Below are 72089 nucleotides of genomic sequence, written 5' to 3' on the forward strand. Positions count from 1 at the left end.
TGTACTTGCATTTCTTCAACTCTTGTTGTTGGTCTTGTTTCTCACTTGCTTTTCCCTGAATCTGTTCCTCTTTAGGACTCTGGCCCAGAGAGCGGCAAAGAGAGCTAAGGCCCCGGTGATCATCATCGAGGACGAGCCCACTGTGACAACAGGTGGCGCGCCCGAGACAACCTTGCCGGAGCCGGCGACTTTCCTCCATGGCAGCCCCCAGCGTAAGTGTGTGAATTATTTTCCGCGGCGAGGCGCGCATGGGTACTTGTCTTTGCTGATATCTGCTTGTTGACTTGTGTAGGAGCCGAGCAGCCCCACCAAGAGCCAAGGAGAATCCCCCGACAAGGGAGAATTCTCCGGCAAGGGAAGGCTTCCCGGTGAGGGAGAAGTCTCCGGCAAGGGAGGGTTCTCCGGCGAGGGACATCGCCAGCGGCCCCCTGACGACGGAGACCACAATCGCAGAGCCTGGTGCAGGTACTCCCCTTGCTTCAAAACTTCTCTTGGATCCTTCTTTTCTTGATCTTTGTGGGTTTCTGCTGGATTCTGTTTGACTCTTCTCCCCTTTTCCGGCTGTCAGATCCATCCGCTGTGGAGCAGATGGAGACAGAGGTCGCCGCCGATGAAGCAGCCAATGCTGGAGACGCCACCGGCGCAGAGGCCGCCAAGGCTGACGCCGCAGCAACTGGCGAGGAATCTGGCGATCGTACTGACGGCCCTGAGGCCGCAGGAGCGCCAGGCGCTACGCCGACCGCCGACCCATCCGCCGAAGCCGCAGCGCCAAGTTCTAAGGAGCCCCAGCCGGGCATTTATTTGAAGGCCGGCGACGACGTCTTCATCAATCTTCCCTAGGCATCAAGCTCCAGAGCGCCGGTCGAGGGGGAGGTCTTCGACGGAGAAGTGCTCGCCTCCGCGGGGCTGAAGCTGGTCGACGCGCCAAGCAGCAGCAGCAACGAGCCCGAAGAAGAGCGGCTGCTGCGCAGGTTGATGTCTCTCTACCGCGCGCGACAAGCCAAGCTGGAGTCCCGCGAGGCGCTTGTCGCGAAGGTGGGAGCAGACATTGAAAAGCGCACGGAAGAGCTCGGGGGTTTCCACTGGGAAGCCCTCCGATCCCTGGCGGAGGAGCGGGAGCAGCTCGCTGAAGCGCGGAAGGTCTTTCTCCTCGAGAAGGCTGAAGCCGAAGAGCGCCAGCGACTTGCCGCTGTGAAGCTAGCCGCGGAAGAGGGCGAGCTGGCGCAGCGGAAGGTCAATCTCGACGCCCACGAGGAGGAGCTTGCCTCGCGCGAGGAGAAGCTTGGCGGAGCCCTCAAGCAAGCGGAGGACGCTGCCACCGCCGCCGAGGCCGCCAAGGAGGAGTTGAAGACGAAGGTGGCGCGGCTGGAGGCCGATCTCTCCGAGAAGGGCAAGGAGCTCAGCATCGCCAAGGCCTCCAACGTGGATCTTGAGTTGAAGCTAACCACTTTGACCAAGACTTTGGACAGCGCCAAGAAGTGGGAGGCGGCCTTGAAGGAGGAAATCAAGGCCGACAAGGCGCTACTGGAGAGCGCTGCCACCGCCCAGAACACCTTCGGGGAGACTGTGACGCACTGGACGGAGAGTCTGGTGAACGCCGCCACAGATATCGACAAGGAGCTGGCGCAGTTGGGGATGGAAGATCTTGGGTATCCCTCTGACGACAACCTCCAGCCCAGCGCCAAGCTCGTCCTATTCTTCAAGGGCGTGGCGATGGCCCTTCAGGACTCCGAGAGAGGATCCCCAAGCAACTAGCTGACGAGTCGCGCGAGATCTGCGCAGGAGCCCTCGAGAAAGTGTTGATGAAGGTGGCCTTCCGCAATTCGGGCCTCCGCCTCACCAACATCCTCAGGTCCTTGCCGCCAGACGCTGATCTGGAGGAGCTCAAGGCCCTTGTCGCACCCATTGTGGACAAGGTGAGCGGGATCAAGCGGGTCGAAGGCGATCGCGTAGATTAGGCCGCTCATTTCTTCTTTTCTTGTCGCTGCCCATCATGTCATGAAAACAATCTGTTAGAGCTGCGACAAGCTATCTTTGTAATGTAACTTGATTGTGGGCAATGATTGCAACGTTACTCCCTTTACTTGATTCCTCCCTTTGTATGTTTTTGCCCTACGCTTTTAGGGAACTTGCCGGTGCAGGCACCTGAGCCGCGAGCGCTGAGTGCGGAACGTCAGTAGCCTGCTGGGGGTGCCGCTACCGGCAAGAAACCTTGTCGCAACTAGTTGCAGCTCACTTAAGTTGCTGAGCGAACTCGAAACAAAGTAAGGGCGCTAGCGGCCCACTTAAGTTGCTGAGCGGACTCGAAGCAAAGTAAGGGCGCTAGCAGCTCACTTAAGATGTTGAGCAGACTCGAAACAAAGTAGGGGCGCAACTAGCTATGAGTTGGTTCCTCCGCGCACAGGTTTCCCATACAAAGTGTGGTCGTTCAAGGGAGATAACTTAAAATTTAAAAAATTCGATTGCTCAAACTTTGGCAACTTAGCTTTTCTGTTGTTTGCTTCCCGGCAAGGCGAAACTTTCTTGAACGACGCCTGGCCCATACCATCCATCGTCTTCTCCTTTCCCCCCGGCAAACTTGTGGGCAAGGGGAACCTTGCTTTCAAAAGGAACAAGAGACAATACAGATATGGAGCTTTATGGCTCGTTATTGGTTACCGTGGAGTAGGTGCGGAATGCCATCTTCGATCTCAAGGCGGACAGGACCGGCGGGCCGGGTCCCTTTCGGTTCGGCGGGGGCGGAGATCGTGCAAAGAGCAAATCGAGGCGAAGCACGCGAGCGATTTACCCAGGTTCGGGCCGCACGGATGCGTAAAACCCTACTCCTGCTTCATGGTTTTGTATTGATTTCTAGCTCGGGAGCGCGGAGTGCTACAGTACACACCAGCGGCCAGCAAGACCGAGCGTGAGTGTTCGAACTGGCTAACCCCCCTCTACGTTGCACACGGGCCTCCTTTTATATGCTCAAGGGGCTACCGACAGGTGGCAACGGAGGTAAAGGGCAAAAATGGAAAGGTGCTGTGGTAGGCACAGCTACCTGCTACAGTGTATCATACCTAACCCTGACGGCAGGGGACAAGGGTCTTAAATGCCCGTCTGTGTCGCCTAAACAGTGTGAAAAGGGACCGCCAGGGACGCCACCGTTCGCCACGATGGCGATCTTGTCAGCGCCGCTTGCCACCGCACGTCCCTAGCTGCACAGCCTTCCGCCACGTACGCCTGGAAGGGCCCCAGAGCGACACGTTGGTGGATGTGCTGGAGCGCGGGCGCGGAGAGGTGGCTTGCCGTGGCGAGCGCCTTGCGGCGGTCGTTGTCTTGCCGCGTCCGGGAGCTTGCCGCTCACCGGGTCTTGCCGGAACGCGTGGTGCGCCGCGACAAGTTCCTTGAAATGCCTTGAGTGGCCTTCCCGGCAAGCTCCTCTTGCCGGGGTCTTGTCTTCTTGACTTGGACACTTTGTTCTTGAATGGCTCCAAAGGAACCACGGAGGATCTTGGCGGTCACCCGGCAAGCCTTGCCGCGGGATGCTGCGACTGCCCATGCACAAGTTCGGGATACTAGGGTACCCCTACTCTAGTACACCGACAGTTTATGAACCCATGGTTCTCTTTCTTTACCGTGCTTCCTAGCAACGAAGTCTCTCTTATCATAACATTGATTCTTTGATTGTGGGTTATCAAGATCAATAGCAGGTTCAATCTCTACATCATTGTTATTGCTAGGTTGAGCATCAACATGAACATCATCATTAATATTATCACTAGGTTCATGTTCATTACCAGATTGTGTTTCAACATCAGAAATAGAAATATCATTGGGATTCTCAGGTGTGTCAACAACAGGTTGACTAGAAGCATGCAAAGTTCTATCATTTTTTCCTTTTCTTCTTCTTAGAAGAACTAGGTGCATCAATATCAGTTCTCTGAGAATCTTGCTCAATTCTCTTAGGGTGGCCTTCATGACACAAAGGTTCCGGAGTCATTTTACCCCCTCTAGTCACAACTCTAACAACATTATCATTTTTCTTATTATTTAATTCACTGAGCAAATCGTTCTGAGCTTTAAGCACTTGTTCTACTTGAGTGGTAACCATAGAAGCATGTTTACTAATAAGTTTAAGTTCACCGTTAACTCTAGACATATAATCACTCAAGTGTTCAATCATATAAGCATCATGTTTCAATTGTCTACTAACATGAGCATTGCAATTTTTCTTGTTTAACAATAAAATTATCAAACTCGTCCAAGCATTGGCTAGCAGACTTATTACGAGGAATATCACGTTCATCAAATCTATAGAGAAAATTTACCTTTACTATCTGTGTCGAGTTATCAAGACCATGTATTTCTTCAATAGGTGGTAAATTCTTAACATCTTTAGCTTTAATACCTTTTTCTTTCATAGATTTCTTTGCCTCTTGCACATCTTCAAGACTGAGAAATAGAATACCCCTTTTCTTCAGAGTTGGCTTAGGAGTTGGTTCAGGAAGTGTCCAATCATTATTATTACTCAACATATTATTCAATAGCAATTCAGCTTCATCAACAGTTCTTTCCCTGAAAACACAACCAGCACAACTATCAAGGTGTGGTCTCTGGAAGCATCGGTTAGTCAATCATATCTATCATTGCAAGCTAAGAAGTCTCTAGCAGTTTCTTCATCCATAACATAACCCTCAGGCACAACATGCAATTCATATCCAGGGGGAGAATCTTCATCATCACTTTCATCAATATTATCAGTTTCAATAATTTCATTCTCCCTAACCCTAGCAAGTTGTTCATCAAGAAATTCACCTAGTGGCACAGTATTATCAAGCTTAGAAGTAGTTTCATCATAAGCATCATGCAAAGTACAAGTGGCATCATCAATAACATGCGACATATCATAATGAATAGCAGGAGTAGGTGTCGCAAGTTTACTCATAACAGAGGGTGAATCAAGTGCAGAGCTAGATGGCAGTTCCTTACCTCCCCTCATAGTTGAGGGATAAATCTTGGTTCTTTCATATTTCAAGTTCTTCATAGTGATCAACAGATATAAATCCCAAGTGACTCAAAGAATAGAGCTATGCTCCATGGCAACGACGCCAAAAAATAGTCTTGATAACCCACAAGTATAGGGGATTGCAACGGTTTTCGAGGGTAGAGTATTGAACCCAAATTTATTGATTCGACACAAGGGGAGCCAAAGAATATTCTCAAGTATTAGCAGCCGAGTTGTCAATTCAACCACACCTGGAAAACTTAATATCTGCAGCAAAGTATTTAGTAGCAAAGTAGTATGTAAGTAACGATAATAGTGGCAAAGGTAACAATAGAAGTTTTGTAGTAATTGTAACAGTGGCAACGGTAAAGTAACTAAGCAAAGATCAATATGTGAAAAGCTCGTAGGCAATGGATCATTGATCGATAATTATGTCGGATGCGATTCCTCATGCAACAGTTATAACATAGGGTGACAGAGAACTAGCTCCAGTTCATCAATGTAATGTAGGCATGTATTCCGAATATAGTCATACGTGCTTATGGAAAATAACTTGCATGAAATCTTTTGTCCTACCCTCCCGTGGCAGCGGGGTCCTATTGGAAACTAAGGGATATTATGGCCTCCTTTTAATAGAGTACTGGACCAAAGCATTAACACTTAGTGAATACATGAACTCCTCAAACTACGGTCATCACCGGTATGTATCCCGATTATTGTCACTTCGGGGTTAACGGATCATAACACATAATAGGTGACTATTGACTTGCAAGATAGGATCAAGAACTCACATATATTCATGAAAACATAATAGGTTCAGATCTGAAATCATGGCACTCGGGCCCTAGTGACAAGCATTAAGCATAACAAAGTCATAGCAACATCAATCTCAGAACATAATGGATACTATGGATTAAACCCTAACAAAACTAACTCGATTACATGATAAATCTCATCCAACCCATCACCGTCTAGCAAGCCTACGATGGAATTACTCACGGACGGTGGTGAGAATCATGAAATTGGTGATGGAGGAAGGTTGATGATGACGATGGCGACAGATTCCCCTCTCCGGAGCCCCGAACGGACTCCAAATCAGCCCTCCCGAGAGAGATTAGGGCTTGGCGGCGGCTCCGTATCGTAAAACGTGATGAATCCTTCTCTCTGATTTTTTTCTCCCCGAACGTGAGTATACAGAGTTGGAGTTGAGGTCGGTGGAGCAAAAGGGGGCCCACGAGGCAGCGGGGACCGCCCAAGGGGGTAGGCGCGCCCCACCCTCGTGGATAGGCTGTGGCCCCCCTAGCCTTGATTCTTTCGCCAGTATTTTTTATATATTCCAAAAATATTCTCCGTTGATTTTCAGGTCATTCCGAGAACTTTTATTTCTGCACAAAAATAACACCATAACAACGCTGCTGAAAACAGTGTCAGTCCGGGTTAGTTCCATTCAAATCATGCAAGTTAGAGTCCAAAACAAGGGCAAAAGTGTTTGGAAAAGTAGATACGTTGGAGACGTTGATACGTCTCCAACGTATCTATAATTTTTGATTGTTCCATGCTATATTATATCCTGTTTTGGACATTATTGGGCTTTATTATACACTTTTATATTATTTTTGGGACTAACCTATTAACCTGAGGCCCAACCCAGAATTGATGCTTTTGCCTATTTTAGAGTTTCGCAGAAAAATAATATCAAACTGAGTCCAAACGGAATGAAACCTTCGGGAACGTGATTTTCGGAACGAACATGATCGAGAGGACTTGGACCCTACATCAAGAAAGCAACCAGGAGGGCACGAGGTAGGGGGGCGCGCCTACCCCTAGGCGCACCCTCCAACCTCGTGGGGCCCACGTTGCTCCACCGACGTACTTCTTCCTCCAATATATACCTACGTACCACCAAACTACCAGATACGGAGCCAAAACCCTAATTCCATCGTCGTAACTTTCTGTACCCGTGAGATCCCCTCTTGGGGCCTTTTCCGGAGCTCCGCCGGAGGGGGCATCGATCACGGAGGGCTTCTACATCAACACCATAGCCTCTCCGATGAAGTGTGAGTAGTTTACTTCAGACCTTCGGGTCCATAGTTATTAGCTAGATGGCTTCTTCTCTCTGTTTGGATCTCAATACAAAGTTCTCCCCCTCTCTTGTGGAGATCTATTCGATGTAATCTTTTTTTACGGTGTGTTTGTTGAGACCGATGAATTGTGGGTTTATGATCAAGTTTATCTATGAACAATATTTGAATCTTCTCTGAATTCTTTTATGTATGATTGGTTATCTTTGCAAGTATCTTCGAATTATCAATTTGGTTTGGCCTACTAGATTGATCTTTCTTGCAATGGTAGAAGTGCTTAGCTTTGGGTTAAACTTGCGGTGTCCTTTCCCAGTGACAGTAGGGGCAGTAAGGCACATATTGTATTGTTGCCATCGAGGATAAAAAGATGGGGTTTATATCATATTGCATGAGTTTATCCCTCTACATCATGTCATCTTGCTTAAAGCGTTACTCTGTTCTTTTGAACTTAATACTCTAGATGCATGCTGGATAGCGGTCGGTGTGTGTAGTAATAGTAGTAGATGCAGGCAGGAGTCGGTCTACTTGTCTCGGACGTGATGCCTATATACATGATCATACCTAGATATTCTCATAACTATGCTCAATTCTGTCAATTGCTCAACAGTAATTTGTTTACCCATCGTAATACTTATGCTCTCGAGAGAAGCCAGTAGTGAAACCTATGGCCCCGGGTCTACTTTCCATCATATTAATCTTCCGACAACAAGCTATTTCCTTTTCCGTTTATTTTTCTTTCTTTACTTTGCATCTTTATCATAAAAATACCAAAAATATTATCTTATCATATCTATCAGATCTCACTTTCGTAAGTGATCGTGAATGGATTGACAACCCCTTTATTGCGTTGGTTGCGAGGATTTTATTTGTTTGTGTAGGTGCGAGGGACTCGCACATGGCCTCCTACTGGATTGATACCTTGGTTCTCAAAAACTGAGGGAAATACTTACGCTACTTTGCTGCATCACCATTTCCTCTTCAAGGGAAAACCAACGCAGTGCTCAAGAGGTAGCAAGAAGGATTTCTGGCGCCATTGCCGGGGAGTCTACGCAAAAGTCAACATACCAAGTACCCATCACAAACCCTTATCTCCCGCATTACATTATTTGCCATTTGCCTCTCGTTTTCCTCTCCCCCACTTCACCCTTGCCGTTTTATTCGCCCTCTCTGTCCGTCCTCCTTCTCTTTCTCTATTTGCCTCCTTTTGCCCGTCTCTTGTTTGCTTGTGTGTTGGATTGCTTGCTTATCGTTATGGCTAGTCCCCTATCTTCTCTGTTGTCTCCTGAAAATGAAGTTCTTAATTTTAAGCAAAGGGGCGAAAATCTAAAAGATGCTTGGTATAGAATTTGTAATGCTCAAAATAGATCTACCAGAAAGCAATCTACTTCCGTTCTTCTCCGCAATTGTTATGTAGGCACTAATCTTTGGCACAGATATATCCTTGATACCATTACCGGAGGGAATTTCTTGGGAAGCCACACTTTTGATTCCTATAATGCTATGATAGATTTGTTTGGCTCATCCCCTCTTTTGGTTAATGGAACTATGTTAACTTTGGAGCATGTAATGCAACAACTTGAAATTATTGAAAATAAAGTTGCTACCGTAGAGTTAATTGAAAATTTGGATAAAAAGATCCACAACCAAATTACTCAATATGGATCTAAAGTAGGAGTCACTTTGAAAAATATTAAGGAGAAGGAACCCATAGTTAATGAAAGAATATATCAGGATCCCACTAGAATCAATAAACTTGAGGGTATCATTACCAACTTGGGAACCGTTTTTTCTTCCGTAAAGAATACTCCAAGTCCTCCAACTAAAATTACCAAGCTTATGTATGTTCCTAAAAATAATGGTGAATCCTCTAGCAAGGAAACTGCGGATCTCAAATCTATAAGTATTCATCCCAATATTTTTCCTATCATTAAGGAACCGTTTGCTACTAATGATTGTTTCGATTTTGTTCCTAGAAGATTGATAATTTTTAAAAGGAAATAAACTATTAAGGGGGATATATGTCTCATTAAAGAATTACCAACTAAAGATACCTAGATCTATCCTTGCTTTTATGCCTAGCTAGGGGCGTTATACGATAGCGCTTGTTGGAGGCAACCCAATTTTATTTTTATTCCTTGCTTTTTGCTCCTGTTTAGTAATAAATAATTTATCTAGCCTCTGTTTTGGTTATGTTTTTGTGTTCAATTAGTGTTTGTGCCAAGTAGAACCGTTGGGAAGACTCGGGGAAAGTCTTTTTAATCTTGCTGTAAAAAACAGAAACTATAGCGCTCACGAGAACTGCTGCCATTTTTATTTGGAAAGTGCTATTTAGTTCATTCTTTTTGCACATGATTAATAGATAAATTCCTCACGTCTATAAATTTGTTTTAGAATTTTTGGGATTCCATAACTTGCGTTAGCTACAGATTACTACAGACTATTCTGTTTTTGACAGATTCTGTTTTTCGTGTGTTGTTTGCTTATTTTGATGAATCTATGGCTAGTATAATAGTTTATAAACCATAGAGAAGTTGGAATACAGTAGGTTTAACACCAATATAAATAAATAATGAGTTCATTACAGTACCTTGAAGTGGTGTTTTGTTTTCTTTCGCTAACGGAGCTCACGAGATTTTCTACTTTAAGTTTTGTGTTGTGAAGTTTTCAAGTTTTGGGTAAAAGATTTGATGGATTATGGAACAAGGAGTGGCAAGAGCCTAAGGTTGGGGATGCCCATGGCACCCCAAGTTAATCTAAGGACACCTAAAAGCCCAAGCTTGGGGATGCCCCGGAAGGCATCCCCTCTTTCGTCTACTTCCATCGGTAACTTTACTCGGAGCTATATTTTTATTTACCACATGATATGTGTTTTGCTTGGAGCGTCTTGTATTATTTGAGTCTTTATTTGTTAGTTTTGCACAATCATCCTTGCTGTACACAGCTTTTGAGAGAGACACACATGATTCGGAAATTTCTAGAATACTCTATGTGCTTCACTTATATCTTTTGAGTTATATAGTTTTTGCTCTAGTGCTTCACTTATATATTTTAGGGCACGGTGGTGGATTTGTTTTTATAGAAACTATTGTTCTCTCATGCTTCACTTAGATTATTTTTAGAGTCCTACAAAATAGCATGGTAATTTGCTTTAATTATGTTAGGCATTCAAGATTAATATTTTTTTTCTTATGAGTGTGTTGAATACTACGAGAAGTTTGATACTTGATAATTGTTTTGAGATATGGAGATGGTGATATTAGAGTCATGCTAGTTGAGTAGTTGTGAATTTGAGAAATGATTGTGTTGAAGTTTGTGATTCCCGTAGCATGCATGTATGGTGAACCGTTATGTGAAGAAGTTGGAGCATGAATTATTTATTGATTGTCTTCCTTATGAGTGGCGGTTGAGGACGAGCGATGGTCTCTTCCTACCAATCTATCCCCTAGGAGCATGCGCGTAGTACTTTGCTTCGATAACTAATAGATTTTTGCAATAAGTATGTGAGTTCTTTATGACTAATGTTGAGTCCATGGATTATACGCTCTCTCACCCATCCACCATTGCTAGCCTCTCTAATACCGCGCCCCTTTCGCCGGTATCATACACCCACCATATACCTTCCTCAAAACAGCCACCATACCTACCTATCATGGCCTTTCCACAGCCATTGCGAGATATATTGCCATGCAACTTTCCACCGTTCCATTTACTTGACACGCTCCATCATTTTCATATTGCTTTGCATGATCATGTAGTTGACATTTTAGTTGTGGCAAAGCCACCGTTCATAATTATTTCATAGAAGTCACTCATGCATCATTGCTATCCCGGTATACCGCCGGAGGCATTCATATAGAGTCATACTTTGTTCTAGTATCGAGTTGTAATCATTGAGTTGTAAATAAATAGAAGTGTGATGATCATCATTCATAGAGTATTGTCCCCAAAAAAGAGAAAGGACAAAAAAAGAAGGCCCAAAAAAATAATAATAAAAAGGGACAATACTACTATCCTTTTTCCACACTTGTGCTTCAAAGTAGCACCATGATCTTCATGATATAGAGTCTCCTATGTTATCACTTTCATATACTAGTGGGAATTTTTCATTATAGAACTTGGCTTGTATATTCCAATTATGGGCTTCCTCAAAATGCCCTAGGTCTTCGTGAGCAAGCGAGTTGGATGCACACCCACTAAGTTCTTTTTGTTGAGCTTTCATATACTTATAGCTCTAGTGCATCCGTTGCATGGCAATCCCTACTCCCTCACATTGATATCTATTAATGGGTATCTCCATAGCCCGTTGATATGCCTAGTTGATGTGAGACTATCTTCTCCCTTTTTGCCTTCTCCACAACCACCATTCTATTCCACATATAGTGCTATGTCCATGGCTCACGCTCATGTATTGCGTGAAGATTGAAAAAGTTTGAGAACACCAAAAGTATGAAACAACTGCTTGGCTTGTCATCGGGGTTGTGCATGATGTAAGTACTTTGTGTGGTGAAGATGGAGCATAGCCAGACTATATGATTTTGTAGGGATAACTTTCTTTGGCCATGTTATTTTGAAGAGACATAATTGCTTAGTTAGTATGCTTGAAGTATTATTATTTCTATGTCAATATTGAACTTTTGTCTTGAATCTTTTGGATCTGAATATTCATACCGCAATTAAGAGATTACATTGAAATTATGCCAAGTAGCATTCCATATCAAAAATTCTGTTTTTATCATTTACCAACTCGAGGATGAGCAGGAATTAAGCTTGGGGATGTTTGATACGTCTCCAATGTATCTATAATTTTTGATTGTACCATGCTATATTATATCCTGTTTTGGACATTATTGGGCTTTATTATACACTTATATATTATTTTTGGGACTAACCTATTAACCGGAGGCCCAACCCAGAATTGCTGCTTTTGCCTATTTCAGAGTTTCGCAGAAAAATAATATCAAACGGAGTCCAAACGGAATGAAACCTTCGGGAACGTTATTTTCGAAACGAACATGATCCAGAGGACTTGGACCTTACATCAAGAAAGCAACCAGGAGGGCACGAGGTAGGGGGGCGCGCCTAGCCCCCCAGGTGCGCCCTCCACCCTCGTGGGGCCCACGTTGCTCCACCGACATACTTCTTCCTCCTACATATACCTACGTACCCCCAAACTACCAGATACGGAGCCAAAACCCTAATTCCACCGCCGTAACTTTCTGTACCTGTGAGATCCCATCTTGGGGCCTTTTCCGGAGCTCCGCTGGAGGGGGCATCGATCACGGAGGGCTTCTACATCAACACCATAGCCTCTCCGATGAAGTGTGAGTAGTTTACTTCAGACCTTCGGGTCCATAGTTATTAGCTAGACAGCTTCTTCTCTCTGTTTGGATCTCAATACAAAGTTCTCCCCCTCTCTTTTGGAGATCTATTCGATGTAATCTTCTTTTGCGGTATGTTTGTTGAGACCGATGAATTGTGGGTTTATGATCAAGTTTATCTATGAACAATATTTGAATCTTCTCTGAATTCTTTTATGTATGATTGGTTATCTTTGCAAGTCTCTTCAAATTATCAGTTTGGTTTGGCCTACTAGATTGATCTTTCTTGCAATGGGAGAAGTGCTTAGCTTTGGGTTCAATCTTGCGGTGTCCTTTCCCAGTGACAGTAGGGGCGGCAAGGCACGTATTGTATTGTTGCCATCGATGATAACAAGATGGGGTTTATATCATATTGCATGAGTTTATCCCTCTACATCATGTCATCTTGCTTAAAGCGTTACTCTGTTCTTTTGAACTTAATACTCTAGATGCATGCTGGATAGCGGTCGATGTGTCGAGTAATAGTAGTAGATGCAGGCAGGAGTCGGTCTACTTGTCTCGGACGTGATGCCTATATACATGATCATACCTAGATATTCTCATAACTATGCTCAATTCTGTCAATTGCTCAATAGTAATTTGTTTACCCACCGTAATACTTATGCTCTCGAGAGAAGCCACTAGTGAAACCTATGTCCCCCGGGTCTATTTTCCATCATATTAATCTTCTGTCAACAAGCTATTTCCTTTTCCGTTTATTTTGCTTTCTTTACTTTGCATCTTTATCATAAAAATACCAAAAATATTATCTTATCATATCTATCAGATCTCACTTCCGTAAGTGACCGTGAAGGGATTGGCAACCCCTTTATTGCGTTGGTTGCGAGGATTTTATTTGTTTCTGTAGGTGCGAGGGAATCGCGCATGGCCTCCTACTGTATTGATAACTTGGTTCTCAGAAACCGAGGGAAATACTTACGCTACTTTGCTGCTTCACCCTTTCCTCTTCAAGGCAAAACCAACGCAGTGCTCAAGAGGTAGCAGACGTATCAGTCGCCAAGTCCGGCCGGGTCATACTTCCGGCCTGGTCATACCGCGGGGTATATCCCGACATTAGCCCCCAGTTTAATTTGGATTTATCCATGTTAAACTAACCCGCGAAATAAACACAAGAACAACTTTGAGAGGTTGTGCTCGGGTTAAAAGTTTTTCTGAACCGGTACCTGATCATCCTTAAGTCCTTGTCATTTCCTTCTTCTGGAAAGTCCGGGTCAATAGACCAGCTTCATAATCCATTTGCTCACATTGGTTTCTCATAGAAAAATATTGTGACGAGTAATTCATTTGATTCAGCTCCCAATGCTTAACAAAAATATTGGTTTTGAAATACTCATCTGATTTTCAGCCGACTTGAAGATGTAGAACTTGCCGGTTTATGATTGCCAAAACTGCAGGGTTATAAACAAATGATGCCGGGTCATGTAATTGACTCTCCTGAGTTATCCAAGCAAAAACTGAGAATATGATACCTGGTTTTTTTCAAAGAACTCAGAACTTAAAGATGTTCCTCCATTATATTCATATCACCTATAGCCCCCAGGTCTTAAGAATGGAGTGTAGTAACAACTTAAGACTTGCTTCAATATAAATGCTGCAACATTGAAGAAATCCAAGTTGTTCATCTCAGTCACTAGTCAAAAACTGAATGTTCCACACATGTAGCCCCAAGTGCCAGGTTGTCATGCTTGCAGCAACCTGGGACTTGTAATTGCCATATGCTCATAAAAACGTCAACCAGTGTAGCCCCCAAGGGACGGCTCATTATGCAATAATGAGCAGGGACTTTGTAGATATGATCATGTAGACTTGAACATCAACGTGTAGCCCCCAAGGGCCGGGTCGGCAAGACAATACTGAGCTGGGACTTTATATACACTTCATTAAAAATACCATCATATGATGTAACTCCCACCATGGGGCCTAAACCCACGTGCACAAGGTTAAGAGCCTTGTGAGCAATGGACCCTTCAATATAATGTATTTAACTTGTGTACCTTGAATTTTTAACAGGAGCAATTAGTAGCCCTCAAGGGCCGGCTCATTATGATGTGATGAGTCGGGTCTTCAGCGAGACAAGTAAGAAATGACCTTGCATTAGCTCCCAAGTGTCATGGTGCATCCTTGCAGCAGGATGAGACTTCCATATTTGGTATAATCATGATTTGAACAATGTAGCCCCCAAGTGCCGGGTCATAAGCCTGCAGCGACTCGGGACTATTCCTTTCATTGCAGAATAAATCATATCCATTGATAAAGAAATAATATCCATTGCGCTGGAGCGACTTTGAAAACCTCAATCATAATATCGATTATTGATAACCATAATAAAAAACCAGCCATGTTGGCTATTCAAGATTTGAATAATATAATCCGGTACAAAACCTCAATCATTCAATATCATCATGAAAATCCAGCCAATTTTGGCTATGAAAGATGTGAATACCTTATCGGTTGACAAGTAAATCCGGAGTTTAACTACTCGGCGGCTCTTGGCCGATGGTGACTTAATGCGCATTCATTGTAAGCCAGAATTTTTATAACTGACGGCTTATAGCCTTTGAGAAAAATCCAGAATGGATAACCCTTTTGAAACATCAATTTTGATGATGAGATTGAACTTAATCATTTATATAAGTCATATTTATGCAAATCCTGAAGGAAATATGCCCTAGAGGCAACAATAAAGTTATTATTTATTTCCTTATTTCGTGATAAATGTTTATTATTCATTCTAGAATTGTATTAACCGGAAACATAATACATGTGTGAATACGTAGACAAAAAGAGTGTCACTAGTATGCCTCTACTTGACTAGCTCGTTGATCAAAGATGGTTATGTTTCCTAACCATAGACATGAGTTGTCAATTGATAAACAAGATCACCTCATTAGGAGGATTATGTGATTGACTTGACCCATTCCGTTAGCTTAGCACTTGATCGTTTTAGTTTACCGCTATTGCTTTCTTCATGACTTATACATGTTCCTATGACTATGAGATTATGAAACTCCCAATTACCGGAGGAACACTTTGTGTGCTACCAAACGTCACCACGTAGTTGGGTGATTATAAAGGTGTTGTACAGGTGTCTCCAGTGGTACTTGTTGAGTTGGCATAGATCGAGATTAGGATTTGTCACTCCGATTGTCGGAGAGGTATCTCTGAGCCCTCTCGGTAATGCACATCACTATAAGCCTTGCAAGCAATGCAACTAATGAGTTAGTTGCGGGATGATGCATTACGGAAACGAGTAAAGAGACTTGCCGGTAACGAGATTGAACTAGGTATTGAGATACCGATGATCGCATCTCGGGCAAGTAACATACCAATGCCAAAGGGAACAACGTATGTTGTTATGCGGTTTGACCGATAAAGATCTTCGTAGAATATGTAGGAGTCAATATGAACATCCAGGTTCCCCTATTGGTTATTGACTGGAGACGTGTCTCGGTCATGTCTACATAGTTCTCGAACCCGTAGGGTCCGCACGCTTAACGTTCGGTGATGATCGATATTATGAGTTTATGTGATATGATGTACCGAAGGTAGTTCGGAGTCATGGATGAGATCGGGGACATGACGAGGAGTCTCGAAATGGTTGAGACGTAAAGATCGATATACTGGACGACAATATTCGGACATCGGAAAGGTTCCGAGTGCTTCGGGTATTTTCGGAGTACCAGGGAGTTACGGGAATACGGGGAAGAAGTATTGGGCCTCATGGGCCAAGTGGTGGAAGAGAGTAGGCAGGGCGCGCGACCCTCCTAGCCCAAACCGAATTGGACTAGGGGGCCGGCCCCCCTTTCCTCCCTCTCCTTCCTTCTCCCTCTCCCCCTTCCTTTCCCCCTCCTAGTAGCAGTAGGAAAGGGGAGTCCTACTCCTACTAGGAGGAGGAGGACTCCTCTTGGCGCGCCCTATAGGGGCCGGCCGGCCTCCCCCTTGCTCCTTTATATACGGGGGCATGGGGGCAACCTAGAACACATAAGTTGATTGTTCCAAGCCGTGTGCGGTGCCCCCCTCCACCATAATCCACCTCGATCATATCATAGCGGTGCTTAGGCGAAGCCCTGCGTCGGTAGCAACATCATCACCGTCATCACGCCGTTGTGCTGACGGAACTCTCCCGTGAAGCTTTGCTGGATCAGAGTTCGTGGGACGTCATCGAGCTGAACGTGTGCTGAACTCGGAGGTGCCACGCGTTCGGTACTTGGATCGGTCGGATCATGAAGACGTTCGACTACATCAACCACGTTCTCATAACGCTTCCGCTTACGGTCTATGAGGGTACGCAGACGATACTCTCCCCACTCGTTGCTATGCATCACCATGATCTTGTGTGTGCATAGGAATTTTTTTGAAATTACTACGTTCCCCAACAGTGGCATCGAGCTAGGTTGATGCGTAGATGTTATATGCATGAGTAGAACACAAGTGAGTTGTGGGCGATACAAGTCATACTGCTTACCAGCATGTCATACTTTGGTTTGGCGGTATTGTTGGATGAAGCGGCCCGGACCGACATTACGTGTACGCTTACGCGAGACTGGTTCTACCGACGTGCATTGCACACAGGTGGCTGGCGGGTGTCAGTTTCTCCAACTTTATTTGAACCGAGTGTGACTACGTCCGGTCCTTGTTGGAGGTTAAAACATCACTAACTTGATGAAATATCGTTGTGGTTTTGATGCGTAGGTAAGAACGGTTCTTGCTCAACCCGTAGCAGCCACGTAAAACTTGCAACGACCAAGTAGATGACGTCTAACTTGTTTTTGCAGGGCATGTTGTGATGTGATATGGTCAAGGCATGATGCTATATTTTATTGTATTAGATGAGCATGTTTTGTAACGGAGTTATTGGCAACTGGCAGGAGCCATATGGTTGTCGCTTTATTGTATGCAATGCAATCGCCCTGTAATCGCTTTACTTTATCACTAAACGGTAGCGATAGTCGTGAAAGCAATATTTGGCGAGACGACTACGATGCTACGATGGAGATCAAGGTGTCGCGCCGGTGACGATGGTGATCATGACGGTGCTTTGGAGATGGAGATGACAGGCACAAGATGATGATGGCCATATCATATCACTTATATTGATTGCATGTGATGTTTATCCTTTATGCATCTTATTCTACTTGATTGACGGTATCATTATAAGATGGTCTCTCACTAAATTACAAGGTACAAGTGTTCTCCCTGAGTATGCACCATTGCCAAAGTTTGTCGTGCCGAGACACCACATGATGATCGGGGTGTGATAAGCTCTACGTTCACATACAACAGGTGCAAGCCAGTTTTGCACACGCAGAAATACTTGTGTTAAACTTGATGAGCCTAGCATATGCAGATATGGCCTCAGAACACTGAGACCGAAAGGTCGAGCGTGAATCATATAGTAGATATGATCAACATAGTGATGTTCACCATTGAAAACTACTCCATTTCACATGACGATCGGTCATGGTTTAGTTGATATGGATCACATGATCACTTAGATGATTAGAGGGATGTCTATCTAAGTGGGAGTTCTTAAATATGATTAATTGAACTTTAATTTATCATGAACTTAGTACCTGATAGTATTTTGCTTGTCTATGTTGTTGTAGATAGATGGCCCATGCTGTTGTTCCGTTAAAGTTCAATGCGTTCCTTGAGAAAGCAAAGTTGAAAGATGATGGTAGCAATTACACGGACTGGGTCCATAACTTGAGGATTATCCTCATTGCTGCACAGAAGAATTACGTCTTGGAAGCACCGCTAGGTTCCAAACCCGCTACAGGAGCAATGCCAGATGTTATGAACGTCTGGCAGAGCAAAGCTGATGACTACTCGATAGTTGAGTGTGCCATGCTTTACGGCTTAGAACCGAGACTTCAACGACGTTTTGAACGTCATGGAGCATATGAGATGTTCCAGGAGTTGAAGTTAATATTTCAAGAAAATGCCCGGATTGAGAGATATGAAGTCTCCAATAAGTTCTACAGATGCAAGATGGAGGAGAATAGTTCTGTCAGTGAACATATACTCAGAATGTCTGAGTACCATAACCACTTGACTCAACTAGGAGTTAATCTTCCTGTTGATAGTGTCATTGACAGAGTTCTTCAATCACTGCCACCAAGCTACAAGAGCTTCGTGATGAACTACAATATGCAAGGGATGGATAAGACGATGCCCGAGCTCTTCACAATGCTAAAAGCTGCGGAGGTAGAAATCAAGAAGGAGCACCAAGTGTTGATGGTCAACAAGACCACAAATTTCAAGAAAAAGGGTAAAGGGAAGAAGAAAGGGAACTTCAATAATAACAACAAACAAGTTGCTGCTCAAGAGAAGAAACCCAAGTCTGGACCTAAACCTGAGACTGAGTGCTTCTACTGAAAAGGGACTGGTCACTGGAAGCGGAACTGCCCTAAGCATTTGGCAGATAAGAAGGATGACAAGGTGAACAAAGGTATATGTGATATACATGTTATTGATGTGTACCTTACTAAAGCTCACAGTAGCACCTAGGTATTTGATACTGGTTCTGTTGCTAATATTTGCAACTTGAAACAAGGACTACGGATTAAGTGAAGATTGGCTAAGGACGTGGTGACGATGTGCGTGGGAAATGGTTCCAAAGTCGATGTGATCGCCGTCGGCATGCTACCTCTACATCTACCTTCGGGATTAGTTTTAGACCTGAATAATTGTTATTTGGTACCAACATTGAGCATGAACATTATATCTGGATCTTGTTTGATGCGAGACGGTTATTCATTTAAATCAGAGAATAATGGTTGTTCTATTTATATGAGTAATATCTTCTATGGTCATGAACCCTTGAAGAGTGGTCTATTTTTAATGAATCTCGATAGTAGTGATACACATATTTATAATGTTGAAGCCAAAATATGCAGAGTTGATAATGATAGTGCAACTTATTTGTGGCACTGCCGTTTAGGTCATATTGGTATAAAGCGCATGAAGAAACTCCATTTTTATGGACTTTTGGAATCACTTGGTACTCGAGAACCATGCCTCAATGGAAAGATGACCAAAACGCCGTTCTCCGGAAATATGGAGCAAGCAACAGATTTGTTGGAAATCATACATATTGATGTATGTGGTCCGATGAATATTGAGGCTCACAGCGGGTATCGTTATTTTCTCACCTTCACAGATGATCTGTGGAGATATGGGTATATCTACTTGATGAAACATAAGTCTGAAATATTTGAAAAGGTCAAAGAATTTTAGAGTGAAGTGGAAAATCGTCATTACAAGAAAATCAAGTTTCTACGATCTGATCGTGGAGGTGAATATTTGAGTTACGAGTTTGGTCTTCATTTGAAACAATGCATAATAGTTTCGCAACTCACGTCACCCGGAACACCATAGAGTAATGGTGTGTCCAAACGTCGTAATCGTACTTTACTAGATATGGTGCGATCTATGATGTCTCTTACTGATTTACCGCTATCGTTTTGGGGTTACGCTTTAGAGACAACTGCATTCACGTTAAATAGGGCCACTAGTGCAGAACCGGGCAATAGCACCGGTTCGTAAGGCCCTTTAGTGCCGGTTCCATAACCGGCACTAAAGTGTGGTCACTAAAGCCCCCCCTTTAGTACCGGTTCAGCACGAACCGGTACTAAAGGGCAACCACGTGGCACGAGCCAGCTACGGGGGCCGGGAGCCCTTTAGTACCGGTTGGTAATACCAACCGGTACTAAAATGTTTGGGGGGTTTTTGGTTTTATGATTTTTTTTTCATTTAATTTTGTTGTTTTCCATTTTAATTCTTTTTCGTTTGCTGGTATTTTACGATACTACACATTGTACACGTTATGCATATATATATATATATAGAATTTCTAGTAGAACCAATCATATATATCATCAATGTCTCACAAACCACCATATTAATTCACACATACACACATGTATAGCTATATACAATTTCTCCTACATATGCATGTTGCCTTCGGAGCCAGTGGCATTAGCCTAATTGGTGCCTTCGGGGCACGATGACAATTGGAAGTGGTTCATGACCTGGTCGATGGGGGCGGTAGCGGGTAATAGTATTGTCCCTTCGGATTTATGACCTGGTCGAGCAAAAATCCCGCTATTTCCTCTTGAAGTGCTTCTACGCGCTCCATTTCTAGGAGTTTGTCCCGCACCTCTTTGAAATGTTAAGAAGGAGATCAATATGCATGTGTATTAGTTGTGTGACTAGATATCGATAATGGTGTAAAAATTGTGAATAGTGTTCTGACAAGCGTACCCATTCCTGTCTTTGAGATCTGCTCCTTTCGGACGCCATCATGCGAATGTTCTCGCAAACGCAGAATGCACACAGATCAGTCCCCTGCGCCTGCTTCAGGGCCTTTATTACGAGAATGGAATTTAATTTGATCAGATCATAATTAATCAAGCATGATAATTAAAGAGATGGCAGCTAGCTAGCTAGCTAGTACTACTTAATTACTTACCTTGGGTCGAAACCATTTCAGCTGTCGTTTCCATTCGCCTTCCGTGACGCTGATGAACCTTGCCCAAGCCCTGCCCGCCGACAAAGAAAATGAATAAAGGGGTTATTAAATAGTTCATATCATGAAATGACGAACTAAATAGGCCGAGATATATAGTTAATAATGATTGAAATTACCTGTTGACTATCCCAAACAAGATGTTATAGTCACTATTTGCTTTGAGTAGTGAGTCCAGTATTTGAACTGTTCCGGCGTCAACTTTAATGATACACAAGATCCAGTGAAATCTGCATGCAGACACGTTTGCATGTCTTAATTAAGCGGGCATATGTAAGCAAAAACATGTAGCTAGCTAGTAGGCAAAAACAGAGAATTTGTAGTACAAGAAAGTGTGACTCACTGGAAGTTGTAAGGAAGTAGTATATCTTCATTGTATTTGAGGCGCTTCAAGAACTCTAGCATGCTGTCCTCTACCTGCTTTTCATAATGCTTGTTTATTTTCCATGTGTATTCATTAACGGTGTTTGGGTCAATGAACCCAATGCCATAGCATCCACCTTTTCTCATTTCATACATCTTCATCCTGCATAATACCACAGAAAAGAATATAGTGAGGATAATTATAGGTAATGATTGATCAAAAGGATCACTACAGCTAGCTTGGGACTTAAATTATAGAAAGAAATCACTTACAGACAATATCAACTGATGATAGATTTGTCGGGTGCGTCTTGATTGTATAACTGAAATAGTTCAGAATACTCAACGGTCACAACATTCTCATGGTAGTAATGATCCTTCTTGACTTGCACCATGAGGTACTCTCGATCGGATCTCTTGGTAATGTCCATGTACCATTGATGCAATTCATACATTCTCGTTGGGAGCTTCTTGACCTCTTCTGGCTTGACCAAAGGTTGGCCCCGGGCATATTTCCGTTTTATTTCCTCCTCTGTAAGCACAGGCATGTCCTCGATCTTGAGGAGTTGTCCAACAGTGATTTTGAGAGTTTCAGCCTGCATTATATGCTCCTGGGTTATTACCACATCGCCCACCTCGGGAACGTAAACTGTTTGCCCACAATAATATTGGGCGCGTACTGTCACGTGTTGTTCGCGGCACAACAAGCGGGGGGATCGATTGCGCCGCCTGTTCTCCCAGTTGGGCAACGGTTTTCCCGCATTTTTGATAGCTGCTTGTTGTTTGCTCGAGCTCGAGCTCGCCTTCTTCTGTAGACGTTGTCGATGTAACTTCCTGATGTGGCGCTCATAGTCTGTGTCAACAGGCTTAGGAGCTGCTGGTTGAGCCATACGAATGAAGTGGTCAACTACTTCCACAGGCACTTTCTCCCTTGGCGGCGGTGGCGGTTTCGGTCCAAAATGGGCGTCGACTTCTGCTCGCACTATGGCATTGGTTTGCTCCTCGGTCCTGTCGTAAGCCCTCTCAGGAAGAGGAGTAGTGAGGTTTGGACCATATTTATATTGCTTGCCTCCGCCTGTACTTCCTGTACTATGACCTCGACTCGTACCGCTACGCACCATAGCTGCGGGGTGTCTCTTCTGCGATTGCTGAGGCGGAGGAGACGGCTGACGGGGCTGAGTTGGATGAGGAGGAGTGGCCTGAAGCTGTGCCGGACTTGCAGTCGCCTGAGGTTGTGCCGGACTTTGAGGAGGAGTGGATGTCTGACGCTGTGTCGGACTTGGAGGAGGAGTGGCCTGACACTTTGTCGGACTTGGAGGAGGATGAGTGGCCTCACTTGTTGGTGGACTTGGAGGAGCGGGAGTCTGCTGACTCGGTGGCGGACTTCGACGAGGAGTCGGGTGACGCGGTGTCGGTGGCCTTCGAAAGATGATACAATCCTTTCTCCATAGGATGATACGATGTTTGGCATCTCCGAGTGTGTGCTCCTCGTCACCTCCAAGAATGTCAAGCTCTAGCCCCAAATATTGGTCCACCACCTCATCAACCACGACACGAGCATAGCCTGCTGGAATCGGGTTGCAATGGAAGGTTGCATCGGGGGAATTTGTATAAGCAACACCGTCCGCCACCTTCAAGGATATGTTCTTAATTTTGAAGTGTAGCTCGCAGTTAGTGTTCTCTGTGATATCATCCACGGGGTATCTATCCAGCATTGCGTCAAACGGGGCGGAACCCACACTGCTTCTCGGCATGGATGGGGCGGTGGTATCCAATGCTGGATCATCTGCTAGCTGCTGCAGCTGCTGAGATCCCCTTTGCTGGCTAAGTGAGTCGATCTGCTCCTGATGCCGCTGGAATTTGATTGCCAAGTCCGCGTGCGCTGATTCTAGGCCTTGAAGGCGTTCATAGTCGAGCTTCCTCTGCTCCTCCTCCATCTTCCTCTTCTTCTCCTCCGCAATCTTCTTTCTCGCACGGGTTCTGTAGTCGGCGTTCCAGTCCGAAAACCCCTCATACCACGGAATAGCGCCCATGCCTCGTGTTCTTCCCGGGTGTTCAGGATTTCCCAGGGCACGCGTAAGCTCGTCGTTCTCTCTGTTGGGCTCGAACAACCCGGATCGAGCCTCTTCTATTGCAACAGGTAGCTTATCTTTGGCTCCGTCCAGATATGCCTTCTTGGAAACTTTGCCTGTCTTCGGGTCCAACTCCCCCCATGCGCATAGAACCAAGTCCTGCACCTGGGGGGCCAGCTCAATGTTTCTGGAATGACACTTGCATCCAGCATCTCTTTCTCAGACTTATCCCACTTAGGCATTCCCACCGCATAGCCACCTGGCCCCAGCTTATGGAACTTATCCTTTTTCGCGGCATTGGCCTTGTTTATTCTTGACCGTTCCTTAGATAATTCTGAATCCTTGAATTTCACGAAATCGTCCCAATGAGCACTTTGATTCTCTAGTGTTCCCTCGAATACTGGAGTCTTCCTTCCTCCCTTGACGTACTTGTCCCATTCACGATTCTTGTGGTTCTTGAATGCAACCGCCATCTTCCTAAGAGCAGCATCCTTGACTTTCTGCACATCTGCTTCTATGAAATGATCTGGTAGGGTGAAATGTTCCATGAGAGTATCCCAAAGCAGACTTTTTTGTCTGTCGTCGACAAAAGTAAGATCTGGACTTGGCTTTGCTGGCTTTCTCCATTCTTGAAGGGAGATCGGGAGTTGGTCCTTCACAAGAACTGCACACTGACGAACGAACTTGTCCGCAATCTTCTTAGGCGCTAATGGTTCGCCAATAGGTTTGATTGCCTCGATATTATACTTTACGCCCTCCTTCAACTTTTTGTTCGGGCCTCGTTTCGTCCTGTTGCCTGAAGATTTGCTCGATCCGGATGGCTGAAAGAAGAAAGATCGATTCGTTAATATATCTTCAACTCATTTAAAACATGTGATGATCACCAGATGCATGCTTATATAAATATATATACCTCTCCGGTGTTGTCATAATCGTAGTTCATGACTTCATCAATTCGGTCGTTGCGATCGAATATCATATCACCCTCTCCGGTGTTGTTTAGAAATTCGGAGCCGTCATAATCTTCTTCATTCTGATCATCATCTGGCCCGCGTATTATATCGAACATGGTCTGTTCTCCCTCTCTGTTGGTATTGTCCGCCATAGCTTTTATTCAACTATGCCAAAAGAAATATAAAACAATTTAGTATTCAAATTACATCGTCTCGAATAATAGATATAATCTCGAATACATCATCTCGAATAATAGATATAATCTCGAATACATCGTCTCGAATAATAGATATAATCTTGAATACATCGTCTCGAATAATATATAATCTCGAATACATTGTCTTGAATATTATATATCGAGTACATCACTGGCTAGGTAGCTAATAAAGATCGAATACTACAGAAGAATCTAGGACACTCGCGGTTCCTGCGGCGCGGGCGGTGGACACCCAAAGAGAAGGAACCCTCATAGGATCATAGCTGAAGTGAGATCCCTGAAGAAACTGCCAGGTATTGGAGAACCTGCCTCCCTCTAACGCAACCATGTAGCGATGGACGTGCTCGTCCTCCTCCCTGACACGGCGACGTACCACCTCCGGCGGGGCCGGCTCCCTCCGCACCGAAACTGGCCCATGCGAACGCCACCAAATGAGATCAGGGTCGACGACGGGACCCGGGGCCGGGTTCCTCATCAAGCGGCGCACCCCTCCAGGCAGCACCTCCCAGTGCCAGCTCGGCGGAGCCCAGTCCCGGACATGGGTCAGTCGGACGTCGTCGCGGACGGGTCGACGGCGAGGATGCGGGCCGGCATCGTCGAGAACAAATACTAGCTATATGCCCGCAAAAAGTAACATTTTTTTAATGATTGGATTTTGATAACTAAATTTTTTAACATTTCTATATAACTAACATTTCTAATATTTCTAGAACTAAAAAAAATAAAGATTTCTAACTTTTTTATAACTATTTCTATAACTAAAAAACAGAAAAATTTCTAACAGTTCTAACTTTTTTATAACTATTTCTATAACTAAAAAACAGAAAAATTTCTAACAATTCTAACATTTCTAACTATTTCTAAAAAACAGAAAAATTTCTACCAATTTCTAAAAAACAGAAAAATTTCTAGCAATTCTAACTTTTTTATAACTATTTCTATAACTAAAAAACAGAAAAATTTCTAACAATTCTAACATTTCTAACTATTCTAACAATTCTAACATTTCTAACTATTCTAACAATTCTAACATTTCTAACTATTTCTAAAAAACAGAAAAATTTCTAACAATTTCTAAAAAACAGAAAAATTTCTAACTATTTGTATAACTAAAAAACAAAAAATGTATGTGTGTGTGCGCGCGCTCACCGGCGAGGCGAGAGGCGACGGGGGGCGGCGACGGGGACAACACTGGGCGCGACGACGACGGGGATGAAGACGACGGGGATAGGGACGGGGCGGCGATGACGGGGACGGGGACGTACGGGCCGGGGCGGCGATGACGACGGGGACGTACGGGGCGGCGACGACAGGGACGGGGACGACGCGGGACGGACCGGGACGGGGTGGCGGTGACGACGGGGACGACGGGGACGGGGACGACGGGGCGGCAACGACGGGGACGGGGCGGCAACGGGGGCGGCGACGAGGGATGGAGACGTACGGGGGGCGCGGCGGGCGACGGTGCAGAGGAGAAGAAGCAAATGAGAAACTGGAATTTTCGTAAGTGTTGTTTATATAGGAGGGGCCTTTAGTACCGGAGAAACTGGAATTTTCGTAAGTGTTGTTTATATAGGAGGGGCCTTTAGTACCGGTTGGAGCCACCAACCGGTACTAAAGGCCTGTTTTGGCCAGGCCAAGCGGCGGGAAGCGACCCCCTTTAGTACCGGGTGGTGGCTCCAACCGGTACTAAAGGCCCCCCCTTTAGTACCGGTTGGCGCCACGACCCGGTACTAAAGGGGGTGCGCTGGCGCAGGTGCGGTGCGGCAAGTTTAGTCCCACCTCGCTAGCCAAGGGGCGACCGCACTGGTTTATAAACCCCCGTGCGGTAGCTCTTTCGAGCTCCTCTCCAAAGTAGGCCTACTGGGCCTACATGTTCTGTGCTGCCCTGTTGGCCTACTCGGCCTTTGCGGGCCTGCATCCTGGCCCAACAACAGGTTGGGTTTCTAGTCGTATGCCGGCAGCTTTGGTCTAGTAGGCGGGCTTTTTATTTTTATTTTTTTTTGCTTTATATATTTTTGAGTTGTTTTTTTTGTGTATTTAGAGTTTCTTTGTGAATATTTTTGCTTTAGGTACAAAAAATTACAAACTTTCTGTTAGTGCCCGTAGTTTTCAAATTTGAATAGTTTAAATTTTGAATTATTTGAAATTAGTGCGAATCACTAGTTTTTGAATAACTTAACTTTAAAAATCAGTAAAGGCATGAAAGAATTTGTTTGCACATAAAATTTCTTCGCGTTTCAAATGCCAAAACACATAACTAACTACCCTAACTATTACAGAGATTCCCTTCTGGGTGTGAAACACAGAAGAAAGTGATGATAGTGAAGCCGATGACATCCCAGATCTTTGGGTGTGAAACTTTTTCTTCGCGTGTGTCCCTTTGCGCCGTAACCATGGAAAATCTTCATCATTTAACGGGATGCTCGGGTCAATATTCACTGTGAATGGAGCAATTTCATCAAACTTTTCATAATCTTCTGACTTGTCTGTCTTGTCATCCACTCCCACGATGTTTCTATTCCCAGAAAGAACTATGTGCCGCTTTGGCTCATCGTACGATGCATTCGCTTCCTTATCTTTTCTTTTTCTTGGCTTGGTAGACATGTCCTTCACATAGAAAACCTGTGCCACATCATTGGCTAGGACGAATGGTTCGTCTGCATATGCAAGATTGTTGAGATCCACTGTTGTCATTCTGTACTGCGGGTCTTCCGTTACCCCGCCTCGTGTCATATTGACCCATTTGCACCGAAACAAAGGGATCTTCAAACCACGTCGATAGTCAAGTTCCCATATGTCCTGTATATAACCATAATATGTTTCCTTTCCCGTCTTGGTTTCTGCATCAAAGCGGACACCACTATTTTGGTTAGTGCTCTTCTTATCTTGGGCGATCGTGTAAAATGTATTACCATTTATCTCGTACTCTTTGAAAGTCATTATATTCGAAGATGGTAACTGGGACAGCAAGTACAGGTCATCTTCAATAGAGGTGTCATGCATGGTACGTGTCTGCAACCAGCTGGCGAAACTCCTGGTTTGTTCACGTGTAATCCAGTCATCAGACCGCTCCGGGTGTTTGGAGCGTAGCAAATTCTTGTGTTCATCCATATACGGAGCCACCAAGGCGGAATTCTGTAGAACTGTGTAGTGTGCTTCAGTGAGAGAATGTCCGTCCATACATATTATTTGTTCCCCTCCTAGCGTGCCTTTTCCATCCAGTCTGCCCTTATGCCGCGATTTAGGAACACCAATCGGCTTAAGGTCAGGAATAAAGTCAATACAAAACTCAATGACCTCCTCATTTTGACGGCCCTTGGAGATGCTTCCTTCTGGCCTAGCACGGTTATGAACATATTTCTTTAAGACTCCCATGAACCTCTCAAAGGGGAACATATTGTGTAGAAATACAGGACCCAAAACGTTAATCTCTTCGCATAGGTGAACCAGGACGTGCGTCATGATGTTGAAGGATGGTGGGAACACCAACTCGAAACTGACAAGACATTGCACCAAATCATTCTCTAACCTTGGTATGATTTCTGGATCGATTACCTTCTGAGATATTGCATTGAGAAATGCACATAGCTTCACAATGGCTAATCGAACGTTTTCCGGTAGAAGCCCCCTCAATGCAACCGGAAGCAGTTGCGTCATAATCACGTGGCAGTCATGAGACTTTAGGTTCTGGAATTTTTTCTCTGCCATGTTTATTATTCCCTTTATATTCGACGAGAAGCCAGACGGTACCTTAATACTGAGCTGGCATTCAAAGAAGATTTCCTTCTCTTCTTTGGTAAGAGCGTAGCTTGCATGACCCTGATGTATGCCGTCTTTTCCGTGCATACGTTGCTGGTCCTCTCGTGCCTCAGGTGTATCTTTTGTCTTCCCATACACCCCCAAGAAGCCAAGCAGGGTCACACAAAGATTCTTCGTCACGTGCATCACGTCGATTGCGGAGCGGACCTCTAGGTCTTTCCAATAGGGCAGGTCCCAAAATATAGATTTCTTCTTCCACATGGGTGTGCATCCATCAGCGTCATTCAGAACAGGTTGTCCACCAGGACCCTTTCCAAAGACCACCTTCAAATCCTTGACCATATCATGTACATCAGCACCAGTACGGTGGCGAGGCTTCGTCCGGTGATCCGCCTCACCTTTGAAATGCTTGCCTTTCTTTCTTACGGAATGCCTGCTCGGAAGAAATCGACGATGTCCCAGGTACACATTCTTCTTACAATTAGCCAAATATATACTGTCGGTATCGTCCAAATAGTGCGTGCATGCGCGGTATCCCTTGTTTGTTTGTCCTGAAAGGTTACTGAGAGCAGGCCAATCATTGATGGTCACGAACAGCAATGCCTTTAGGTCAAATTCTTCCCCCATGTGCTCATCCCACGCACGTACACCTGTTCCATTCCACACTTGTAAGAGTTCTTCAACTAATGGCCTTAGGTACACATCAATGTCGTTGCCGGGTTGCTTAGGGCCTTGGATGAGCACTAGCATCATAATGAACTTCCGCTTCATGCACAACCAAGGAGGAAGGTTATACAAACATAGAGTCACAGGCCAGGTGCTATGGTTGCTGCTCTGCTCCCCAAAAGGATTAATGCCATCTGCGCTTAGACCAAACCATACGCTCCTTGCGTCATCTGCAAACTCCTTCCCGTACTTTCTTTCGATTTTTCTCCACTGCGACCCGTCAGTGGGTACTCTCAACTTTCCGTCTTTCTTACGGTCTTCTCTGTGCCATCGCATCGCCTTGGCATGCTCTTTGTTTTGGAACAAACGTTTCAACCGTGGTATTATAGGAGCATACCACATCACCTTGGCAGGAATCTTCTTCCTGGGGCGCTCGCCCTCGACATCACCAGGGTCATCGCGGCTGATCTTATAGCGCAATGCACCACATACCGGGCAAGCGTTCAAATTCTCATACTCACCACGATAGAGGATGCAATCATTAGGGCATGCATGTATCTTCTGCACCTCTAACCCTAGAGGGCAGACAGCCTTCTTTGCTTCGTACGTACTCTCGGGCAATTCGTTGTCCTTTGGAAGCATATCCTTTATCATTACCAGCAACTTTCCAAATCCCTTGTCAGATACACCATTCTCTGCCTTCCATTGCAGCAATTCCAGTGTGGTGCCCAGCTTTTTCTTGTCACCTACGCAATTTGGGTACAAGAATTTTTTGTGATCCTCTAACATGCGCTGCAACTTCTTCTTCTCCAAATCACTTGTGCAGTTTCTCTTTGCATCGGCAATGGCCCGACCTAGATCATCAATGGGCTCATCTGATGCCTCTTCTTCAGCTTCTTCCCGCATTGCCGGCTCAGCTTCTTCCCGCATTACTGGCTCAGCTTCTTCCCCCATTGTTGTATCATCGTATTCAGGGATCCCATGGCCAGGATAGCTGTCGTCGTCCTCTTCTTCTTCATTGTCTTCCATCATAACCCCTCTTTCTCCGTGCTTGGTCCAAACATTATAGTGGGGCATGAAACCGGACTTAAACAGGTGGACGTGAATGGTTCTTGACGTAGAGTAATTGTGACCATTCTTACAGCGAGCACATGGACAAGGCATAAAACCATCCGCCCGCTTGTTTGCCTCAGCCGCAAGCAGAAAAGTATGCACGCCCTCAATGAACTGGGGAGAGCATCGGTCATCGTACATCCATTGCCGGCTCATCTTCATTACACAACACCGAATAGACCAAATTAATACAAGTTCATACATAAAGTTCATACAACACTTAAATGCAACAAACAAATAATTCTCTAGCTAAAGCATTTAAATGCAACAACAAATACGATCAAGATCGCAACTAAGGTAACAATGGATCCAACAGCATAATGATACCAAGCCTCACTATCGATGGCATATTTTCTAATCTTTCTAATCTTCAAGCACATTTTCTCCATCTTGATCTTGTGATCATCAACGACATCGGCAACATGCAACTCCAATTCCATCTTCTCCCCCTCAATTCTTTTCAATTTTTCTTTCAAGTACTCGTTTTTCTCTTTCAACTAAATTTAACCTCTCGACAATAGGGTCGGTTGGAATTTCCGGTTCACATACCTCCTAGAAAAAATTTCTATGTCAACTTGATGGGCATAATTTGTCATAAACACGAAATGCAACTAGGTGTAAAAGAGAATATATATACCACATCCGAATCATAACAAGGACGAGGGCCGACGGGGACGGATATCAAAACCATGGCACTATATGTATAACAAACAACGTACGGGGTAAGATAATTATACGAGTAACTATATATCCAAATCACACAAACATCAATTTTTATATAAAATTTCATGAACAAGAGGCTCACCACAAGGTGGTGCCGACGACGGGACGGTGCGGGCGATTGACGGTGGTTACGACGGAGGGGCCCCAGTCTGACAACATCCTGCCACCACTCTCATTAGTACCGGTTCGTGGCACGAACCGGTGCTAAAGGTTCGCCACGAACCGGTACTAATGAAAGCGGCCCGGCTAGCCGTTGGAACCGGCACTAATGTGTACAAACCGGCACTAATGTGCTTCACGTTTGACCTTTTTTCTACTAGTGGGCACTATCTAAATCCGTTGAGACGACGCCTTATGAACTATGGTTTGGCAAGAGACCAAAGTTGTCGTTTCTTAAAGTTTGGGGCTACGATGCTTATGTGAAAAAGCTTCAACCTGATAAGCTCGAACCCAAATCGGAGAAATGTGTCTTCATAGGATACCCAAAGGAGACTATTGGGTACACCTTCTATCACAGATCCGAAGGCAAGACATTTGTTGCTAAGAATGTATCCTTTATATAGAGAGAGTTTCTCTCAAAAGAAGTGAGTGGGAGGAAAGTAGAACTTGATGAGGTAACTGTACCTGCTCCCTTATTGGAAAGTAGTCTATCACAAAAACCGGTTCCTATGACATCTACACCAATTAGTGAGGAAGCCAATGATGATGGTCATGAAACTTCAGATCATGTTACTACCGAACCTCGTAGGTCAACCAGAGTAAGATCCACACCAGAGTGGTACGGAAATCCCGTTCTAGAGGTCATGTTACTTGACCATGACGAACCTACGAACTATGAGGAAGTGATGATGAGCCCATATTCCGCAAAATGGCTTGAGGCCATGAAATCTGATATGGGATCCATGTATGAGAACAAAGTGTGGACTTTGGTTGACTTGCCCGATGATCAGCAAGCCATCGAGAATAAATGGATCTTCAAGAAGAAGACTGACGCTGACGGTAACGTTACTGTCTAGAAAGCTCGACTTGTTGCAAAAGGTTTTCGACAAGTTCAAGGAGTTGACTACGATGAGACCTTCTCACCCGTAGCGATGCTTAAGTCCGTCCGAATCATGTTAGCAATTGTCGCGTTTTATGATTATGAAATTTGGCAAATGGATGTAAAGACTGCATTCCTGAATGGATTTCTGGAAGAAGAGTTGTATATGATGCAACCTGAAGGTTTTATCGATCCAAAAGGTGCTAACAAAGTGTGCAAGCTCCAGCGATCCATTTATGGACTGGTGCAAGCCTCTCGGAGTTGGAATAAACGTTTTGATAGTGTAACCAAAGCATATGGTTTTATACATACTTTTGGAGAAGCCTGTATTTACAAGAAAGTGAGTGGGAGTTCTGTAGCATTTCTAATATTATATGTGGATGACATATTGTTGATTGGAAATGATATAGAATTTCTGGATAGCATAAAAGGATACTTGAATAAGAGTTTTTCAATGAAAGACCTCGGTGGAGCTGCTTATATATTGGGCATCAAGATCTACAGAGATAGATCAAGACGCTTAATTGGACTTTCACAAAGCACATAACTTGATAACGTTTTGAAAAAGTTCAAAATGGATCAAGCCAAGAAAGGGTTCTTGCCTGTGTTACAAGGTGTGAAGTTGAGTAAGGCTCTATGCCCGACCACTTTAGAAGATAGAGAGAAAATGAACAGTGTTCCCTATGCTTCAGCCATAGGCTCTATCATGTATGCAATGCTGTGTACCGGACCTAATGTGTGCCTTGCTATTAGTTTAGCAGGGAGGTACCAAAGTAATCCAGTCGTGGATCACTGGACATCGGTCAAGAACATCCTGAAATACCTGAAAAGGACTAAGGATATGTTTCTCGTTTATGGAGGTGACAAAGAGCTCGTTGTAAATGGTTACGTCGATGCAAGCTTTGACACTGATCCGGACGATTCTAAATCACAAACCGGATACGTGTTTATATTGAATGGTGTAGCTGTCAGTTGGAGCAGTTCTAAACAAAGCGTCGTGGGGGGATCTACGTGTGAAGCGGAGTACATAGCTGCTTCGCAAGCAGCAAATGAAGGAGTCTGGATGAAGGAGTTATATCCGATCTATGTGTCATACCTAGTGCATCGGGTCCAATGAAAATCTTTTGTGACAATACTGGTGCAATTGCCTTGGAAAAGGAATCCAGATTTGACAAGAGAACCAAACACATCAAGACATACTTCAATTCCATCTGCGATCAAGTCCAGGTGGGAGACATAGAGATTTGCAAGATACATACGGATCTGAATGTTGCAGACCCATTGACTAAGCCTCTCTCACGAGCAAAACATGATCAGCACCAAGGCTCCATGGGTGTTATAATCATTACTGTGTAATCTAGATTATTGACTCTAGTGCAAATGGGAGACTGAAGGAATATGCCCTAGAGGCAATAATATAGTTATTATTTATTTCCTTATTTCATGATAAATGTTTATTATTCATGCTAGAATTGTATTAACCGGAAACATAATACATGTGTGAATACATAGACAAAAAGAGTGTCACTAGTATGCCTCTACTTGACTAGCTTGTTGATCAAAGATGGTTATGTTTCCTAACCATAGACATGAGTTGTCATTTGATAAACATGATCACCTCATTAGGAGAATGATGTGATTGACTTGACCCATTCTGTTAGCTTAACACTTGATCGTTTTAGTTTACCGTTATTTCTTTCTTCATGACTTATACATGTTCCTATGACTATGAGATTATGCAACTCCCGATTACCAGAGGAACACTTTGTGTGGTACCAAACGTCACAACGTAACTGGGTGATTATAAAGGCGCTCTACAGGTGTCTCCAATGGTACTTGTTGAGTTGGCATAGATCGAGATTAGGATTTGTCACTCCGATTGTCGGAGAGGTATCTCTGGGCCCTCTCGGTAATGCACATCACTAAAAGCCTTGCAAGCAATGCAACTAATGAGTTGGTTGTGGGATGATGCATTACGGAAACGAGCAAAGAGACTTGCCGGTAACGAGATTGAACTGGGTATTGAGATACCGACGATCGAATCTCGGGCAAGTAACATACCGATGACAAAGGGAACAACGTAAGTTGTTATGCGGTTTGACCGATAAAGATCTTCATAAAATTGTAGGAGCCACTATGAAGATCCAGGTTCCGCTATTGGTTATTGACTGGAGACGTGTCTCGTTCATGTCTACATAGTTCTCGAACCCGTAGGGTCCGCACGCTTAATGTTCGGTGACGATCGGTATTATGAGTTTATGTGATTTGATGTACCAAAGGTAGTTCGGAGTCCCGGATGAGATCGGGGACATGACGAGGAGCCTCTAAATGATCGAGACGTAAAGATCGATATATTGGACGATTATATTTAGACATCGGAAAGGTTCTGAGTGATTCGGGTATTTTTCAGAGTACCAGGGAGTTACAGGAATACAGGGAAGAAGTATTGGGCCTCATGGTCCAAGTGGTGGAAGAGAGGAGGTAGGGCACGCGGCCGCCCTAGCCCAAACCGAATTGGACTAGGGGGGCGGCCCCCTTTCCTCCTTTCCCCCCTCTCCTTCCTTCTCCCTCTCCTCCTTCCTTTCCTCCTCCTATTAGGAGTAGGAAAGGGGAGTCCTACTCCTACTAGGAGGAGAACTCCTCCTCCTGGCACGCCCTACAGGGGCCGACCGGCCTCCCCCTTGCTACTTTATATACGGGGGCAGGGGGGCACCCTAGAACACACAAGTTGATTGTTCCAAGCTGTGTGCGGTGCCCCCTCCACCATAATCCACCTCGACCATATCGTAGCGGTGCTTAGGCGAAGCCCTACGTCGGTAGCAACATCATCACCTTCATCACGCCGTCGTGCTGACGGAACTCTCCCGTGAAGCTCTGCTGGATCAGAGTTTGTGGGACGTCATCGAGACGAACGTGTGCTGAACTCGAAGGTGCCGTGCATTCGGTACTTGGATCAGTTGGATCGTGAAGACGTTTGACTACATCAACCGCGTTATCATAACGCTTCCGCTTACGTTCTACGAGGGTACGTAGACGATACTCTACCCTCTCGTTGCTATGCATCACCATGATCTTGTGTGTGCGTAGGAATTTTTTTGAAATTACTATGTTCCCCAACAAATCCTGCATAGAGTTTAAGCAACATATGCCCTGACGACTTAACGTCAAAAGCCAGGGTGGGTAATAACCCAAACATAATATAGTCTTATGCAATTATGGAAAAGACTAGCATTAAGGCCATTCAAGCCTAAACATACTGGGAACTTAAATTTAAAAGCCAGGGCGGGTTATTAAACCTCGCATATTCATATAACAAGGAAACATACCTGCAGAATTAACTTATATTTCTGGCTTACATTGCCATATCCAGTTAAGGTAACAATCCAATGATATATAAGCGCATAATTCCAATGGCGCAATTCAAAATATACTGGCGACTTAACATCCAAAGCCAGGGCCGGTTTAATCACAACCTTATATAATCATAACAAAATATCATACCTGTGATATGTGATTAAACTGCCGGCTTACCATACCAAAGCAGTTAGGGTGGTAACCCAAAACTTAGAAGACAGTACTTTCAAGTACTTAATATCATCATATGCTGCCGGTTCATCATATACCTATGTTTGAGCTGTGCTGTGCAACATACTCTATTTGGTCTTTGTAACCCGGTCATTAAGCCTCCAAATAGGTCAGAGCTATACTCATCTGAAGTCATAATATTGGCTTGATAGCCGAAATCCCAAGGTAAAACCAGAGTTGTGCTCTTATGAAATTATCATATTGGCTTGATAGCCGAATTACCAAGGTAATCAGAGCTGTGCTCTTATGAAATTATCATATTGGCTTGATAGCCGAATCACCAAGGTAATCAGAGCGGTGCTCTTATGAAATTATCATATTGGCTTGATAGCCGAATTACCAAGGTAATTAGAGCTATGCTCCTATGAAATTATCATATTGGCTTGATAGCCGAATTACCAAGGTAATCAGAGCTGTGCTCTTATGAAATTATCATATTGGCTTGATAGCCGAATTACCAAGGTAAAACCAGAGCTGTGCTCTTATGAAATTATCATATTGGCTTGATAGCCGAATTACCAAGGTAATCAAAGTTGTGCTCTTATGAAATTATCATATTGTCTTGATAGCCGGATCAAGAGGGTAGTAACACTATGTTCTCTTTGGTGAATACACCTATGTTTGAACAGGAAACCCCCAAGTGATTTGTAAGAATGGCGTTGTGCTAGATGAAGAGGGATATTCACAGCTATGCTCAATGAGCAGGAAGCCCCCAAGTGACCTTTTTGTAATGATGAGCCCATAAAGCAGGATACCCATGTTTGAACCGTGCATCATGGCACAAGTTTCCTTTGGCAATCTTTAATTTTTCTGAGAACTCGAACTTTGCGAGAGATGACCTTTTTGAACCGGAATTTTAAACCGGACATTTGAGAGCTTCAAAGCTTTGCGAGAAAACAGATTTCCCTTGAGCCGGGTTTTTAACCGGAATCTTCTCCTGATAACCCGGAGCTCTTCCATTCAGCCGGAACTTTATAATTGTCAAGCCATTTTATAAGCCGGAAATTTTCTGACGGCCTTTAAATTTTTCACCAATAGGCAGTAGCCTCCGGGGCCGGGTTAATTTCCCTCAAATGACCCAGAGTTCTTGAATTCACTAAAACCATCCAATTTTGCCAGTCATGTCTGTGTAGCCCCCGAGTCTTAAGACGATTCGAGGAGTTGTCTTGAGATTCTCCATATTTGACCGTGATATAAACCGGTATGAGTCTTTCAATAGCTCAGTGATATAAAAATCCCTTTTACATTAGACAACTTATCCTGCATTGGAACACTTGCAAGCCAGAGTAATTGCTTTTCTAAAGAAAGCAATATATAATATAAAAGTATACTGGATGGATTTCACCTGATATGTTAGGTTAGAAATTGTCCATCGCAGAGTTGGTGATCACCACAGTAAAGCTGAAATCGATCACAGCCGAGTCGGCCACAGGAGCAGACAGATGAGCCGGTCGTGACGTTATAAGCCGGTGCAAATGAGGAGAGTCGGCACCGGCGCTGTAAGCTGGCACGGATGGGTGAGTCGGCCATATGTTGATGTAGACCGGACTGCGGGGGACGGCAACCTGTGTGCGCTATTGGGAAATTCGCGCGAGCGGGCCTGGTCCCGACGAGTTGATGCAGACTCTAGCGCGGGAACGGCGGCTTGCACGCGTGTCTGTCGAGTGCATGCACTCCGTATCCGCGGTATAATGGCATAAAAAATTGTCCTGTGTAAAAATATTACAAGGCAAAGTAATTGTTTTTTCAAAAAAAAACAATAAGTGTTAACAAGATAAATTTAGATGGATATTACCTGATGTATGTGAACGACAGATGAACTGTACGAAGCAGCTTGCATCAAGGCGTGGCGGCATAGTGCGTCACGGCGGTTCGTAGTCGGCGGGGTGGGTCAGGGGCCCGACGATTTTTGCATGGGGCGGCTTGAAACGGCAGAGGGCCGTGGTCGGTGTTTGACCCACCATTGAAGATGCCGCTCGACGGCAGCTTGCGCGCTGCGGGTGACTTGGCGACGAAGCAGAGTCCGGGTCGAAGTGATGCAGTAGCTTGAAGCGACTCGGAGATGGCTCGACGAGGTGAACCATGGCGCAGAGGCAGGGGACGGTTTAACCCGGCTCAGCAGGCAATCTAGGCACGACCGCGGCAACAGCAGGCGGCAGGCCGGGTTGAAGGTGGCCATGGTGAAGGTGGCAAGTGATCCGTGAGCGACACCATGGTTGACTAATAAAGCTCATCTTTCTGCAAGTATATATGTGTATGCGTACTGAAGTAGTAACCCTCGTGCATGTTGGCTCAAGGCGAAGTAGGCCACGACGTAGGTGGAACGAGGCCACAGTGACAGAATCCGGAGATGCGAACCACAGCGGCGTCTCAGCGAGGCTGTTCGACGAAGTGAAGACCGGCGCCGAGGCTGCTTGAGGCCATTGAAGCGAAGCGGGCCAAAGGAGCTCTGGTGGCGGGCGGCTCAGGCGAGCTGTAGGCCGGAGTTGCCGCAGCAGAAGCATGCCATGGCGCCACCGCGTACAAGAACATGACGATGGAAGCACGGCAGAACCGGACTTGGCAAGGTAGCCAGGCGAGCAACGTGGCGCAGCTCCAGCACCGTCTCTGGACACGGCGACTGCGGTGAGCGACACGCTCATCGTCGCTAGACACGGTCGTCGTGCTTTTTCAATGACATGCGTCGATCGCATGTGAGCAAAGGGCATCTCCAACGTTGCCACGATCATATCTGACTACCCTGGCACACCAAAAACCCTCGTCCCTCACGCCCACATTCATGCCATCCGTCTGTATGCCGTCGTTAAGAGGCTCGGTGCCCGAGGAACCAACTCCGGCGACTTAATGATGCACCAGGATGCTTGGCCTCACTGGAATGCGCTACTTAAAGCAGCAACGCCCAGCTAACCTCCACACCATAGCGCATCGTCCTCCTACCTGGCACCACATCCTCCATGACCGCAAGTGCGAACGCTCTGCAAGAGAGCTTGTCTTCGGGGATGGAGCTCGAGGTCGCCGCCCTCGCTCAAGTCGCCACACAAGCGGTGGCCACGCTGGCGGCCGACGACGGGAGCACCGTTAGCCACGCGTCCTACTTGGCGCCTGTAACATCCCAAATTTTCAATTTTGAATGTTATACATTAGATCATCATGCATATCATATTTTATTTTGCATTTTGGTTGATCCTAGAAATTTTACGCAACTCAATGACCCACGAAGAGAGTTGGGGATTTCGTTATTTTCATATTTGAGTTTTCTCAAATTTTGAGAATAGGAATAAAATATAAGAGTTGGGGATTTTATTTATTTATTTTATCATCAATTATTTTCTATTACAAAAATATGAGAGAGGGAATAAAATGACTTTCTCAAAATAAAGAAATATTGAGGATTTAATAAAAAAATCAAATAAGATTTTATTTCGGAGTCTTTCGGTGTTTTATTTGAATTTAGGAAAAAAGTGCGTTTTTCAAAATTGCATTTAGGGCCCAAATAAATGTTCACCTTGTGCGGCTTGATTTTAGAAGCCCGCGAAAATTTATTTCGGAATTTTTGGAGTCCGTTTAGTATTTCTTTTTATTTTTCTTCCGAGCGGAATAATTAAAAAAAAGAACCGACTTCGGGCCGTACCCGAGCGGGACACCGCCCGGGGGCAGCCTTTAAATAGCGTGCCCCGAGCCGCCCCAGCCCATCAGCCCCGCCTCGATCCGCGCGCGCCGCCGGCGACGATCCAGCCGCCCGAGGTTCGTCGCGCCTCGTTTTCCGTGCCGAAAAAAAGAGAAAAAAAAATCGGCGTTCGTCGTTTTTCTTTTTCTCGGATTAAATCCGCGATTTTTTTGATCGCGACTCCTGATCCGATTTTCGTTTTAGTTTAATTTTTCGCTCGTTTATCGGAATCAGGCAATTCAAGCACCTAGGGATTCGTCTCGAAACCCTCTATCCGTTTAACCAACTTAAACAAGTTTTTGCTACTGTAAAATTTGCCCTAGATCCAGATTAGTAGAACGAAGTTGTTTTCTTTCGCCGTTTGTCTTTCGTTGCTTCGTTCGATTTGATTCTTTTTGGCAACCGGAGTTCTTAAGTTGAACCTTCTGGTTAGATCTCTTATTTGAGTTTTACCCGTGCATTAAATGAGTACTTATTGTATGCTTGTTTGTTTGTCTACGATAGAATACCCGGAGTGCGCCGCCTGTTACTTCGAATCGTTAGGTTTCGCGGATCATCAGCAGGGCAAGTAACACTTTGATCATACCTTTCCTACTACCCAGTTTTATTGCATTAGATCAATCCTCACACATTGCATGACTAGGATCTAATTAAATTATGGGATGAGAAGTAGATGAGGTAGTACCTATTACCTGTTTATTTTCAAACCTTTGGGAGTTACTTCTACGTTTGCTTATTATGCCATGCTATGCTTGTAGATGTGGATTGGGTGAGTGAAATCCATGACAGATGTGAGATTGTTAATTAATGGTTTATCTAAGGTGGCAACTTAAACACACATCTGGGAGGATTGAGGCACCTGGGTATTTCAGGACTTGCCTGTTTTCTTTTGGATTGCCACCCAGGCTCAAAGGGATCATGAGACTATTCATACTAGAACTTCCGTGTGCAGCCACAAGCTATTATGGGCTCTAGCATAGTTGATTAAGTCGTGCAAACTCTTACAGTGGTAGACTAGCAGATGTAGTGGATGTAGGTGGTACGGTCTACCCATCGTAAGGTGCTAGCGCTTCTGAAAGACTATGTCTCGGTCATCCGTCTTCTCAAACACCATGTAGTGCGAGAAACCAAACGGAGGCGATCGAGTCTTGTGGGGAAAAGTGCACAAACCTCTGCAGAGTGTAATAAACTAATCATGGTTAGCCGTGTCCCCGGTTATGGACGTTTTGAGTATCTAGTACTTGGATTTTCATGTGATTCTCAACATGTTACTCTAAATTAATTTTGTTGGGTTATGTTTAATGATGATGCTTAATTGGGATTGAGAATGCTGTCAACCATTCTCAATGTTTAACAACTACCATGATAGTAATTAAATTTTATTCCTTTGAAGTAGGGAAAAATTGGCTTTACGCAAAACTGTAACCATAGAGCTTTCCACCAGCCAAATATGCATATAGTATAGCTGTTTCATTCCATTACTCTCTATGTGTTACATTGCCAGCATATTCCATGTGCTGACCCGTTTTCGGGCTGCAACGTTAATGTTGCAGACTTTTCAGACGACGATTATGGAGTTTTAGGTCGTGGTTCTATACTCAGTGATGCCGCTGGAGTTGATGGACTCACTTATCTTCCAAGCCTTCCGCTGTTATCGTTATTAGATGGCCTTAAGCCATATTTATTGTAATAAGTTCTCTTTTGAGACACTCGATGTAATAAGTGTGTGATTGCTACTCTGCTATAAATCCTTCCGAGTACTGTGTGGTGTCAGCATTACTGATCCAGTGATGACACCGGAGCACAGAGATCAGACTGTTTGAGGTCTGGTCGCTACAGAGATGGTATCAGAGCACACGCTGACTGTAGGACACGACCACTAAGCTAAAGACCTACATCACTATTCACTCACTTCTCTTCTGACATCTCATCTTTTCCACTCTTTAGTATGGCGGATGCAAGGAACAAGTTCACACAACCGGATGAGGATACACCCTTTGGACGACACTTGAAGGAAGTCACTAGATACCTGAACATAGGAGTACCAAGTTTCACCGGAACCTACAACGCCACTTTACCTGAAGAAGAGCGCTGGATGATTCAAGTTCAAGTTCCAGGAAGGACGTTCATGCCAGTCACTGAGCCCATAGAGTTTTTTTTGATGCACCAACTTGGAGTCTAGGAAAGAGCATGGCAGCTCACATCGCCATGGGACGCATTGGAGAAGTCTACCACAAGGACCTCAAGGATACTATCTACCAGATTTGTGGACGTCGAGATGAGCACTGGGAGATGATCAGCACCAGGAAGGATAGATCAATCACAACTTTTATCCAGGAGTGAAATCAGCACATTCGACGACAGGAGAACCAGATGTGCGCCGACATGATAGATCTGAAGAAGGCTAAGACTAGAATCAAGGAATTGGAGGAAGAACTCAAGGCTACACGTGAAAATTATGAAGAAGAAATTGAAGTATTGGTGGAGAAGAATGACGACCTGATTAAAAAGATTGGAATATTTATGGGAGACCCTACGCCAGTAGAGGAAGACGAAGAACCCAAGGAGATTAGCCCGGAAGACTACATCATCATCGACGGCACCGACTTGGAAGCAGATAGTAGCGATGATGACTATGTTGATGAAGCTGGAGCAGATATCATGGAGTCTGCAATCGAAGAATATTTCTAGGAGACCACCTCATTAGTAGTAGTAGTCCACCATGTAAATATAGTAGCCCGAGCACTTTTGCGATAGATAGATTGATTGTATGCCCTTGTTTGATTGATTGAAGTGAATTGTTTGATTTTGCCTCATGTGCATATGGGTAGTGTTTTCTCTTTAGACCCCCTCTATTCTTATATCTCATCTTTTCTAAACCCTCAGATGCCTCCGAGACGTGACCCCGGATTTGCCTTTCCACCGGAGCTCACCTAGTTGATCCAGCAGCAGAACACATTGATGCAGTTGCTAGTCCAGAATTAGAATCAGGGGAACAGCAACAACAACCCACCACCACCACCACCACCTGTTCACCACTTAGCCCGTTTTCTTAGGTTGAATCCGCTGGTGTTTTCCAGTAGCACCGAGCCGATAGTAGCAGATGATTGGCTCCTCAAGACAGCTAGGGAGTTGACCACAGCAGGATGCACAGATGCGGAGAAGGTGAAGTTTGCCGCACATCAGCTAGAAGGACCAGCAGCATCATGGTGGGAGAATTTCACAGCCACTTTCCCAGTTGACACTATCACATGGGACCAGTTTCAGCAGGCTTTTCGTACTGCACATGTTTCAGCAGGAGCTATGGCCATGAAGAAGCGTGAGTTTCGCAACTTGCGCCAAGGAGGAAGGACAGTTGGCCAGTATGTGGAGGAATTTAGTAAGCTAGCACGTTATGCCCCAGATGACGTCGCTACGGATGCAGCTAAGCAGGAGAAGTTTCTAGAAGGACTACATGATGAGTTGAGCATGCAGTTGATGGTAGCCACCTTCAACAACTACCAGGAGTTGGTAGATCGTGCTCTTATGATTGAAGGGAAGCAGCAGCAGATTGAGAATCGCAAGAGGAAGTATGGACAAGGAAAGTATAATTCAGGAGCTCAGCAGAAGCCACGTTTTACCCCTAGACCGGGAGGACATTTTCAGCATACCCATGGAGGAGGTAGCTCGCACAATCATAATGGCACCAAGAATGGTAATGGCAATGGAGGAAGCAACGGCCAGAACCGCACCAACCCCTCAACCCCAGCCAAGAAGGACATGAGCCAAGTCACTTGCTTTAAGTGTTCGAAGACCGGACATTATGCAAATGAATGTCCTTAATTACAAAATGGAAATAGCAATGGAAGTTCTGGGAAGAAGCCGAACCCTTTTAACAGGGGACATGTGAACCACGTTAGCGTGGAGGAGGTTGAAGCTCAGCCCGATGCAGTAATAGGTAAGTTTTTGGTTAAGTCAGTTACTGCACTCGTTCTTTTTGATACTGGCGCATCGCATTCATACATCTCAAGGGGATTTGTGGATAAGTATAACCTACCAACCCAAGCCCTTAGGTCACCCATGTTAGTAACCTCGCCCGGAGCAGAGTATGTGGCTAGTCTATGGTGTGATCGGTTACCATTAAGGATTGGTAACTATGTTTTTCCCTCAGACCTAATAGTATTGGAATCTCAAGGATTGGATGTGATATTAGGCATGGATTGGTTATCAAAGTATGAAGGGAATATTGAATGTGCTAGTAAGTCAATTTTGCTTACCACACCAGAAGGGAGAAGGATCAAGTATGTATCCCGGCATGTGCCAAAGAGGACTCAAGTAAATTGCTTAACAGGAGTTGTGCAGGAGGAAGTACCAGTGGTAAGGGATTTCCCTGATGTATTTCCAGAGGAGTTGCCAGGCATGCCACCGGATAGAGATATTGAGTTTTTGATTGAGCTATTGCCAGGCACAGGGCCAATATCAAAGAGACCATATAGGATGCCAGCAAAGGATTTGGTGGAAATTAAGAAGCAGAATAAGGAGTTACTGGACAAGGGATATATTCGCCCAAGTTCTTCGCCTTGGGGGTCGCCAGTACTTCTAGTGGAGAAGAAGGATGGATCATTAAGGATGGTTGTTGATTATCGAGGATTGAATGAAGTAACGATCAAGAACAAGTACCCGCTACCAATGATCAATGATCTGTTTGATCGATTGCAAGGAGCTAAGGTATTTTCCAAGATCGATCTACGATCAGGATACCACCAGTTGAAGATTCGAGAACAGGATATTCCTAAGACAACTTTTACCACCAGGTATGGGCTGTATGAGTATACCGTTATGTCATTTGGTCTGACTAACACACCTGCCTATTTTATGAACATGATGAACAAAGTGTTTATGGAGTTTTCGGATAAGTTCGTCGTAGTGTTCATTGATGATATCCTGGTTTATTCGAAGAACGAAGAGGAGCATAAGGAGCATTTGCGTTTGGTACTTGGAAAGCTCAGAGAACATCAATTATATGCCAAGTTTAGCAAATGTGAGTTTTGGTTGAAGGAAGTAGGATTCCTCAGACATGTTATATCTGGAGAAGGTATAGCAGTAGATCCCACTAAAGTTGAAACTGTGACCAAGTGGGAAGCCCCAACAACAGTTGGAGAGATCCGAAGTTTCCTTGGACTCGCAGGATACTACCGGAGATTTATTGAGAATTTCTCAAAGATTGCGAAGCCTATGACTGAGTTGTTGAAGAAAGATACCAAGTTCATATGGACAGAGGAATGTGAGGCTAGTTTCCAGGAATTGAAGAAACGTTTGGTTACCTCACCAGTGTTGATTTTGCCAGACCAGACCAAAGATTATGAGGTGTATTGTGACGCTTCACGTCGATGACTTGGAGCAGTGCTTATGCAGGAAGGGAGAGTTGTTTCATATGCCTCAAGACAATTGAAGCCCCATGAGGTGAATTATGCCACGCATGATTTGGAGTTAGCAGCCGTAGTGCATGCCTTGAAAACATGGAGACATTTTCTCATCGGTAATCATTGTGAGGTGTACACGGATCATAAGAGTTTGAAGTACATTTTCACATAGAAGGAATTAAATCTCAGACAAAGGAGATGGTTGGAGCTTATCAAGGATTATGATATGAAATTGCATTATCACCCCGGAAAGGCTAATGTAGTAGCTGACGCATTAAGCCGTAAGAGCCATGTCAATACGTTAATGACGGGAGAAATACCAAGGGAGTTAGCAGAAAATCTTCGTGAACTATGTTTGGAAATAGTTCCGAGAGGCTATGTAGCAGCATTGGAGATTCAGTCAACTTTGATGGATAGAATCAGAGAAGCTCAGAAAGCTGACAAAGAGATTGCCGCTAAAAAGGAGAAACTGAACAAAGGAAAAGCTAAAGGATTTCGTGAGGATGAGCATGACACCCTATGGTTTGAAGACCGTGTCTACGTGCCCAATGACCCGGAGATCGGGAAGTTGATTTTGCAAGAGGCACACGACTCACCGTATTCAATTAACCCAGAAAATACCAAGATGTATTTGGATTTGAAGGATATTTTCTGGTAGACCGGAATGAAGAAGGATATTGCGGAGTATGTAGCAGTTTGTGATGTATGTCAGAGAGTAAAGGCAGAGCATCAGAAGCCAGCAGGATTGTTATAACCATTGCCGATACCCGAATGGAAGTGGGATAAGCTAGGCATGGACTTTATCACAGGATTGCCCAGGACTCGTTCAGGCTATGACTCGATTTGGGTTGTAGTTGATCGATTGATGAAAGTAGCTCATTTCATCCCAGTAAAGACCACTTATACCAGTGCTAAGTTGGCAAAGATATACATGACCAGGATCGTATGTCTGCATGGAGTTCCAAGGAGTATCGTATCGGATAGAGGAACCCAGTTTACCTCAAAGTTCTAGAAGCAGTTGCACGAAACTTTGGGTACCAGGCTAGAATTCAGTACAACTTTTCATCCACAGACAGATGGACAGACCGAGAGAGTCAATCAGATTTTGGAGGATATGCTGAGAGCTTGTGCGCTAGATTATGGATCTAGTTGGGACGATAATTTGCCATATGCAGAGTTCTCTTACAACAACAATTATCAAACCAGTTTAAAGATGGCCCCTTTCGAAGCTTTGTACGGAAGGAGGTGCAGGACACCATTGTCATGGGACGAAGTTGGAGACTGCCAGTTCTTTGGACCTGACTTGATTAAAGAGTCTGAACAGAAGGTGAAGCTGATTCGCGATAGGCTCAAGGTAGCCCAGTCCAGACAGAAAAGTTATGCAGATTCTAAACGCAAGGAGACAGTTTATGAAGTCGGAGACAGAGCTTATCTTCGAGTATCTCCACTCCGAGGAACAAAGCATTTTGGAGTTAAAGGGAAGTTAGCGCCACGATTTGTAGGACCATATCGAGTTTTGGAGCGTATGGGAGAAGTGGCCTACAAGTTGGAATTGCCCGAAGGATTGTCAGGAGTACATGATGTGTTCCATGTTTCTCAGTTAAAGAAATGTCACGCGGAGATGGCTGACATACCGCTGAGAGACACAGTGCCTTTGGAAACTATTCAGTTGGATAACGGTTTGACCTACGAGGAGAAACCAGTTAAGATTCTCGAGTTTGCCAGCCGAGTCACTCGCAGCAAGGTTATCAAGCTTTGCAAAGTTCAGTGGAGCCACCACACGGAGGATGAAGCCACTTGGGATCGAGAGGAAGATTTGCTCAAAGACCACCCTCACCTATTTTCTAGCCAACCCGAATCTCGAGGGCGAGATTCATCTTAAGGGGGGTAGGTTTGTAACATCCCAAATTTTCAATTTGGAATGTTATACATTAGATCATAATGCATATCATATTTTATTTTGCATTTTGGTTGATCCTAGAAATTTTACGCAACTCAATGACCCACGAAGAGAGTTGGGGATTTCTTTATTTTCATATTTGAGTTTTCTCAAATTTTGAGAATAGGATCATTTGATTTTATTTATTTTATCATCAATTATTTCTATTACAAAAATATGAGAGAGGGAATAAAATGACTTTCCCAAAATAAAGAAATATTGAGGATTCAAATAAGATTTTATTTCGGAGTCTTTCGGTGTTTTATTTGAATTTAGGAAAAAAGTGCGTTTTTCAAAATTGCATTTAGGGCCCAAATAAATGTTCACCTTGTGCGGCTTGATTTTAGAAGCCCGCGAAAATTTATTTCGGAATTTTTGGAGTCCGTTTAGTATTTCTTTTTATTTTTCTTCCGAGCGGAATAATTAAAAAAAAGAACCGACTTCGGGCCGTACCCGAGCGGGACACCGCCCGGGGGCAGCCTTTAAATAGCGTGCCCCGAGCCGCCCCAGCCCATCAGCCCCGCCTCGATCCGCGCGCGCCGCCGGCGACGATCCAGCCGCCCGAGGTTCGTCGCGCCTCGTTTTCCGTGCCGAAAAAAAGAGAAAAAAAAATCGGCGTTCGTCGTTTTTCTTTTTCTCGGATTAAATCCGCGATTTTTCTGATCGCGACTCCTGATCCGATTTTCGTTTTAGTTTAATTTTTCGCTCGTTTATCGGAATCAGGCAATTCAAGCACCTAGGGATTCGTCTCGAAACCCTCTATCCGTTTAACCAACTTAAACAAGTTTTTGCTACTGTAAAATTTGCCCTAGATCCAGATTAGTAGAACGAAGTTGTTTTCTTTCGCCGTTTGTCTTTCGTTGCTTCGTTCGATTTGATTCTTTTTGGCAACCGGAGTTCTTAAGTTGAACCTTCTGGTTAGATCTCTTATTTGAGTTTTACCCGTGCATTAGATGAGTACTTATTGTATGCTTGTTTGTTTGTCTGCGATAGAATACCCTGAGTGCGCCGCCTGTTACTTCGACTCGTTAGGTTTCGCGGATCATCAGCAAGGCAAGTAACACTTTGATCATACCTCTCCTACTACCCAGTTTTATTGCATTAGATCAATCCTCACACATTGCATGACTAGGATCTAATTAAGTTGTGGGATGGGAAGTAGATGAGGTAGTACCTATTACCTGTTTATTTTCAAACCTTTGGGAGTTACTTCTACGTTTGCTTATTATGCCATGCTATGCTAGTAGACGTGGATTGGGTGAGTGAAATCCATGACAGATGTGAGATTGTTAATTAATGGTTTATCTAAGGTGGCAACTTAAACACACATCTGGGTGGATTGAGGCACCTGGGTATTCCAGGACTTGCCTGTTTTCTTTTGGACTGCCACCCAGGCTCAAAGGGATCATGAGACTATTCATACTAGAAACTTCCGTGTGTAGCCACAAGCTATTATGGGCTCTAGCATAGTTGATTAAGTCGTGCGAACTCTTACAGTGGTAGACTAGCAGATGTAGGGGATGTAGGTGGTACGGTCTACCCATCGTAAGGTGCTAGCGCTTCTGAAAGACTATGTCTCGGTCATCCGTCTTCTCAAACACCATGTAGTGCGAGAAACCAAACGGAGGCGATCGAGTCTTGTGGGGAAAAGTGCACAAACCTCTGCAGAGTGTAATAAACTAATCATGGTTAGCCGTGTCCCCGGTTATGGACGTTTTGAGTATCTAGTACTTGGATTTTCATGTGATTCTCAACATGTTACTCTAAATTAATTTTGTTGGGTTATGTTTAGTGATGATGCTTAATTGGGATTGAGAATGCTGTCAACCATTCTCAATGTTTAACAACTACCATGATAGCAATTAAATTTTATTCCTTTGAAGTAGGGAAAAATTGGCTTTACGCAAAACTGTAACCATAGAGCTTTCCACCAGCCAAATATGCATATAGTATAGCTGTTTCATTCCATTACTCTCTATGTGTTACATTGCCAGCATATTCCATGTGCTGACCCGTTTTCGGGATGCAACGTTAATGTTGCAGACTTTTCAGACAATGATTAAGGAGTTTTAGGTCGTGGTTCTATACTCAGTGATGCCGTTGGAGTTGATGGACTCACTTATCTCCCAAGCCTTCCGCTGTTATCGTTATTAGATGGCCTTAAGCCATATTTATTGTAATAAGTTCTCTTTTGAGACACTCGATGTAATAAGTGTGTGATTGCTACTCTGCTATAAATCCTCCGAGTACTGTGTGGTGTCAGCATTACTGATCCAGGGATGACACCGGAGCACAGAGAACAGAATGTTTGAGGTCTGGTCGCTAGAGCGCCGTCCAACGTTCGACACCGCCGATGTTGGGGACTCCTCCGAGGATGAGTAGGGCATGGGAGGCGGCAGGGCATGTTGTGCCAACTGGCCGGTCCGTCTCCCGTGTTCTACGTTTCCTCACCGGAGACCACACCTTCACTTCACGAGTCTTGAATCCCGCCCCCGTACATGGAGATCGCAGATGGAGGACATCGGTCGCCGCCGTGGAATAGGTTTAGGGTCGGGTTTCTTTTATTTTTCTGTCCTATAAAAGTTCGAAATGTACTGAAAACCTGTCGTGTTTGCATTAATCTTGGCTGGTGTATATGAACTTTCACAATAATATAGTATATTGTAGGAGTACTAGCAAGATGCCCGTGCGTTGCACGGAAGATCAAGATCTTGTGGGAGAAAAGGATGAACGAGGGAAGGCCTTATCTGCAAATGCACATTCACGCATTTCACATCTTTCTACATCTACGGGAACCTACGAATGGGTTAACGTAAATTGCCTCTGTCTCTCCTCCCCTGATTTTCATGGTGGTGGGCCCTTCCTCCCCCAATCTACAATCAACAGCTCACACGTTTCACATTATGTTAATTACGTAACTGGGACTACGTAGGTGTAGCATTACTCGTCCTAAAAAACCCAACTAAGCCAACCTCCCGGCATATCGCGCGGGAAAAGACCCTGCCGCACCATTTTAGTCGGGATTACCGAATTACTAGTTGTAGTATCGATGGATCGCGCGAAGCAACAAGTTTTTTTGAGGGGGCGAAGCACCTAGTTTAAAAGGAAAAAAGGCGGTACACTCACAGCACCCCTGTCACGGTCGCATTGCACCCCACACACGTTCGGTCCTGCACACGGCTCATGCAAATGGAACACGCTTCGGCTTGCCTCTTCACTGACACGTGGGACTGCACTTGGAGAAACCGACCATGCGCCAAACTCCCCCCGCCCACCGCGCGAAAATCCCCCCACCCAAAAATTCCCCCCAAATCCTAGATTCAACCGCCCTTCGGTCAACTAGCCAATAATATTCCCCAAACCCCCTCCCCCCGTCCCCCTCCACTCCATTAGCTTCGCCAAAGCCGCCCTCCCCTCCACGCCGATACGTCGGCGCCGCGGTTCGTTGAGGGGACGCACGGTGATCCTCTCGCTCCCACAGTATGCTCTCGTAGACTGTCGTCCTCTAGCCGCGCCGCTACCGCTGGCGACGTTCTTGTGGAGGCGCACGGCGATCAACGCCGCAACCGCTAGCGACGTTCGTGTGGAGACGCACGGCGGTCAGCTTCTCCCACGGTATGCACATTCTATAGTGAGGCCCCGTGCATGTCGGTGTAGTGCTAAATGTTAGCTGATAGACGCTATTAATCTCACTGTTTGCCGAAGTAGTTTACAATCAATATGCTCTGCTTAAGAAGCTTCCTTGCCCTATTCTGCACTCAATCTGCTTAGCTGAGATGGCATGCCAAGGCCGGTTAGTTGCTAAAATATCATGCCATATATTTATTGTGACGGAGACTGCCATGGTCTAGTAGCCAATCTATTAGGTGAAATAGCTCTACACCGTTTTATACTCGATCTTTGTTGCTGCGATGGCCTTCGATAGTTCGACGGCTGTGTGCTTGGCCTCATTGACTGCTGAAATAGCCTGCCATAATTTAGGACTCAAATCTGTTTGCTGAATTAGCTTTACATATATTTCGTTACTTAGATTTGCTCGTCCAAATATCTTGCCAAAGCTTTAGACATCGACCTAGGTATTTTCTTCTTAACTTCATAAAAAAGCATATATGTTTTTCCTGTAATATCTAGTAGAAGAACTAATTTGTATGTCTAACAGATGGACAGGACTTGGGTAACTTCTGCTCGAAGATTCTCCACTGCATATGTCGAGGGGGTTGAAAACTTCATGAACTTTATCAGAGCTGAGTACGGTGGTCCGAAATCAGATGTGCTCTGCCCGTGTAGCAGTTGTATGAATTCAGTTACAAGACCCCAGTCAACTGTGTAAAATCATCTACACTTGTATGGGATGTCGGTCACATATACTAGGCGGGTTCATCATGGTGAAGCTGTGAACGTCAATGTTATTGATTACATGGAAGCAGCAGATCACCATCTTGATCTGCCTGATGCTCAGGCGGAAGAGGAGGAGGAGGAGGTTGTGGCCGAGCCAGTGAGTTTGACAACATTGAAACAATGCTACGAAATGCTCGTGCATTCCATAAACTTTCACCTGCAGAAGAAAAACGGTGGGCCCGCATGTTGGAACAATGCAACATGGCTGTCACCCCAGGAAATAAGCTATCAGTATTCTCAGCTATGGTCACCTTTCTTCAGGTGAAGACATATGAGCGGATGACCAACAAATCATTCGATGCGATGTTGGCTGCTTTCCGCAAAGCTTTCCCAGATGCGTCTGAGCTGCCACACACCTACAGTAAAATGAAGAATTTCCTTCATGCAGTTGGAATTGGATATGATATGATCCATGTTTGTAAGAATAATTGTGTTCTGTTTCAGAAGGATTATGCCAACTTAAGTGAATGCCCGAAATGCAAATCATCAAGATGGAAAGATGGCGATGTTGTGAAGAGGATTCCTCATAATGTTCTGAGACATTTTCCAATTACACCAAGATTGCAGAGGTTGTTTCATGATGCTAAAACAAGAGAGGATGTACTGTGGCATTCTAGGAACCAGGAGTATAGAGATCAGAATGTAATGAGCCATCCATCACATGGTAGTGAGTGGAAAAGCTTCAATCAGAAGCATGAAAAGTTTGCTGCTGACCCGAGAAACATTAGAATTGGCTTAGCTTCAGATGAATTTAACCCATTTGGCCACCAGAGCGCCACATATAGCATGTGGCCAGTGCTTGTTATCCCTTACAACATGCCTCCAAATGTCTGCACCAAAGAATCAAACTACATGATGGCCTTGCTCATCCCAGGTCCAAAAAGTCCTGGAAAGGATTTTGATTTGGTCATGGAGCCTATTGTGGAGGAACTTCAATAGCTATGGAGGGGTGTTCTCACTCGAGACCTATATAGCAGCCCACCAGCTGATTTCTTTCTGCGTGCTGTTATAATTTGGTGCATCCATGATTATCCGGCTTTGGGCATTATGTCAGGGCAAACGACACATGGTTACAATGCATGTGTTCGCTGTGACAGGAATCCGCTGTCATACGCAATACTTAGCAAGATCTGTTACATTGGACACCGTCGTTTCGTTGCCAAGGACAAGCCGCATCCTATAAAATACCAAAGACATGTGTTCAATGCAAAGCATGAAAATCGTGATGCGCCAAAGAGGCTCACCACCGATGAGTTGCAAGTGGAATTAGAGAAGGTCAGACATATTACACTAGGAAACCTGATAATGGTAGTGGAAAAAGGAAGCGTGGCAGGGCAGAAGAGAGATTATTGTTTACCCGTAGGTCCACTTTGTGGGACTTGGAGTATTGGAAAGATTTGGATCTGCGGCATAATCTTGATGTGATGCACACCGAGAAAAATATATATGACAACATTATCGGCACACTTCTTAATATTGAAGGCAAGACGAAAGATACCTTAAAATCTAGGATTGATTTGACACACCTGGGTATCATACAGGATTTGCAGGTGCAATATGAAGGTAAACCATGGGATATGGCACCAGCTGTGTACGTCTTGGACAAGGTAAAAAGAAAAGAATTCTGTGAGGTCCTGTCACGTGTGAGATTCCCACATGCATTTGCTTCCAACCCCGAAAGGAGACTCAGTGCAGATGGAAACAAGGTACAAGGGTTGAAAACTCATGACTGCCACGTCCTACTTCAAAGGGTTTTACCTATCATCCTTAGAGGATTGGGCCGCCCTGACTTATACAGAGTAGTTGCAGAGTTGGGACAATTCTTCAGGGAACTCTGCAGTAGAAATATCAGGATAGATGCTTTGGAGCGTCTTAGAGACAAGATACCAACCATCCAATGCGACCTTGAGAAGATATATCCTCCAGCCTTCTTTGATGTGATGGTGCATTTGGATGTTCATCTACCTGATGAGGCACTACTTAGAGGTCCATTACAGTATGGCTGGATGTACCCTATTGAAAGGCGGCTAGGCACTTTCAAGGGCTATGTTAGGAACAGAGCTAGACCCGAGGGTTCCATTGCAGAGGCCTACATTGCTACAGAAGCGTTGACATTCTGCTCAAAATACAGTGAAACAACTAATCAGCATAGAAAAGAGGTGGATGAAGACAATCCCGGGCTCAATGTTTTTGATTATTCTGTTCGAGTTACAGGGAAGAGTCGACAAGAGGACAAACCTAAAGATTTGGACAAAATGGTTTGGTATGTGTTGAATAACTGTCCTGAGATACTACCTTATATCAAGTAAGTGCTAAGTATTGCAGCTTATACATCGTAATCTACTAAACTTGCAGCACATTCTTATATATTTAGATGTTTCATGCGATCACTATGTTGTGCAGCATCTACAAAAAGGAGTTACTGCCACAAAATCCAAGAAACATTGACAAACTGGTTATGGCAGGATTTGCGAAACGGTTCAAGAGCCATGTAAGCTTTTGAATTGCACTGTCAATTTTTTTTAATATATTGAGTACATAAGATGATCAGCTTCTCTATTTTCTAACCATAGGTTAAGAAGATGCGAGAGGATGGGCAGGCAGTTGATGATGCCCTTTACTCACTAGCAATGAGTCCTGATACTCGGGTAAGACATTATGAATCTTGCGTTGTTGGAGATGTGCGCTACAACACTCTTGCATGAGACGAAGGCAGGAAGACACAAAACAGTGCCATAATGAGCACGGATACGTATGACAAAGACACAACTGAAATGTATGCTAACATAATAGACATTGCTCAGTTGCAGTATATCTCCAGTTTCGAGGTTCAACGGTGTGTGGTTCTGTTGTGCTGTCGTTGGTATAACCTGTTTTCCAGGATCGCAAAACCCAGAGCTGATGATTATTTCAAATCCATCAATGTCAAGGCGGCGTACCAAACCAATGAGCCTTTTATTTTGGCAAATCAAGCAACACAGATATTTTTCTTGGAAAACACATTTGCACGTAGCGATGACTTGAGAGTATTGCAAAGATTTGAGCCGAGGAATTCGTTTAATGAAGTTGCATAACAAGATGATGCTTACACTGCTCCTGATGTACAAGATAACATAGATGTTCCTAATATCTTTGAGAAATACCACGTCAATGACGCTGGCGGGTTGCGATGAGCAACCGGCTGCGGTGCGCGTGCCGGCGGGGGTGTGATGAGGCCCACATGCGATGGTACGGGTGGCGACTTGGCGCATATTTTGTTGTTGCCTGCTGAAGAGTAGGTGGACGAGCAGCCAGCGGACATGGTTGCTGCGGCCAGAGCTTCTGATGCTAGGCAGAGTAAGTAGAGAAGAGGAGAAGCGAACGTTGGCTATGTCAGTTTCATTACTTGCAGAGTAGCATAGCACCATATATAGTCATAGTCTAGGTTTGGATTCGAACCAGCTACAGGAGCACATATCTCTTGTTTCTAAAACTCAGCAACGTCTCTTTACTGGTACACTAGCTTGTTCTATACGCCTTCTCAAGTCTTTGATTCCTCCACCTGACATCTGGGACCCACCAGAAGGGCCTCTGTATTTGGCGAAAAAATGTGCCCCCCGCTGACAGGTCGGACCCACCAGCTATCTTCGCATGCAAGGAAGTGCCTCCTTATTACGCACAAAAGATGAATACTCCCCCTGCCAGCTGGAACCCAGCATCATGGGAGGCTGACTTATGGGCCTACCAAGTTCATGGGGACGGAGGGCTTTTTCAACTTAGTCAATATGAACGATTCTAGCTCTAGTTACCGTACGATGTTCATCCAACGCCAGTAGTGCTTCTTCAACCTCTGGTCTTCTTGCTCCAGCCACCAAACCAGCGCCGGTCGTGCCGCGTGCTCCTGCCTCCCGTGGCCGACTGTGATGCCGTGGAGGCCTCACCGCCCCTACTACTCCCATTGCTGGCCAGGGCATCCCTCTACTCACCCACACCCCCTGTTATTCTGCGGCGACGGTAACCTCACACCGCAGCCGAACCAGTGAACCCTCGTATTCCTCTCTTCATGGGCATCTACTGTCGCGTCTTCCCTGGCTCCACGTCATCCCCTTCCTAGGCCTTGCCGTCGTCCACCGTCTTGGTGCTCTCGGTACGGCGTGGTCAATGTGGTCAATGACCGACTTCCATCGAAAGAGTACTTTACGTGGAGAGGTTGATAGCTGGGTCCATGGCCACATCCCAGTTTTTTTGTGATTTGCCAAGTAAGTCGCTTCGTTAGGCCTGTTGGGCTGCAAATCTTTCAAGACGAGGAGCTTCATTCGGCTGGCCGAGAAAATGACCTATCGGTAATGAGAAATGGGCTGTACATTTTTAAAACACATCAAACCGGCAATTAGTTTCAAATTTCTTTTTTTTCATTTCGAGATTTTAAATTGCATTGATTTTTATGCGTGGACAATTTGTTGGATTTTATATTGATATTTTAAAATCAGTTTGAATATGACTCAAAATTTCGGGATTAAAAACAGTTCGGACCGCTCCGAAATATGCAAAATTTCGTATAATTTTTTAACCGTGGCCAGAAAATGGGTTGTAATGCTAACAAAAAGAATATGGGCTCCAAAAAAACCTTAAGAATTAGCAAATGGGCTGCAAATTATTAGAAATAATGGCAGATGGGTTGTATGATGTTTTCCACATATTTGAGGCTTTCCTAAAAAAAAGGTTGACGCACAAGCAGCGACTGTTGGATTTCCATCCAACGGCCGTCGTGCTTCTTCAATCTCTGCTCTTCGTGCTCCAGCCGCTCAAACAAGTGCCGGTGGGACTGCCTGCTCTCTCCTGCGCGCGGCCTGCTGTGCTGCCGCGCAAGCCTCACCGCCCCATCGTACTCCGATCGCTGGCCTAGCCATCCCTCTACTCACCCACACCTGCTGTTATTCTCCGGCGACGGCAGACGAACCAGTAAACCCTCGTACAGTCGTACTCCCCTCCGCATGCGAAACAACTGTCGAGTCTTCCCTGCCTCTGTGTCGTTCCCTTCCTAGGCCTCGCCGTTGTCCACCGCCCTGGTGCTCTGGCGCGGCCTGGTCAACGTGGTCAATGACCGACATGCATTTGAAGTGGACTGTACGTCGAGATGCTGACAGCTGGGTCCACGGCCGCACACAAGGAAATGCCTCCTTATTACGCGCAAAATAATGATTCCTCCACCTGACATCTGGGACCCATCAAAAGGAACTCTGTATTTCGTGAAAAAACGTTACCGCTGATGATAGCTTGGACCCGCCGGCTATATCTTCGCACGCAAGGAAGTGCCTCCTTATTACGCACAAAAATGAATACTCCCCCTGTTAGCTGGGACCCAGTATAGTGGCAGGCTGACTTGTGGGCCTACTAAGTTGACGGAGACTGTGAGCTTTGTCAACTTAGTCAATATGCACAATTCTAGCTCCAGTGACCGTATGATGCCCATCCAACAGCGTAGTGCTTCTTCAACCTCTGGTATTCTTGCTCTAGCTGCCCAAACCAGTGTCGGTCGTGCCTCGCGCTCCTACCTCCCGTGGTCGGCTGCGATGCGGCGGAGGCCTCACCGCCCCCTACTGCTCCCACCGCTGGCCAGGACATCCCTCTACTCACCCACACCCCCTGTTATTCTGCGGCCATGGCATCCTCACACCACAGCGAACCAGTGAACCCTCATACTCCTCTACGCGTGGGCATCCACTGCCGCGTCTTCCCCGGCTCCGCATCGTCCCCTTCCTAGTCCTCGCCGTCGTCCACCTCCCTGGTTCTCTCGGCGCGGCGTGTTGGGGATACACATAATAGGTAGGCCCCATGAAGGGTCGAAATATCATGAAGCATGGGTCCACACAAACATGTGGATCCAGGTAAATTTCATACAGACATACTATCAACTCGGACAAGCAGCATACTATCCACTCGACCAAGCAGCATACTATCCACTCGACCAAGCAGCATACCATCCACTCGGATGACAGTTCACCACTCGACCGTACGACTCACTCGGATATACGAAGACCAGTAGGCAGCAAAGCAGTCGGCATCATTCTCATAGTGAGGGCTTGATAGTGGGCTGACATTATGACATTCATCTCCCACTTTGTAACATAGGAGGTGAGGGGGTGGCACACTCTATATAAGCCAGCCCCCACCACTAGACTAGGCAGGTTCTTTCTTCTACCTCTCTCTCTCTAGTCTCAGGACTTAGCTCAGGCATGGGGATCTGTTCCTCTCTCTCTCATTGTAATCTCCGGATACATACTCAGATAAAACAAAGCCTCTCCGGAGCATGAGACGTAGGGCTGTTATCTTCATCGTGAGAGGCCCAAACTCGCTAAAACCACCGTGTCACCCATATGCATCAACATAGATCATGCTCCATTACCCTATACCTTATTATTGTCGGAACCGTTCCCACGACAGTTGGCGCCCACCATGGGGCATGGCGTCTATCGAGCCATGATGCAAATGGTTTTATTTCTTCGATCTTCGTCCGTCAATCAACAATCATCAATGGAGGGTTTGATCCAGGATGCTCCGGACATCACTCCATCCACAGGAGAGACATGACACTCTTCATACAGAGGGATTAGGAAATCCCATTCCATACTATCTTGTTCTTTACAGTCGATCTTTAATCTAACAATGGTTGTTTTTTCTTTTGTATGTACATGCACGAGCAAAGCATGGCAAACAGAGGAAACAAGCATCCATCCAAGTACACACAAGGAGAACCATCCACCTTCAGGTTGACTTGCCTCACGTCTGCGTGAGCTGACCACCTGAATCAGCGTTCTGGACATCGCCAATAGCAGCAACGACGGCGTGAAAGTAGGAAACCGACTGCGCCCCCATGCACGGCCATCGGCACCGATCTCGTCATCGTCGTCTCTGACCTCGGCACCACCAACTACGCCTCCACACACATCCACCGGCGTCGTCCGCCTCATCGTCGTCACGCACGACCGCCGGCGTCATTGTTACGCACGGCCGCCAGAGCCGTTCGCCTTGTCGTCGACTTCGCCCTTGTGTTCACGGCTGCTCGGCGGCGACCTCCGCAGTGGAGGCGCAGGCCCGACGTGGCATAGGCGCGCAGTGCTTCTTCCTCCGGCGACGGTCCCCGCAGCGGAGGCGCGCTGCAGCGGCAACCTACAAAATAGCCACGACCCACAACCTGCAATCAATGACCTCGTAAACTCACTCGTAAGTGCATACATAACGTGGCCACTTCCCTGATCGATTAACTGCATGTAGGAAAAAACAAAAGAAACGGAAGGACGACTTCCATCAAAAGGCAACCGCGCTGGCTCCGCTTTGTCAAGGTATAATCGCCTCATTAAGCGGCCAATTGGTGAGGATTTACAACGTCAGTTACCTAATTATTGCGGCAATAAGTGCGTTGCTTCAGCACTAGTTAATTAGTGCATGCATGCATGGCGTTAATTCGGTGGCTATGCTGGCTATACTTGCTAACTTGCAGGGAAGTGCTGGTACAGCAAAAAATATTTGCGAGTGTACGTGTACTTGCTAACTTGCAGGCACTGAGAAGAACAATGGCGCCCCACCGACTCACCATTTATTCCACTCGACTGATGGCGTGGCGACCGGATTGCTGCCCAGCTGTAGTTCACTCGGCCGATTGACCATTTCACTCGGCCGGCTAATGAACTGCTTCACTCGGCCAGCCAGCCTGGAGATGATTTCTGCACTCTAGACAATTAACGTGTAGGTTACTCGGTTGGTTGGCTTCAGCGTGCAGCCACCGACGCCATTCGTCTCGTCGCCGTCTCTGGCTTCGTCTGCGAGGCCGTCATCGAACCTCCGCGCACGGCCACCGGTGCCGTCCGGCTTGTCGTAGTCTCCAGCCTCATCTGCAACGTCATCGATGAACCCCCACATACGGCTCCTCCGAACACGGTGTCCCCGCGCGCTAGCTCACAGGCCTGGCCAGGCTGCTGCGGCCGCAATAATAGAGCGCGGCATTCCTTCCTCCGACATCAACACTTGGTCGTGGCTGGCAACACGCTTGGCCGTGGCTTGGATGACGCGGTGTCCCTCAAACTAGCCTATGATCCGACTCGCCGAACAACGAAGCATAGCAGCCGGTAGCGCTGCTCCATCTACCAGGGTCGACTGCAAGGTGCGATCCGCGTCGACAAGACCCAACTCCCTCCGGCATCAACTGCTCGGCAGCAACATCCACCGAAACGGCCTCGGGCTTCCCAGTCACTCGGAACGGCGGTCTGGCTCCTCGACGTGGCGCAGACGCTAGAGGCTAGCCATGGCCCTGCACATGGCGGCTCCTTCATCTGGTCGGCCGCTCAATAATGCCCTCTGCTATGAAGGAACGGCGTAGGCACCGGGGTAGATCACACCCTCGCGCACGGCTGCCCCTCCCTCTGGTGTCTGCGCGGTGGAGGCACTCGGTGATGGACCACAGGTACCAAGAGACTCCTGACCCCAGCGCCGAGTAGCTCCGCTCTCCTTCCTCGGCACTCGACAGAGATGAATCCAAAGGAAACGTCATCCACAACCACTTGGAAGAAAAGATCAAGGACATTTGGCTACCCGTCCCTCGGACGCCCCGCGAGTTGTCACTCCATGGGACGCGTCTACTTCACTCGGCCGCCCCGCGCGTCGCTATCGGTTGGTCACCTTATAACCACTCGGCCGCCCCGCGCATCGCCATTGGTTGGCCACCTCATAGCCACACTCGGCCGCCCCGCGCATCGCCATTGGTTGGTCATCTCATCACCACACTCGGCCGCCACGCGCGTCGCCACTCGGTTATACGAAGACCAGCAGACAGCAAAGCAGTCGGCATCATTCTCATAGTGAGGGCTTGATAGTGGGCTGGCATTATGGCATCCATGTCCCACTTTGTAACATAGGAGGTGAGGGGGTGGCGCACTCTATATAAGCCACCCCCACCACTAGACTAGGCAGGTTCTTTCTTCTACCTCTCTCTCTCTAGTCTCAGGACTTAGCACAGGCATGGGGATCTGTTTCTCTCTCTCATTGTAATCTCCGGATACATACTCAGATAAAACAAAGCCTCTCCGGAGCACGAGACTTAGGGCTGTTATCTCGATCGTGAGAGGCCCAAACTCGCTAAAACCACCGTGTCACCCATATGCATCTCGATAGATCATGCTCCATTACCCTATACCTTATTATTTTCGGAATCATTCCCACGACACGGCGTGGTCAACGTGGTCAAGGAACGACTTCCATCGGAAGAGTACTGTACATGGAGAGGCTGATAGCTGGGTCCACGGCAGCCGCAAGGAAGTGCCTCCTTATTACGCGGAAAATAATTATTCCTCCACCTGACAGCAGGGACCCACCGGACGGGGCACCGTATTTGGTGAAAAAAACTTTCCCCCCTGACTGCTGGGACCCACCGGACGGGCCACCGTCTTTCGCGAAAAAAATGTTCCCCCCACTGTCAGCTCGGACCCACCGGAAGTGCCTCCTTATTATGCACAAAAAATGAATACTCCCCCTGCTAGTTGCGACCACTTTGGTGGGTGGCTAACTTGTGGGCCTACTAAGTTGACGGGGATGGAGTGCTTTGTCAACTTAGTCAATATGAACGATTCTAGCTCCAGTGACCGTACGATGTCCATCCAACGGCGGAATGCTTCTTCAACCTCTGGTCTTCTTGCACCAGCCGCCCAAAGCAGTGCCGGTCGTGCCGCATGCTCCTGCCTCCCGTGCCCGGCTGTGCTGCCGCGGAGGCCTCATCGCTCCCTACTACTCCCACCGCTGGCCAGGCCCTACGGCGACGGCAGCCTCACACCGCAGCCGAACCAGTGAACCCTCGTACTCCTCTCCGCGCGGGCTTCCACTGCCGCGTCTTCCCCGGCTCCGTGCCGTCCCCTTCCTAGGCCTGACCGTCCTCCACCGCCCTGGTGCTCTCGGTGCGGCGTGGTCAACGTGGTCAAGGAATGACTTCCATCGGACGTGGACTGTACGTGGAGAGGCTGACAGCTGGGTCCACAGCCGCAGCAAGGAAGTGCCTCCTTATTACGTGCAAAATAATTATTCCTCCACCGGACAGCGGGGACCCACCAAACGGGGCCACCATATTTCATGAAAAAAACGTTTCCCCCTGACTGCTGGGACCCACCAGGTACATCTTCGCACGCAAGGAAGTGAGTCCGGGCAAAAAAAATGATTCGCCCCCCTGACTGCTGGGACCCATTAGCTACATCTTCGCACACAAGGAAGTGCCTGGCAGTCAGGACCCACCTGGTCGAAGCGTACATAGCGTTGTCATTCTGGTCGCGAACGTGTATGTACATACTGGTTGATGTAGAGGCGCGCACGTGTCATAGTAGAGGCGCGCAAGTAGCATGTACACGTATGTACAGCGGCCAGTGTGCAAGAAAGAAAATACGACCACGTACATATATACGGGTAGGGTCTCGAACGCCTACTCGCGCATACGTACGGCCATGGCTCGTGTACATGGCTGGGTCGGAACGGAGAAACAACATCGTCGTCGTGTTCGTGGGAAGCCAACCGGCTGGGTCAGAATGGAATGCGTCGTCGTGTTCATCAGGAGGGCTTGGACGGAACATCCGATGGAAACGAGGCCTGGCGTACCGCAGAATGGAGGAAACGGCCCTGTGTTCGACCGGCCACGGTCGAAATGGGATCCTGTTCATCGAGAGGGGTCTGGCGTACCGCAAAGCGGAGGAAACGGACCTCCTACGGTCGAAACGGGGGTCCTGTTGATCAGGAGTGGTGTGGCTACCACAAAACGGAGGAAACGGACTTGTGTTGAAGCGCTACTATCGAAACGGGGGTCCTGTTCATCGGGAGGGGTGTGGCGTACCGCAAAACAGGACTCCATGGGATACTGTTCATCTCCACCGTCGACCCCCTCCAGCCTCACTACAGGAATCAGGTAATTTGCCGTCTGTGGATTACAGTCGGCAAAGGCCTAAAAACAGACGGCAAAGTCAGACGGCAAAGATTAGCCGGCAAAGAATTCTTTACCGTCAGCATTTCATCGGGAAGACGGCAAAATCTTTGCCGTCAGCAAAACTTCATCCTTGCCGTCAACAAAATAATAGCATACGGCAAAGAAAGGCAGCTTTGCCGCCAGCCAGACTCTGTCTTTGCCGTCTGCCTCATACACCCCAGACGGCAAAGAAAATTATTTAATTTAAAAATATGAACCACCAGTCGAGGTGCAGAGGTCGCAGTTGCTCGATGGCGTAGACAAAAAAAATCACAGCGATTTCACTATCTACAGTTCAAGAATGTATGACAACAGAACAGACTTTACAAGACATGAATACTCTATTTGCACAATATACCCATCATCAGAATATTTACACAGAAATACACTATTTACAATATGAAGCTCCCCATTTACATGACGAACAAATGAACGAATAAGCACACGTAAAAACAGAAATATTTCACAAAAAAGGACACACTGGCCCTTGCCAGCGGCTAGATCCGAGCGTGAGCGCCGAGCTCAAGGCAGCCGATGGTGGTCTTGGGCGAATTTTACCATGGCAGAGGGGCAGATGGATGGCGAGGGAGACGGAAGGAGAAAGGGGTGCTGCAGGGTAGCTCCGGCGAGCTCTTGACGAAGCTGCTGCACGGCCAGGTCGAAGGCGGCGATGATTGATGGGCAGGGGAGCTCGAGATCGGGAGGAAGCATGGGGTCGCGGTCAGGGAGGATCCCGTGGCGGGGAGAAGAAGGAGGATCTAGCGACGGCCTCCTGCTCGCGCGGCGGCGAGCTCTTGCAGGGCAGCCGGATCGAAGGGCAGCGACGTTTGACGAAAAGAAGAGCTCGGGGGGAGGCGTGGGGTCGCGGCAGGGAGGATGAGGAGGACTCCGCGGCGAGGAGGAGGGAGAGGATGCCGCGGTGGCCCCCTGCTCCAGCGGCGTCGAGCTCTTGTGGTGCGGCTGGATCGAAGGACGACGGCAGTTGACGAGCTGGGGAGCTTGAGATAGGGAGGAGGCGCGAGGTCGCGGGCACGGAGGAGGAGGAGGATCCCGCGGCGAGGAGGAGGTGGAAGATCACGCAGTGGCCTCCATCTCAGGCGGCGGCGAGGTGGGGTCGACCAGTGCGGCGGCGAGGTAGATCGAGAGAAGGGAGGGGGAGGCAGAGGAGGAAGGTATCGAGGGAGAGATGGGGTCGGGTTGGGACAGAGAGATCGTGAAGGGGATAAGGGAGAGATGGGGTCGGGTTGGGAGAGAGAGTGGTGGGGTCGGTGCGGGTTGGGAGAGAGAGTGGTGCGGTCGGCGTGGGACAGAGAGAGATCGGGGTGTGTGTGGAGCAGATGATGCCATGTCATCGATTTGTGGGTTTGATCCGCGTGGTGTGTTTTCTGCTTTGCCGTCTGTAAATAAAACACTAACGGCAAAGACATACTTTGCCGTCTTCAATTTTTTTAGAGACGGCAAAGACATAATTTGTCGTCTGCTTTTTTCTCACAGCCGGCAAAGGCATTCTTTGCCGTCTGTAAAAAAACAGCAGACGGCAAATTATATCTTCGCCCTCTGTAAAAAAAAGCAGACGGCAAATTATGTCTTCGCCGTCTGTAAAAAAAAAGTAGACGGCAAAATATGTCTTTGCCGTCAGTCATTCTTTGCCGTCAGCAGCTAGCGGCAAAAGTGGTCTTTGCCGTCTGCCCCGACGAAATGCTGACGGCAAAGAGCAGTACTGACGGCAAATCTCATGTTTCCTGTAGTGCCTCCACGGGCTACTACGAGCTACTGTTCATCCACCGCCAACCTCCTCCAGCCTCCACCTGTGACTGTTCATCCACGGGCTCCTGTTCATCCAGCCTCCACCGCGCGCTACTCCACCGGCTACTGTTCAACCAGCCCTCTCCACGGGCTCCTGTTCAACCACCCTCCACGGGCTACTGTTCATCCAGCCCTCCACCATCTACTGTTCATCCAGCCCTCCACGGGGTGGTCCTATTCATCCTTCCCTCCACAGGGTCCTATTCATCCAGCCCAACCGGCTCGATCGATCGGGGTCCTATTCATCTAGAGGCAACACCACGGGTTCCTCGTTCATCCACCCACACCAGGAACTGTTCATCAAACCTCCCAGCAACGCTCACTGTTCATCCAGAGGCAACACCATGGGGTCCTGTTCATCCACCCCCACTGGGAACTGTTCATCCAAACCCCCCCAGCAATGCTCACTATTCATCCAGAGGTAGCATCGATTGGCTTCAGTTAGCAGCAGTAGCCATCGATCGATCGCTCGGGTTCAGTTAACAACCATCGATCGATTGCTCGGGTTCAGTAGCGCGTAGCCTGTAATGCAATCGCTCGGGTTCAGTTAGAGCCCAATGCCTCGCTCGGGTTCAGTTAGAGCCCAATGCCTCGCACCCACGTGCGTGCGTGTACGAGAGAAACGTGCATCGCTCGGCCCCGACCACCCACCGTAACTGGGAACACCCTAATATTTTCCACGCCCTCGCTTCTACCACGGTTTTTTCCGTCATGGACGGCCCAAAGAATGTCATGCAGCTACGTCGTCGGCCCGCCCAGGACGAAAATCCCATTTTCTGTCATGATTTTATGTCATAGAAGTAGGACCCCACCACATCTATGATGATATCGGGTTTTGTCACAATTATTGTCATAGAAGTGTCATAAGTATGATAGAACAAAATTTCATTCGGCCCAAAATGTCATGGATGTGTCTTTTTTTGTCATGCTAGGGCGCGCCATAGAGAGGGCCGGCCCTCCCCTCCTCCACTCCTTTATATACGGGGGAGGGGGACTACTAGGAAAATGCTTATAGGTAGAAGTTTACCAGTAGCGCCTGTTTTTGACCCCACGCTACTGGTATTTACCAGTAACCCTGGGTAGAAAACACGCTACTACTATTAAATAACAGCAGCGTTTGTTAACTTGGGCCGCACTGCTGTTACATGGGCCGCAGGGCAAAAACGGTAGCCCACTTACCTGCAGCGTTTGTTTCGAACGGGCGCTACAGCTGGTGGGCTTAGCAGTAGCGCCGGCCTCTACCCAGCGCTACTACTAGGGGAAAAGAAAACCTGCCCGAGCACCCCCCGCACCCCTCACTCTCACAATCGATCCCCTCCGATGACGCCGCCGCGGTTAGGGTTCATCCCCGGCCGCCTCACCCCCGTCGACGGCGCCGTGCGCCGCCACCATGCGCGGTCGCCTCTCGCCTCCTCCGACGCTCCAGCCCCGTAAGTCCCCCTTGATCTCCTCCTCCCTGCGCGCGCCACCACTAGCTAGGCTCCAATCGATTCGCCGCGGCGGCTTGCCATGTTTTGGGATTTTACATGGGGAAAGGGATTTAGGGATTGCACGGTGAAACCCATGTGGCTTGTTTCCTCGCGTGATTAGGGAGAGAGTAGATAGAGAGGGGTTAGGTGAGACAAGTAGAGGCTTTTTGCTGCTCACCGAAGCTTGGGTTTCAATTCTTGATTAGCAGTTTAGCAAATATAATTGAAACTTGGGTTTCAATTCTTGGCTGCTGTCCCTAGAGCAGTGGCGGCGGCAGCGGTGCCTAGTGTTCTAGGGTTTAGAGAGGGTTCTTTCCTAACACTAGGGTTATGTTGTGAATGCTCCTCCTTTCATCTGAATGATGTTGATTGTGCCAGTTCTTCTTAAAGGTCTAAATGTTTGTATCCTCGTGATGGGCTACCCTATGTGTGAATTTGATCCACTAGCTTCTTTGTTGATGCATATAAAGATATGACCAAGAAGCCATCATTGTTATGTGGTTTCATGGAAAAATCAATGCTTGATTCGATACTCTTTCAGGTTGAAGAGAGTGTCTGTATGTGGTGATGCTCAATTTGTCAAGTTGTTTTGGTGCGCACTTGAATATATGCTAACACCCGTTTCGAAAAAATGCTAACTGATCTGTCTCATGTCCTTCTTTTCTTGAATGAGAAAACTGACTTTGTTGTGTTAATTAGGACAGTTGATGCTATCTTTTGTCTGTGTGTGCGATTGTTCTTCCCTTGTATTACCTCTTAGTCTGGTGCTTATATTTTGAAGTAGAAAATGTTGGCTACATTTTCACCCACTTGTGAATTCTATATTAGGCTCTGTTTGGGTTATTAGGCTCTGTTTGGGTTACATGATCTCTATTAGGTTATTTTTTGAACTGAACTACAATTTAGTTGTTATTTTGCTTGCCATGTGAACCTCATGTGTATTCTCTATGATGTGTATATTATTCAAAACCTGATGTGTATATTGAAAACTTTATATTTAATTTTTGGATCGTTAATCCTCTAATCATATTGCTTTAGGGAAATGACGCCACCACCACCACCACCATGCCGACGGTGCAAGTCAAGGTGCACTAGCAGCCTTGCAACTGGCACGCTGTTTGACATCTACTACCAGTCGAGTTTTCTTCATGCGGCGGTAATAAATTATATGAAACTAGTAACCACTATTTTGTTTTTAGTGTTATTGGCATTAATGCATCGTGTATATATCATTTTGCTTTTTGCACACAGATCGTCCCATGCAATGTGAGGTCAGAATTCAACAAGCGGACCGGAGACTCTGTGACCTTTGAGGCTCCTGGGGGCCCCTAAACTATGGAGGTCGAGAAAGGACGAAATATGACACAGGTGGGAGGAGATGGGTGGGTCTGTTTGATCGCCCACATGCATATCACCGGTGGTGAGTTGATCAGCTTCTCCTTTAGAGCAGAAAGACCCAAGTTGGTCGTGATTTATGTCAACAAAGTAGAATATGATGATGACGACCCACTTGGTGAAGCCATCGTTGCTCAAAGAATGAGGTTGAGCGAGGAGGAGGTGTGAAACCTATGGGACATCATTCCGCCACGTGCTGACTTCGTCGGGGTGCCATTCGTGACCCGCCTGACAAGTACCATGGTTGATCGGCATGTCATGATCTTATATGCTTAGTGAATCTTATATGCTTAGTGAATCCAATGATATATATGCTTTATTGTTATACTTAGTGTAGAAATGTAGTACTGTCTTTTGATAGTGTAGAATGTGTGAGGCTACTTATTAATTGATATGTTTTTCTTATTCAGAAATTGCCAAAGAGCCTATCTGTGAGTTTTGGTATCAAGCCTGATGAAGAAGGCTCTACTGGAATACGCCTTACCGCGAGGGGCTCCATCACGACTTGTGCGTACGGCGTGGACACGGACGGTCGAACACACTTCAACTCGGTTGGGTGGAAGAGCTTCCTCGTCGGCAAGAATCTTCATGTTGGACAGGCAATCCTAATTACTATCAGGAACACCCACCGCCCAGGCTTGAGGATGATGGTCATCATCGATATCATCTAGAACTACATATGCTTGTGAGATCTATCCATGCATGCGTGTGGATGCTGAACCATATATATGCTAGTATGACTACCTAGTAGACTTATCAACTATGATGTATCCATGCATTGTTGACTACTATACATGAGTTTGTGAGATTGTGTGGTTATATTAAATGTGGTATTTGTCATTAATGCTTGTGAGATCACTACTAGGGAAAACCCTAGCAGTAGCGCTGGTTTTGTGCTCACTCGTAGCGCGGGTAGGCGCGCTACTAATAAGGCGCTACAGCTATTGCTTAGCAGTAACGCATGCCGCACGCGCTACTGCTAGGACAAATAGCTGCAACGCTTGTTCACTCCCACGCTGCTGCTAATGTAACTACTGGCACCGTGTTTTCTTTCCATCGCTACTAGTATTGTTTTTTTATTTTTTTATTTTTAGTGTATTTATGCGCCATCGTACAAATATTGGTACAATACCAGTTATGAGGTTTACATCATTATGTCCATAACAGTGTGTCAAATGAAGGTGGATTAGGTTCAAGTGGAGGCAATATGTGGTGCATGTCAAAAGTATACTACTAATCCAAACTTGATCTAGTTTGGACTAGTAGTACTTTCGATGTGCACCACATGTTGCCTCCACTTGAATCTAATCCGCCAGCACAAGCTATTTAATCATCATCATAATCATTAGCACCAACAATATTTATTTAATCACCACTAACACTAGCTAATAATAATCATCAGTCATTACCACCAACACTAGCTATTTTATCATCATAGTAATAGTGTAGCACATCATCATCCTCAAACTCATTTCTAGCTAATCACTCCTGCTGCTCTCTCTTAGGTAAAACAACATAAAACATGTGTAGCTCTCCTCCTTGATCAAGTTGGAGCATGCAGATGAACCTGTCTCCTAATTTTTGGTAGCACATCTATTTGCTGCCCCCTAGTACTTGTCTGCGCTCCCCCATCACATATCTGGTCCAGTCTTGCACTATTAAGCATTCATCACTGATCTTGAATGCACTAAAGTAACATTTAGGATATTTTGGCCGTAAGCTAATAATACTCATGGTACCTTTAGTCTCAATCCCATAAGGCACAACATTCATCGGGAGTCCCTGTTGAAGAACATCGTATGGTCACATACTTAGCAATGAAGTTTAGCTTCACAAACAATGTATGGAAAAGATGCACTGAGGACAAATAGTAAAAATCTTACCATCCTTCCTAAATAGATGTGACCGTAGTTCATGACGAACACTATTGGTCACACGTTTTCAGTACTAAGATTTCTAAGTCCAGGAAGAAAATTTGTCTTGACGGTATCAAGATCCTCAAGCCATGAAACATAATGACTTAGCTCCTCGCAGTTTAGTTCAGCCCCGGGACAGTAGTAGGTCCTGTCTACCAAGCGCTGGACATGTTTGCTTGCACCGAAATAAGCTGACAATACAAATTAGTTGTCAACTATTTTTGAATAAACAATATCAGAGACATAAATATGGTTGAGAAACTTACATTTTGGTGTAACTAGAGGCGTCTGCACATCGACCCAGATGTTGGTATTAACTTCAATATCATCTTCCGGACGAATATCAAAGGTGATAACCATATCAGGCTGAAATGCATAAGTCTTGCATAGTGCTCGCCATGTTTTGCATCCAAAATAGGTGTAGTCGTCTGAATTGTATAATTTTGCATGGAAAATATAACCATGCTCGGTCTTCAAATAAACTTTCTTTACCTCCATAGTATGACTGAAACCTATCTTATCCAATACAAAAACTCGTGCAATGCAGATGATACGCTAGTAGAATAGTAAAAAAATAAGTTCAAGCAAATGAAGCAGATGTCATGCTTAATTACGAAAAAAGACTTGTCGTTGTGACTTACTGTATCCACTTCAAAGTTCTCGTCCAGCTTGATGCTGAAGCGCCTATCATCATCTAGGAAGATTCCATCGCACAGGCCGCGCTCGTCTTTGCAGTATTTGCAAATACCGAAATCCTTTTTGTCGTCAGACATTTCCTATGTTCATAGTTAAAACATTAATTGAAAATCGATAGAAGACAACTACCAGGATACTCAACACACAAATCTGGGGCACTCGATATTTCCTACATATTCTGGCAAAACTCATGCCAAAATTCATGGAAAAATCCGGCATGACCTTTGCTAAAATAGGATATATCGAGCGCCTGAAATTTGCCGGAACGGAAATGAATCAACACTCCGGCAAAACATAGGCCACTCGGAGGTGTAACCTGCAAATATGACCGGCCACTTGGATATTGAGCAACACAAGATATACATTTCAAAATATCTTATGAGACTCAAATTAGCTTGCATTCAATAAGCAAAAGTAAATCATCTCATGGGTCCGTACATCGTCGAATATTATCACTAATACATCCCGAATAGTGTCATACATATAACATCACTAGTACAACTAAAACCCTAGCACACGACGGGTATCGGCGTGGGCGGTGGACACCCACAGAGAAGGAACCATCACGGGATCATAGCTCCAGTGAGATCCCTGGAGAACCTGTGCTCCAACGCAAACAAGTAGCAACGGACGTGCGTGTCCTCCTCACTGACACGGTGACGCACCACCTCCGCGGAGTCCTCGAGCCTCTGGACCGTCACTGGCCCATGCGACCGCCACCAAAGAAGGTTCGGGTCAACGATAGGCTGGCTCCTCACCAACCTGCGCCCCCCGGTAGGTAGCGCCTCCCAGTACCACCCCGGCGGAGCCCAGTCCCGGACATGGCCCATCTGGTCAAGCAGGTGTCGTCCTCCGCCGACTCGACGATGAGGATGCGGGATAGGCATCGTCCACGTCGATGTGGGAAAATTGCTTTAACTAAAAAAATAGCAACAAGTTCTTACTAACTAGTTCTATCAATTCAACTAGTTCTTACTAAAAATAAACTTACTATAAATAAAAATATTCTAGTACCTAATTAGTACCTAGTTCTTACTAACTAATTAGTACCTAAGAACTACTGCCCTAATGACCATCTAATTTGATGAACCTATAGGGGTGGAAAGTGGTAGCGGATATTCCAATTATCCAACTATAAAGTGAAATAAGTGGTCAAATTTTACTCGTTTTATGATTCATCTTAGAAATCTGATTTGTTTCCACCCTTACATGAACCCTAACTCATTTGAGCCGCATCCGCATCCGATTCGTTTCCACCCTAACTAATTTGATGGACGTAGAAACCCTAGGCAGAGGTAGGGGAGAGGGAGGAGCAGGCGTGCTCACCTCGGGTGCCTGCGACGAGGGAGGGGCAGGCGGCGTCGAGGTCGTGGTCGGGGCTCCGGGGCGGCGTTGAGGTCGGGGAGGGGGGTGGGGGCGGCGTCCGGGGCGGCGTTGAGGTCGGGGTCGGGGGCGGTGTCCCGGGCGGCGTTGAGGTCGGGGGTGAGGCCGGCGTTGAATCTGGGGTCGGGGGTGGCATGGGGAGAGCGCGCGGCGGCCAAGGGGCGGCGGCGGTGAGGCTGAGGGCGGCCTTGGGCGGCGGCGGTGAGGAGACGGCGGCGAGGGCGAGGGACGATTTGGGGAAGAATTGGGGGCGGGGGGGGGGGGGGGGGGGAAACCGTTGTTTAAGTGAAACGTAACGGTGGTGCGTTTCCGGAAACACGCTATAGCTAAGTTAGCTATAGCGTGTTTACTGAAACCCGCTACTGCTATTCCTTTCTCCTTTTCCCCCTTTTTCTTTTATTTTTCTTTACATTTTAGTTTTTCCCTTTCTCCTTTTTCTATTTCTTTCATTTTCATTTACTTTTCTACTTGTTTTTCACTTTATTTTATTTCCGTTAGCAGCAGCGCTTTACACGCAAGCACGCTGCAGCTAAGGAGATTAGCAGTAGTGCTGGGCCATTATACGCGCTACTGCTAGGTTGGGCTAGCCATGTGCGCCCAGTTCAAACGTAGCAGCAGCGCTTTTCGCTAGTACGCGCTACTGCTAAAGTCATAGCAGTAGCGCGGTTTATTTACGCGCACTGCTGCTATGATTTTGTACAGCGCTACTGGTAAAATTCTGTGTATAGGCTTTTCCCTAGTAGTGGATGGTTCTGTGAACTTAGTTTATTTACAGTGGACTTGTCTTGATTTCCATGAATATTGCCTCTGACTCTTTTTTTATTTTTAATTTCTATTTACCTAGTTGTAGCGCGGGGAGAAAATAGGGCGCTACTACTATGTGATCATAGTAGTAGCGTTGGTAGAGAAAGAGTCGCTACTACTAAGTATTTTAGCTACAACGCTTGTTTAGAAACACGCTACTGCTAAATAATAGCTGTAGTGCCCAAGCAGTAGCGCGGATCCCCACGCTACCGCTATGTAAAAAACCAGCGCCACTAGTAAGGTTTTCTCTAGTAGTGCAAGTTGATCTCTTAGCCGTGTGCGGTACCCCCCTCCACAGATTTCCACCTCGGTCATATTGTCGTAGTGCTTAGGCGAAGCCCTGCGTCGGTAACTTTATCAGCACCGTCAACACGCCGTCGTGCTGACGAAACTCTCCCTCGGCCTTAGCCGGATCTAGAGTTCGAGGGACATCACCGAGCTGAACGTGTGTAGATCGCAGAGGTGCCGTTCGTTCGGTACTTGATCGGTTGGATTGCGAAGACGTTCGACTACATCAACTGCGAGTACAAGTGAAGGCGAGAAAAAGATTGGGAAGCGACCAGCTAGAGAGCGACAACAGTCATGAACATGCATTAAAATTAATCAACACCGAATGCAAGCATGAGTAGGATATAATCCACCATGAACATAAATATCGTGGAGGCTATGTTGATTTTTTCAACTACATGCGTGAACATGTGCCAAGTCAAGCCACTCGAATCGTTCAAAAGAGGATACCACCCTATCATACCACATCACAACCATTTTAATAGCA

The sequence above is a fragment of the Triticum urartu genome, chromosome 1, assembly GCF_003073215.2.
Source record: "Triticum urartu cultivar G1812 chromosome 1, Tu2.1, whole genome shotgun sequence".
Lineage (NCBI taxonomy): Eukaryota > Viridiplantae > Streptophyta > Magnoliopsida > Poales > Poaceae > Triticum > Triticum urartu.